Source organism: Platalea leucorodia (assembly GCF_965183815.1).
Source record: "Platalea leucorodia genome assembly, chromosome: 2".
NCBI lineage: Eukaryota > Metazoa > Chordata > Aves > Pelecaniformes > Threskiornithidae > Platalea > Platalea leucorodia.
The window spans coordinates 76,556,640-76,628,728 of NC_138824.1; positions in this window are offsets into that span (position 1 = coordinate 76,556,640).

Below are 72,089 nucleotides of genomic sequence, written 5' to 3' on the forward strand. Positions count from 1 at the left end.
AATTTAATTTGCAGTCACTGTCAGATTTTCATCTGGAACAACCTAACTACATAATAATCCACTTTTCCTGTTCTCTTTTGTTTATCATCTGGGAAAATAAAAAAGCAAACACAAATATCATGCAAGATCTGCCTACCAAACCTTAATTTGCTGACATGTCCTTTTAACTCTTCCTTCTGCTTTCTCCTACTGACTGATCTGAAATGGTTGTTCATCGTTCCAGCTCTGAAGCCTTATTTGGCAGATTTTAAACTTCAGTGTACAATTCATATTTGTCACTTCTGGATAAGGAAGTAATAAATCTTATATATATAGTCCTTGAGAGCCTCAATCTAGTTTCCATTGTTTCTTAAAGGTGACCTTTTTGGAATTGCAAATGTTTATTACAGGCCTGTTTTTATCATCTTCTTTAATATGAAAAGAACCGTCTTGAGATTTCTCCAGTCACGATTATTTTTCATAGCCAGATCTTCAATAATGTCTTCACCACCTACCAGAAACAACACTAAAACACAATTTCCTTTGCATATTTTGAAGTATAATGGAAAGAAAAAAAAAAGAAGGAAAAAGAAAAAAAAAAAAAAAAGAAGCAACTATCTTATCTCAAAATATCTGGACAATAGAACTAGGAATGGTGATGCTTCTTTTTTTTTTTTTTTTTTTTTTGGATAATTTAAATACATTAATTTATGTGAGCAAAATACCCTGCATATTAGTTTAAGAAAAATTTGACAGAGAACTTAATAAATTCAGTAGCTAAGTTTTTGAGGATGATATTTGACTTCAGATTCAGTGTTAGTTCGGTTATCATAAAATAGATTCCAATATTTAGTCAGCTAAATTACTCTCTATATCCCAGTGACTACCCTGACAAAGGTGAAATGCAGTTACTTTATCATAATCACCTGATGCTCTTTGAGATGCTTTGAAGTACCCTTCCTGGTTTTTATCTTCTATTTCAGAAATCTTTTGGACTTGCGAATTACTTGTCAGCCTCTTTTAGATGTTTCAGATACGTTAGGACATCTCAAATAGCACTAAATGCATGTATTTAGGAAAATACTTCCCATGCCTGATCTCTCCTGAGGATAATGGGAGAACCTAACCCACACATTGACACTTTATTCAAAGATATAAACAGAATATAGGCTGAAATAAACTATTATTTTTCCAAAAGTAAAAGACAAATGTGTCTTCAGTAAGACAAGATTTTCTTCCAGAATATAGAAGACCTAATCTATCTGACCTTCAGGTACAGTAGGTGATCTCGTAACACCTGGCAATTTTGTAGTTAAACTGGGAAAGACAGAGAACTAATAAAATATGAAAGCGTTTTGTTCTGAGAGGAAAGTTCTTGGTTTTTGAGGAAGTTCAAAAAGAGTTTCTGATATTTTGTTTTTAGGGCCAATCTTATTTACTAATGTCATGGTTTAACCCCAGCCAGCAACGAAGCCCCACACAGCCACTCACTCACTCCGTCATGGTGGATGGGGGAGAAAATCAGAAGAGTAAAAGTCAGAAAACTCATGGGTTGAGATAAAGACAGTTTAATAAGTAAAGCAAAAGCTGTGTAGTCAAGCAAAGCAAACCAAGGAATTAATTCACTACTTCCCATCAGCAGGCAGGTGTTCAGCCATCTCCAGGAAAGCAGGGCTCCATCATGCGTAACGGTTACTTGGGAAGACAAACTTCATCACTACAAATGTCCCCCCTTCCTCCTTTTTCCCACAGTTTATATTGCTGAGCATGACGTCATATGGCATGGAATATCCCTTTGGTCATTTGGGGTCAGCTGTCCCACCTATGTCCTCTCCCAGCTTCTTGTGCACCCTGAGTCTACTCGCTGGTGGGGTAGTGTGAAAGTCAGGAAAGGCCTTGACTCTGTGTAAGCACTACTCAACAGTAACTAAAACATCTCTGTGTTATCAACATTGTTTTCAGCACAAATTCAAAACATAGCCCCATACTAGCTACTATGATGAAAATTAACTCTATCCCAGGCAAAACCAGCACAACTACTTTCTTCACTGACCTTGGAAAAAAAACCCCAACCTTTGTCCTGTGACACATTTTTCTATTAAATTTCTCCCGCATTCTGTCATACATGATATGAAGAAAATTAAGTCTTTTTATACATAAGATCATGATTGTACGGGTTTACAGAGGGGATTTCTGATATTACGTGGGAGCTCCTCAGATGGAAGCAAATGCCAGATGAGTGCAAATTATCTCAGAGTGACTGAGCCTTCATTGTGCGCTGATCACAGCCTATGCTGTCCCTGGAAAAGTAATTAATTAGAAAATGAACACTACTGGTGCCATTGTAAAAGGTAGTAGAAAATCTTTATTTTATAGCTTTCTATTCACCGTCATTTGAGAAACATACATGCAAATTTGAAGTGACACTGAAGGAAACTTAAAACGATGCAGAAAACAAGAATTTTTTTACAAGAAGGATAGAACAGCACCTTGTAGAAATGACACTTTTTATCCCAGAGGCTGGACATTTGTTTAGCATGCTAGCCCAGCTTAATTAATAGCTGATATGGCTATAAAGATATACTTAATTCTGCATTGTAAAGAAAAGACATGTCTTGAAAGATCTTGGTTTGTTTAGGCTAGCAAACATGAACTGAAAAAAGGACATGATTGCCATATTTGACTATATATTTACCAACAATAAAAGTAAATAGTCATTTAAGCAAACAGGTATTCTTGATATTGATACAGGAATAAATGAAATAAGCTTGTCAGGAATACATTTAATTTGGAAATTGAAAGGATGTCTGACCAACAGTATTGTAAAATTCTAAACATCCTCCCTATGGTGTCACGTAGGTGGTGGGAAAAGAAAAAGGCAAAACCACCTACGGAGTTTCAGGATTAATTCTCATGAGTTTTGAAAATAGAAATATTGAATTCAATCAGCTGGTGGTTGCAGCTGGTAATCTAGAAAGTCCCTTCTATTTTTTTTAAATTCCTCAGTGGCTTAGTAATTACATCTGATCAATTTAGATAAAGAGGGGGTTGTGTGTGTGTGTTTTTTCTTCCCTAAACTTGTGCTTAATGACTATCCTAAATTTGAATTATAGTTTACATAAACTCAATTTGTCTTTACCTACTACAAAGAAAAAAAAAAGCTGCAGAACCTCTGGAGTCAGGCAACTACGTAACTTTATTAAACAAATGCAATTGTCCAAAGTAATCTTATTAAAAAAAAAAAAAAATATTTTTTTCCTCTAAGGCAATTTCACATAATGTCATTCCACAGTAATGAATCCTTTTTTCACAGGCTGTTATAATGATATACAGCTTTTAAAACAGAAAATCGAGGTGAACATTAAAAAATGTTTGCCAATTAAAACAATGGACTGAATCTTTTACAAGATGGTAGTAAGGTTGAGGGGATTGTATGTGTCTTTAATTAAAACACTCTTTCTTTTACTCTGAAACTACAGATCCTAAACTACCTTATTAAGCTCAATTGTCAGGATACAGTGTGGAGGTAAAAACACTTGTACAGATAAAGCAATATCCTTAACATTCACCTTCACAATAATCATGTCTTATCAATGATGTAGTTTACCATAGATTATCTTCTTTTAGTCTATGTGAAGACCTAACTATTTCCAGAGAAAACTCTTGATTTTTGGGGGAATAACCCCATCCTGAAGAAATAACTATATACTTTGTGTGAAAGATGGAATCTTTAAGGCTAAGAGACCAAGGTGCTTGAAGGCCCTACAGCAAGTTTAAATTTTCGAGTCAGCATTCTTTCACAGTTTCCACATATTTATTCAGAAAGTCCCAAATTGGCAAAGTCCATGTTTCTGCTAGAAATAAGACATACTATTGATTAAATGTCCTAATGCGTGAGCTTCATAGAGCAAAAGATTTATTATTAATTTATTATTATTATTATTATTATTAATAATAATTTTAACAAGTGTGTTAAATTGTTATGTTCTCTCTGGCTTTAACATATGTTAGGAAAATCTCTTTCCCTAACTACTGTACCAATTAGTCTTTATAGTACAAAATTGTATGAACTTTCTTAACAATATGAAATTTTATTAAATATCTTAAGATATATATAATTTACATGGTAGACTGCATAGTCATGGTTAAATAAGCATGACTAAAACATCCCAGCTCATTGCAAGGAGAAGGACAGCCCCTATCCTGAAGATAAGGACCTTGTTTCTTGGTGTCTTAAAGCCGTCCATGAAGATTAAAGGATGCCCCTGGACTAACGAGATAATGCCAGCATCCTACACTCTCCAACACCTCTGTGAAACCCTCCCATTATCTGCCATCATAGATAAGTAACTGTAGCAAGACTGACTTCAGGGACATCTAGATTCAGAAAGAAACGGATGGCTGATGACGCCATAGAATTATAGTTGCTTTTCAAAATAGTAGTATGTGTGTGCTAAGTACTGATTGGTCAAATCATGTTGTACCTGAATGCTTGAAAGGTATAAGAACCATGTGTAAAAATGCATTTGGTGTGCTCCCATTTGAATGGGACACCTCATGTGCACGAATAATGAATAACTCTTATAGTTATATACCTTACATTCTAGCCTCTGTCCTTGGTCTGCAGAGGCAAGTTGTGAAATTTTTGTGAGATGTAGCTCTTGGGACTTTGAAGTGGTCTTCTCCAGGTAGTTTATGAATTATTTGCTTGTTGGCAAATAGAGGAAATGAAGGAATAATCCAGGCATGAGGGACAAAACCCACAAAACTTCTTATGCTTGCATGAGTGATCATACCATTAGGTTCCCTTCTGGTCTTCTTAGGTCTTATTTTGCACACAGTTTCTGTGGTTTCACTGGAAAGGGTGAGGAAGAAGAGAAAAACAGCAGGAATTAGTCCCAAATCCAAATCGAAGTTGCAGCATGCTTCTGGGATATAGAAGACAAATGTTGATATAGAAAATCAAATCCCTTTGGGTTGCAAAGGTTTATAAATATAAGTTCATCACTTCCCAGGCAAGTATTTTAATTAGTCTTATTATCAGTTTTAATTGGTCTTGTAATTATGCAAGACGTTGGCAATTCCATCTCCTTAAAACACAATCACAAAAGAAAGTATCTCATTTTCAGACACACAACTAAACACCTAATCCCAGGAAAGGGTCCAATTAAAGCTCAATGTTCCCTTGCAAGAGATTGCAAAACCACTGCACACCACATCTTTTTGTGTTTTGTGTTGAACTCCATGAATGTCCTAGCCTTCAAACTGACTCATGAAATCAATGTAGATGCCTACTTGGCTCACTTCTTGGGGAGCAGGGAATATACATATTTAAATCCATCTTTTGAATTGTTGTTTTTGTCAGGTCCCTGAATATCACAGTAAACAAGTTCCCTTACGGATACGGTCCAAAGAGTTGTGCTGAACACAGTTTCACTGCCTGCAGTCCCAACATAAACTAGCTTATGTTGAACATAAGCTATGACATTATTTCAAAAGTAATGACATTATTTCAAAAGTAATGATAAAAATTTTCATTTTAAAGAATACAGATTGGTATTAGATACCACAATCTCAAAAAGCTGAAATCTCAAAGAAACAGTGGACTGTATAAACTCAGAGAGCGTGGGGACAAAGTGGTCTGCAGCTGAAACGTGACGGGTTTTAATTCAAGAACATCAAGAGTGAGGCCAAGTAGGGAGTAGAAAAACTGTGAATAAAACTACAATAAACTGCTATGTGGAGTTAAAAAGCACAATTTTGAGTCTGTCTTATGCAAGCTGTGTAGGACAAATTACCATTCTAATTTTTGGTTAAATTATAAGCCAGACGGATTTATTTATCATGTCCTTGGAGAAACCAGGTGCAACCACACACTTCCCATACTTATGAGAACCTGACAGTAGACACTTGGTAGTCTTAAATCAAGTTTCAATGTTTAGTAAATTATATAATATTTAGAAGCCCAAATCACTTTCAAACAACATTCTATTTGATTTATCAGTTTGAATGACCCAGATTAAAAACTGCTGTGTCACTGTGTCACATTGTATCTAAGATCTGGAGGGGTTTACCTGAAAAAAAAAAATTTTGCATGATTACTTGAAAAACCAAACTGAATCAAAACAAAACCAGCCAACCAAAACAAAACAAAACAAAAGAGACAAAACCTTGCAGGTTCTCATAAAACTGTTTCAGAGCATCAAGAACACCTTGCTAAATGAAATTTCCATGCATAAGCAGCATGTTCATTTTTCATACCTCAGTATTTAATTACCCTATGATAATGGTGCAAACAATGGGAGAAGATAACAGTACTTTCCACAAGACAAAGACAGCATTTTTCATTAAAAATAAAATGTCCATTCTGCACAGGAAAATGCTTTTTGTTTAACATACAGATTTAATTAAAACACCACTAACAATTTTTAACATTGATTGTAAATGGATCTAACAGTTGGTTTATAGAACATGGAATGACTCATTAAAATGAGCAAGATGCACCTGCAAATCTGTTAATTTAAGTTTTTTGACTGATCACCCTTTTCCTGTTGCTTTTTTAGTTTTTAGCAGTACTGAGCATGATATTTTATCTGCTTTGCCACTGGCACTTACTCAGAGCAGGAATGGAATCCAAACAGCCTCATCTTCCTATTGCTGTCACTGACAACATGTGTTTACATAACATCAGATCTTCAACAATAACAATGATATTACATTTATTTTACATTCAGAGCTTGCCTGCTTTCCTGGTTCTTCAGTTGAAAGTGCTTTTTTTTTTCATTCTGCATCCTTAATTTTATAGCCATTTTCATGTCTGCAAATATTCTTTTTCTTCAGTATTTTTGGTTGATCAGTGTTATGATGTTGTGCAATTTACTTCTTTTTTATTGCTTGTATTGCATCCCTTAGAACCTCTCACCTTATGCCTATGGTTATGGCATCCTACTGTGTTTGCAGCACTTTCCTATTTAAAATACACTGGCTGTTGCTTGGTACTGCGTCTGAAAACTTTCCCTACTTTGGAACAAGTTGTAAGACCAACTTTATAGTAACAATAAAATGTGTTTATTTTTCTTTTAATTACAATATATGCTTTTCTCTCTGAACAGATTTGTTGAATATAATTAAAATCTAACTCCAAGCAAACTGAAAGCTCATTTATATTTTAGTGTTTTTTGCTGTTTCTTTGAAGGGAGTGGGGGAAGGAAAGAAGAAGCAAGGCAGTTAACAAGGGGAGTGAGAGGAATAACTGACTAAGATATAAAAGATAATGAAGACAATAAAGTTATTAACAACAAATTACCCACCTATCAACCTACTAGGTCTATTTCTCCAGTACTTACTACTTAAAAACAAAAACCAAACCAAACCAGCCAAACAAACAAAAAACCCCAACAGACTCGTTTTATCCAACCTGACTTCAAAAATAACAAAAACTACTGGATCAGAGAATGTGGTGTTAAAATATGTTCCATAAAATGTTTAAAGCAGAGGTCTAATGTCTTTGACAGGATCAGAAGGCATTGGCAGTGGGAGCAGATAGAAGGGATCAAGAGGCAAAGGATACATTGGAAAGAGCATCTGAAAAGGGCTGGGGTGTCCTCCTGTGAGAATGGTGGTGGCTCCATGTGTTGACCTCAGCAAATGAGAAGAGGATGATGCCTGCCAAGCTGCGGACAGGCAGCTCCTCTCAGAGGAGAGCTGGAAAAGGGTGTGGGGACCAGGTTTCTCTCAAGGCACATAGTAACCTGTGGTTCAGGAAATGGATGTGATTTCTCTAACCAGTTTGACGGAACTGCCCCAGTCCAAACTGCTCTGCCCAGGTACCCTTTCTTTATGCAGCATATTCTTCATGGCAATGACGGACAGAGAAACTGCTGCTTTAGTGAAGTTGTTTATTCAGCATAAGGAGACAGAGACTGCTTGATGCCCCTTAGCATCACATAATTGAAATGCAAAATATATAGATAACACAGGGGAAAAAACTAAACTACTTCATTAACTTAATAGGAATTTGTCCCTTGACTGCAAATAATGCAGCTGTCTTGTCAAACCTCTGAATGAGTTTGAAGAATGGTACACAGTAAGGCACTTTTTCACTAACCGTGTCAAGTGTCTGCAAAAGTGCTGTTTATTTCCTGTTTAAAAGACAGTGGGCCACAGATCTACAGATGCTGGTATCTCCCCAGGGACATGGTTAAGGACATGTAGACTTGCTATGAGAAGTTACTACAATTAAAGAACAAAATTTAGTTCCAGACACATAGCTTCCCAGACTGCAAGGCCTCCAGCATAATACAAAATGTTAAACTTCCCTAATTAAATAGTGCTTAAACTAGGACCTATCTTATACATTAAAAAAAAAAAAAAAAAATCATCTTTCATTTGAAGGAAAAAAGCACCCAGTAAAACTACCACAATATTTTCTATTTAGTTCCAGTGGTTAATTACTTTGATAATAAAAAATTGCCCGTAAATCTTAAATCTAGTCAGACTTTGTCTAAGTGTAAATCCTTGTACGTTATATTATGTCTTTAACTACTAAAGTAAATTTTCTCCATTGTCCAAATTTTGTTTTCTGTACAGGCACTTATAGAAGTTATCCCTTGCCTTTCTCCTGGCTCATGTTGCCTTTATATAGTGGTGTTTCAGACTAACATCAATAAGAAAGTAAAACATAAAACTCTAGAGAAACTATAAAGCCTAAAGAAAAGAGGACTCAGTTTTGTGGGGAAAAAGTCCTTTAACTGCAGGATTGGATGAGAAACCTTAGAAAGTTGCAGGCCTTGAATGTGACCCAGACTACAGACTGTTCGGAGTAGGCAAAATAACCTGATATTTCTCGTATACACAGTTTTATAAAGACCTTATTTAGATGAAATAAGCATAGATCATTTTAATCAGAAGATCTTGGATAAAAGCTAGTTAATGAGGAAGAGCTCATGAAGACTCATTAATGAAATTAGGGTAAGCAATAGAATAGAATACCCTGAATTCGTTGTACAGCAGCTCATACCCTGAATACATTACACAGCTCAGACCCACCCAGCTGCTCGCTCACTCCCTCATGGTGCGAGGAGGAAGAGACTAAGAAGGGTAAAAATTAGAAAACTCATGGGTTTAGATAAAGACTGTTTAATAGGTGAAGCAAGGGCTGCTCATGCAAGCAAAGCAAAACAAGGAATTCATTCACTGCTTCCCATCGGCGGGAAGGTATTCAGCCATCTCCAGGAAAGCAGGGCTCCATCATGCATAACGGTTACTTGCGAAGACAAACGCCATCACTCCAAATGTCCCCCCCTTCCTTCTTCTTCCCCCAGCTTTGTATGCTGAGCATGATGTCATATGGTGTGGAATAGCCCTTTGGTCATTTGGGGTCAGCTGTCCCACCTGTGTCCTCTCCCACCTTCTTGTGCATGCCCAGCCTACTCGCTGGCAGGGCAACATGAGAAGCAGGAAGGGCCTTGATGCCGTGTAAGCACTAAATAACTAAATAACTAAAACATCAGTGTGTTATCAACACTGTTTTCATCATAAATCCAAAACATAGCACCATACAAGCTACAATGAAGAACAGTAACTCTATCCCAGCCAAAACCAGTACATGTTTGTAGAGAATCACAGAACCACAGGATAACTGAGGCTGGGAGGGGCCTCAGGAGGTCTCTTGTCCAGTGCCTTGTGCAAAGCAGGGCTAGGTCTTGGGATCAGACCAGGCTGCTCAGGACTTGGTCCAGTCCAGTCTTGAAACCCTCCAAGGACAGAGGTGGCACAGCATTTTGGGGCAATCTGCCCTACTACCTCACAGGTAAAAGTTTCTCCTTATACCCAGCCTGTACCTCTCTTGCTGCAACAGGTTGTGCCTGTTGACTCTGACCCTCCCAGAAGCCTGTCTCTATCTCCTTGTGGGTGCTGGAGATCTGTTAGATGTCCCAAAGCTGCCCCTTCTCCAGGCTGATCTGGTCCAGATCACACAGATGTTCCTCACAGGGCAAGTGCTCCAGCCCCCTCAGCCTTGGGGGTGCCCCATTGAGCTCCAGTTTGCCTGTATGTCTTTGCTATGTTGGGGGACCCAAAACTGTAGGCAGTATCTAGACTTGCTGAGTGAAGAGTATTGCCTGTCTTTTAATGCAGCCTGGGGTACTGTTGGCTGCCTTCTCTGCCAAAGCACACTGCTGGCTTATGTCCTGCCTGCCATATGCTAGGACCCCCATGCCCTTTTCAGCAGATCTGTGCCCCAGCTTGTTAGTCATGTATATGTATCATGTATTGTTATAATTTATGAGTATATAAATTGGTTATTGTGAGATAAAAGGATCCTAAAGAATAACTTTTTTGGATTGTTTCCCAAGGTGACATTGCAACTTGCCAGCTTCCATCTTGTTTCTTATGTAGTTACTTTGAGCTTGGAATCTGTCCTTGTGAGAACTATGTTCAAAGCACTAATAATAGTGCTTTGAACAGAGAGCTATAACTCATCATTTGTTCAGTTCTATTCAAAAGAAGTCTGTATAATAGCTTTGATAATAAAATCAAAATTAAAGACAAAACAAATTTCACTAAACATATAGAAACTAGTGAGGTAATCATGAGTGTGTTTTGATCTAAGCCAAAATCCTTACAACATTGTCTTTCCCAGACAATTTTTTCTTCTGGACTTATTGGTTCCTTTAAGTGCATTTGAAAATTGAGAATTGTGGGTAGGGATGTTTTAATGCACATTGTTTATATTTAATGAGATTTTTTTTTTTTAGTTATTTAGCAGTTTTATTTCATGACCAAATGTGTTTGCTTTTGTATTACCAGGTTTAGACAGTTCCGTCTTGGACTGTACTTCAGCTGTTCATGACCTTTTCTTATGTTGCTCACCGAGATTTGAGTTTGTTTTCTTTTCTTATGCTAGGTAACAAAATAAGTTTTTACATTCACATCATTTCTGAGATAGACTTCCATGTTTGCTGTGGAACAGAATTGTGGGTTTAGTGGGGTTTTTTTGCACGATCGAAGGGTCTAGAGCACAAGTCTTATGAGGAGTGGCTGAGGGAACTGGGGTTGTTTAGTCTGGAGAAGAAGAGGCTGAGGGGAGACCTTAGTGCTCTCTACAACTACCTGAAAGGAGGTTGTAGAGAGGTGGGGGTCGGCCTCTTCTCCCAAGTAACAAGTGATAGGACGAGAGGAAACCGCCTCAAGCTGCACCAGGGGAAGTTTAGGTTGGCTATTAGGAAAAACTTCTTCACCAGAAGGGTAGTCAGGCATTGGAACAGGCTGCCCAGGGAAGTGGTTGAGTGCTCATCCCTGGAGGTATTTAAAAGACGGGTAGACGTGGTGCTTGAGGACATGGTTTAGTGGTGGACTTGGCAGTGCTAAGTTAATGGTTGCACTCGATGATCTTAAGCGTCTTTTCCAACCTTAATGATTCTATGATTCTATGATTCTATGACTCTATGCTCTCCTCTAACTTCCTCTACTGTGGCTTTCCAGACTATACCATTCAGTTGTTATCACTTTGCGATTTGTGAAAACCTTGCAGTGGAAGCATTTGTCACTTTGTTGATTGTCATATCAATGTCAACAACTACAACAGCCAAGGCTTTAAACTATCGAGATACAAGGTAATATATTTGCCATGTACTTGAAGTACAGCAGTAGAGCACAAAGCCTTTGGAAAGCACAGGCCTTGCAAAGCAATGCATGCCAATTGGCTGCATTACTTTGAATCACAAACTGCATCACCAATTCTTGCTATCTCATAGTAACCAGAAACAGTTGGCTGAACTATAGGAAAAGGACTATACATTTTAAGCTTACCCCCAAAATTATTGCTTTTTTACCAAATGAATCAGTTGATAAACTTTGTTTGTTTTAACATGATTTATCTAGCATATGTGAAAGTTACAAAATGTTACGCCACTCTGCAGAGGGCAGCATGTTGCCTGAGGCTACCTCAATGACACATGCCCTCCTCTCACTCAAAAAATTTACAGATGCCAAAAGTTCACCCACAGGGGAGTCATCTGATTTGCAGTCTCCAATACAGCATGGTGAAACAGAGATAGTGGTCATGTGGGATGCTTTTCCCCACAGTTACTCACTAAATGTTCGTAATAGAGCAAACTCAACAGTGAGAGACAATGTATTCTGCTGCAAATGCTACTCTTTTTGAAACACTTAGCACATTTCAAGCACCAGTCTCTGCTATAATGTGATTCTTACATGATTCTTGTACTACTCATATAGCTTGTTAAGGTCCTATTGGCAATCTAGGCACTCTTGTCAGATGACACTAGCATTTCCTAGCTGATCGACAAAGACCCGTCACATCTGTAGTCTTAGCATCCTTCCTTTTCCTCATTCCTTTAATCTTAAAGACATTTCCTCATCATAGAATAATTTCTCTGATTAGACTACTCAGTGGATGAGTCCTACTCATCAGCTTCACTCCTATTTAGTAGAATTGCTAAGCCTCCAGTTGCATGATATCCAGATTTTAGATGTTCCAAATAAAGTGTAGTCTACGAAGAAAAATGGTCTGATAGCTGTACAAGCGGTACTTGTTAAAACCTTGTCACAGTTTTCATGTTATTGTTGATACTGGCGGTTTGATTGACTTGCTTTATTTGATGGTTCATCAGCATTTGCTGAGTTCTTCTGCTGTTTTACACCAGGAGCTTTAAAAGCCCACTGTAAAGACATTGAAAAAAATGTAGCACCCAGCTATCAGCCATTGGTCATAGCAATAGATGTGGAATTTCAAGTAATGATGTGCTTGGGGCTCCTGGAAATTCTGGGTATATTAACTTATTTGTTAACAACTGTCCTCACAAAAAGGAAAAGGAAGAACTACTCCTGAGTGTCTCGATTAAGTACTTGACTTCCTTTTTCATGTTGAAGAGACAGTGGCATAATAAAATTTATGGTTCTTTTCCCCTTAAGAATCAGAAAGAGCCCTTGCTGCAGAAGTCCTATCAACATGTGAAAGGAAGTTTACTGCTCTCTTAGCTCTTTAATCCTAACAGTTGCTCAAATAATCTGAACTAGACACAACCATTACTGCAGAGAATAAGGGAGCTCTAGTGAATAACTGTGCACAGTGATGCCATCAACAAAATAAGCTTTACAATTTTCCACAGAAGCTTACATTCCCTAAGCACCAGTGGTCTCCTAGAGAACAATACCAATCCATCATACCAACATCTCTGCAAGTGCAGCTTTGGATTTTCTCTCTCATGGTCATTTTGAATTTATGTCCCTGCTCCTGAGATGCTACAACAGCTCCAAAGCCATACAGTATAAAACTCTGACATAGAGGAAATGTAGCCAGCTTGGGTTACCCAGCATGTGTTCAGTGTTCATGCAAGATGCTTATAGGTAACCACAAAAGAGAGAAGGAGTATGAAAGGAGACTTGAGTGAGAAACATATCAGGGCAGGCAGTGGGATGCCAGCAGGAAACGTGCAGTGTCAGTGCTGCTGTGTACAACCAGTGGTGTTTGCAAAGAAGGGGGCACACTGGGTCATTATGGGGTGTTTAGGGTAAAGAATAAAGGCAAGAAAGGGAGAGATCAAGGTGGTTTGGGGAGGAACAAGTATGGGAAAACAGAGGGAAAGGGGATAAAAGGGGCCAGTGGGGTGTGAGCGAGGGCAGGTCAGTCCACGTGCCTGGCCGTGCCTGTGCCAGCCAGCGCAACCTCTCCTGTCTCCTCATTAAACTCAGTTTTGGATGGTTTTCCTGGGAGAGGGCTCCCTGTCCCATGTGCTTGGGTGTGGAGGGCTGAGTGCCCACCCAGCCATGGGGCCAGGGCTGTTGGACAGGGGCTGGCACCAGAGAGACCCGGGGCATGCAGGGTGTGGGTGCATGTGTGAGGGTGCACTTTTGTGTGTGTGTGTGTAAGGAGGGCTGTGCCAGAAGCTGGAGTGGGACTGCAGCTGGGGAAGCTTGTATGTACAGGTACCAGTGACTCGGGATACCAGGGCCAGCTACTGGGTAGACTGAGTGTCTTAAGTCCAGCTACTGGAGAGATCCATATTGTATATATGCATATACATGCATTTATTTTCCACTAACAGACCGTCCTCCTGGTCAGCCAGCAAGGGGAACAGGAACAGACCTTTGGTGTGTTCATGTCCATGTGAGCATGCCTGCCCATGTTGCTCTGCATGGCTGGCTGTGCATCCGTGTATATGTGCTGCATAGTGTGTGTGCATGTGCCTGCTGGTAGTACACACTCAGTGGTGCGACCTGGGTGATGGCAATACGTGCTCAGCCCCACTGCTGGAGACACCCATGGGCACAGACCTGCTGCAGCCTCGCCTCTGTCACACTACCTGATTTGGCGACTTGTAACAAAAATACTTTGAGAATGTTTTTCAGTCACTAATTTCACGGTTTAAAATTTCAGGAAAAGCAGGCAGTTCACAGTGTTTTACAGCTGATTACTGAAAATTGGAGCAAGACACACCTACAGGTGTTACAGCCATGGTTAAGATGCCTGATCTAAATACAGTTTTAGATCTCACAGTTGAGTGGTTTTCACCCCTACACACAAGCAATGATTTTTTTCTCCATTCACCTGGCTGAAGGTGTTAGCAAAACTATATCTCTGCTTGCTTAGGTATTGAGTACACATTTTACTTGTTTACCCAGGGGATTTTTGAATATTTCTTCCATTTCCATTGTCAAAGGAAACAAGCACAAATGAAATGGCCAAAATTCATGAGGCTTAGCCATAGAAATAAAGGAGGACAAGCTAGAGAAATTGAAAAACCTACCAGGGTCACCAAACCAAACAGGCCTCAAGTATAATTCAGCAAAAGCATGGCTGATAGTGAAGGTTGTTTTTTTTTTTTCTGGTATGCCATCTTATAAAGGTGGCCAGAACATCAATCCTGTAAAAGATATATGTACTGATGGCTGAATGTGAGAAATAATGTACTGGTGGTTGAATGAGAGTTGTTTCACCATGCTTTCATTCAACCACCAGTACATTATTTTTAGATGTTAATAGGTACTATTGAGAATTAATTCCCAATGACACTGCTTCAGTAGAACCTCTGCACTGGTTACAGGAAAAGCACATTAAATTTCTAAGGAAGGAGAGGCACACAAATGCTCTAAATGACTTCAGCTGCAGATACAGCCTAGGACAGGTGTGGAAGTTTAGACTTGAAATTAAGGCTTTATTCTTATTGATCAGTGTGGAAAGTAAGTTTTCTCAATGTGGGAGGAACACTTACTAATGATCATGAAATGTTTTGCATTTCTGACTGGTCCAAACCAGACTATGTAGCATAACACCCACACAGCCATGCAGTTTTTGCTATGAAATAAAAGATGGAGAAGAGTAAACTGGTACTTCGACTCACTCCTCTCACACACAGATATGCCCGCAAACTAATGTTTTATAATCGCTCCAGTTTTTGCATTCAAGGAAAGACATACTGGGTTTGGCAGCCACACAATTTCACCCACACATCTGGAAGCACTTGAAGCATATCTTGCTCAGCTGTCCCATGCTCAGTTCACCATAGAATTACTTTCCATCACCTGCACTTGAATATTTTCCTAGCAGTTGAATGCTTACTTTGTTTTCAGACTGTGCTTGGAAATGCAGTTCACTCACGTAATTCTTGTCAACACAGGATGTTCGTGAGCACACTCCTGATGACTCACTTCTATAAATTTATTCCTTTGTTGCAGTATATTTGTGACCTTACTAAACTGAAGAAACATTCTGTGGTGAAAGAGTTAAAAGCTCATGGTACTGTATTCTATTTAAAATAGATGGCAGATCAGCTGGTAAAACAAGGGCTTGGGAAAGCATTAAACAAAAATTTAAAATCCATAGAAGAGGCTGTATTGTTAGAAACTCTCATGAAGGAACCACATGAAAATAAAACACCTGATTTAAAGACTGGGAAAAAGACAAAATAATTAAAACATCTCCTTTTATGTTTGAAGATGATAGCTGAGGAAAGTAAGAAGACCAGGTAAAGATGCTCCTTAGGTAAAATACAAACAATGCTTGAGTTACTGCTGTGTGAAGGAAGTAAGAGTCCCATACAGACAGTATCAACTCATATTAGACAGGAAATGTGGCATTATGCTGATAACACCTTCACTGTAGGGCATCTAGGAATATACTTTTCAAAAGCTTTCTGTCTTGGGCTTCTGGCTTGAAAAGTCTATGTGCAAAGGTATGCCTTAATGGTTCTCCAAGCAAACCATCAAGTTTAAAGAGCAAGTCCCCTCACGTTCTCAGAGGTATGAAGAATGACAGAATGCTTTCAAATTCATTTTGTGGGTCCATTGGTATAAAACCCTAAAGGAAATTAATTTTGACTTGTAATTGTAGGTTCCCTCCCTCAGTACTCTGAAGTAAGGTAGAAATATTTCTTTTGCAGCAGACTGCTGAGCAAGCCACAGCTGCAGTCATGGTGGAAAAGGCTTTTTTCTCTCTAGGTAGTTCCAGCTAAGATTGAATCTGACAACTGTTCTGAGAATATTCGAAGATGTTAAGAGTTCAACAACAAAAAAATACATTTCTTATGAACTCAGCCATCAGGCATAGTAGAACAAACGAAACAGATGATTAAAACAATACTGAGGAAGTTACCAGATGACAAAGGAATAACTGGGATTTGATAATTCCCTTAGTTTCATCAGTTCTTCAAATCACCCTAGCTACTAAGAGAAAATCCCTTTGAGGTAACAACAGGCTGAAGCATACACATGCCAGAACATCTGATGTGGAATACTAGTGCTCTCAGATACAGGGGGTACATCATTATGCAAATATTATGTAAATTTCTGAATCAGGTACATTTGTAACTAACTAGTAAATTACAAAAGTGTGAAACTGGAGCAAAAGCTTGTTTTGACAAATTTCAGAGAGAGAATACCTGGGAGGGTGGAGATCTGGCAATGCAATTAGCCTATGCAAATCCTGAACACAGGCTGTGTCACAAATGCAATGGGCTGTAACCAAACTACAGGCAAGGCCAACTCTTTTGCAAATTAAAGTTATTGGAGAGAAGAAAGCAATAGATAAATTTTACCTTTCAAGTCAGCTGAAACTGTGCAAGCAAGGAAATTTTTTCAGAACTGTGCAGACCCATCTCTAGTGTATTCATGCAAAGATGGAACTGGCAAGAAAGGTTAATTTTTGCCTCTTCCTTTTCAGTGATTTTTAGAGAGCTGACTTTGTCTCCATGGCAGTTCTTGCAAAAATGGAGACTAAAATTTAGAGTTACTGCAATGATCACCATAAGAAGAAAAAGAAGAGAAGTTTTTAATTCATAATGATGCTATTTTGAGAGTGCAGTCTTTAACTAAATTTATAGCATTAAAGGCTTAAGTCCCATTATAAAAGTGATCTAAAGTAAGAAACCCATGTTGACCCCACGGTATGATCTGAGAACAAAAGAAGGCCAAATCCTTGCTCCAGAGAAACCAAAATATTCCAGAGAATTGACTTTAAAATAACTGTACTTAAAATATTAGTCATAGAATTCTAGGAATTCTTCAAAGTGATGTAACTGAAAAAATTACAGAAATACTATAACCTTGTAAACATAATAGAAATAAAAGAGTCTGAAGACTGAAATTTTCTTAGTTTTCAAGATGTTAGGAAATATTAATAAGTGACTGGCCTTTTAGGGCTGACTCTTCTCGAGATTCAGCTGCTGAGTTGGAAGGGTGTGAAGGTCTTGATGCTGCTGCAGCTGGGAACCTCAGTCTGAGTTCAGCGCCAGCATACTTTTCCAGGGGAAAGCTGATCTCTTACTGTGTAATTGCTAACAAAACCCCTGAATTAATAGCTATACTACAAGTGCAGGTACTTAATTTATCACCATGTTTCTGGGCAGCCCAGGATTAACCCTTACACTAATTTAGAGGTTTTGTTGTTACCTAAGCCACTCTGATCTTGTCCTGTGGTCAGCTCTCACTATCATTTCTTCTTTTTCTTGCCTTCAGCCTTATCCTTGATTCCTCTTCTATGCAATCTCTTTAGTTTCGATCGTAAGCAGAAAGGAAACATATCCTGAAGAATACAAATTAGAAGCTCCAAGAACTGAGTATATACGTGGGACTGGGAGACATTAATAATGTTCTGGAAGAAGACTATCTGTAGTTCTCTCTATGATTGAAAGAATTACAGGGCCAACTACAAAAACAGTTTGAAATGTTATGGTGTCCTCTTCAAAGAGGCACTTGAATCTGTAAATATAATTTTCTGGATGACTAAAGCAGTGTCTCCTGGAACAGCCCAGTTTGCATTTGAAGAGACAGTGCCTGCCTGTGGTATGCAGAAAGACAAGGGCAGGAGAAAATGGAAGAATCTCCGCCATCACCACTTGTAATGTGCCCCACGCAAATACAAGTGCATTACTTCAATAGGATGAGTAATATGTAATGGAAACAGTGTTTGCTGGTTACTAAAGTTTTCATAATTTTTTAAAGGTTGAGTCCTGTCTCATGTCCCTTCCAGTTTTCAACTTGTGTCCTATAAACCTAACAAAGAGAAAAGGACCAGCTTAAAATGGAAAAATACTAGCTTAAATGGAAAGAGCTTAGCTCTTCTGGAAAGAAAGGAAAAATAAGGTAAACTAGCTTTAAAGCAGTCCATTAATTGGAATAAGACAAGAAATCCCGGAAAGTTGCAAGCCTGAAATGTGATACAAAACAGTGTTTATTTTGACTGGACAAAATTAAATCATAAGCATAAGCATAAAACATTGACATTAGACTTTAGTTTAACTATGAAGGTGTTAATAAAATTATGATGAGCAATAATATAGTATTGTGAGAGCAATTGGCACCCTAACTATTCAATGAGTTAATATGAAATTCAGTATTCTAAACTAAAAGAGTGCTAAAGAATAGCTATTGATAAGTTTCCCAGAGTGAAGTTGATTCCTGCTTGCTGCACACCTTGTTTCCAACAGGTGATCTGATCACTGTTGTAGTCATCACTTGTCTGTATTAAATAATTTTGATTCTTTTAACAGAAAAATGAAGTACGATAGTTCATAGCTTTTTTCAAAACACAGTTTAACTTTGATAGGTTTGCCTGTGAGTGTTTAGAGAGATGAATCTAACAACAAACAAGCCAAGAAAAGAAATACTTTGAACTTTATTAAATAAGAAAACTAGAGGGATTTGTCTCCATGAGATGTACTTTCCAATCTTCTAAGTAGTGTCTTCTCTCTTTTTGAATTCTCCCTGGGTGATCACAGTTCTCCTAAAAGTGTTGAAATGAGACAAGGATTTAGACTTTCCATTCATGGGGACACCAGCACAAAGTCAGCAGTAAGTAACTTCAGTTTTTCCCCAGTAGTCTCTCTTGTGCTTACATGCAGAGTTATCCATCATGCAGCCCAAAGCCCTGTTGAGAGTCACTGCTCCCCGGATGGTCTCCTCCAAACTCTAAGCACACTTTAGTCTTTGACTGAAGATATATGACTTTTTTGCCTGTATTAGAGCAAATACTATTTGCTTGTAACCCACTTACCAAGTCAGCTGTGTCCTTCCTTGAAAGGAATGTTTGACCTGCTACACTCATTTAAAATCTAGCTTCTGCAAAATGGGTTGCATTTAATCATGATGCCAACAAGCAGTAGAAAACTAATGACACATTTTGTTTCCTAGGATCTTGTGCAGCTGGATACAAGTTCAATCAAAGTCAACAAGCCTTGAATAAAAAGGATGAGAAATTCTTCATCTAAATGAACTCTGCTTCATATTAACTTGACTTTTTGGTCTTTGTGAACTCCTGAGCCTCAAGAATAATGCTATAAACCTGTGTGCACTTAGTATTATTATCACTCAAGAACTATAGGCATGTTCCTCACATACTCCCCTTAGCTTTCCCCCAATTAAAAAAATGGTTGTCAGTCAGCTCCTGATCAAAGCCGATTGAAGAAAAACAAAATTTAATAAAATTTTAAAATGTTTAATTTCAAAGATAACTGCACATTTTTAAGATGAGAGATAAGCTTTTGACTGCAGAGTAATTTGTTTATTTAGTTAAGCCAGCCTTGTTATGCAGGTACATTTCGTAGGATATAACTGCAGCAGTTCTCTGTCTTGAGTCTGTGTATTTTAGCAGTCCATGCACATCTCTTTCTGCCTGACAGTCTTGCAGTGTCTGCTTAGATGAAGTAGGAGCTCACTGTTCCTTGTTCTTTTCTTCTTTTTGGCAGAGAGATCCTTCTTGAAACCTCCATGTTCTTGTGGGGTTTTTTGTTGTTTTGGTTTATTTTGCTGTTTTGTTTTGTTTTTCTCTATAGTTCTTAAGGCCTGGAAACATGTTTAATCAATTGATAATAAAGCTAAATAAATGGGTTTCTTCCTTTGATGTGGTAAGAAAGGACTAACCCAAGCTCAATATAGAATCATAGAATCATAGAATCGTTAAGATTGGAAAAGACCCTTAAGATCATCGAGTCCAACCATTAACCTAGCACTGCCAAGTCCACCACTAAACCATGTCCTCAAGCACCACGTCTACCCGTCTTTTAAATACCTCCAGGGATGAGCACTCAACCACTTCCCTGAGCAGCCTGTTCCAATGCCTGACTACCCTTCTGGTGAAGAAGTTTTTTCTAATATCCAACCTAAACTTCCCCTGGCGCAGCTTGAGGCCGTTTCCTCTTGTCCTATCGCTTGGTACTAGGGAGAAGAGACCGACCCCCACCTCTCTACAACATCCTTTCAGGTAGTTGTAGAGAGCACTAAGGTCTCCCCTCAGCCTCTTCTTCTCCAGACTAAACAACCCCAGTTCCCTCAGCCACTCCTCATAAGACTTGTGCTCTAGACCCTTCACCAACTTCCTTGCCCTGCTTTGGACACACTCCAGCACCTCGATGTCCTTCTTGTAGTGAGGGGCCCAAAACTGAACACAGTACTTGAGGTGCGGCCTCACCAGTGCCGAGTACAGGGTGATGATCGCCTCCCTGGAGTGACAATATATTGGAGTGACATCTTTGTTCTTGGGTAGCATAGGAGCGCAGTGTATTTCTTTGGTACACACGTAATCAGATAGATAAGGTGAATTTCACACAATACTGTTCCCCATTCCACCTTGGTTTGAGACAAATTCCTGTTACTTTTCTTATTGTAGTGGTCAAAGGAAGCATTATGTATATACAGTGATATAAAATAATCATGGAAGCAATCAAACCCCAATATTTTTCACAAAATCATAAAGTGGAGGAAACTCACATTTACACAGGATCTGCCTCATGCAGGGCCCAGAATGGGTAGTGCTCATTAATAAACAGCTGTTCGCATTCCCGTTTCTTCCTGATTGTTCCATGCGTTTTCTCAAGTCTTAGTTACTGATTACCATTAAAAGTTGTATAAAATTAGCCCTCGGCCCTTTGCTTAAGGCCTTTTTCTTATAGTTTCCAGAACTAGTATATTTAATTGTTTCACAGAATGAGTTTTTATTATATAAAATGATAAAACAATATACATGTTCCGTATTCAAACCATTAATTAATTCTAATTACCTTTGTTTGCACACTAACTTTTTGCCTTAGTAAAACTGATAAAAGCTGAGATAGGGTACATGTCAAATATTGATGATAGGTTCCATTTAACATGCTCTAGGGTATATTGACTGGTCTTCAGATGCTGTTTCAGAGAGAGAGCAAGTCTCATATAGGTCCTATGTCGTGTCTACTAGCCAGCTGTGGATTTCTAGGATACTTTATGGCACCTCAGATGCCATAGACACCAAAGTTTAAGCAAATGGTGTTGATCACCTAGTCAATATATTCACTTCAGTCTTAAAACTCTTTAGTGTACCCTGATGTTGACACTGGCACAGATACCTTCCTTCCAGAAATAAGCATTTTTGTACCAAGCCTATATAATGCACCAGAGAAGCTCTATCAATTAATTAAATTCAGTGCTGGACACATGCAGACATGTCATGTCATCATGTGATACAATTGTTGGAAATTTCCATATGCTTTTTTGCCCCATAGATGATTCTTTCTGTTCCTTCCAGTCTATGTGGGTACTACTTCAGTATCTTCTCTATTACAACTTCTGTCCTCGTTATCATCATATGACCAGTTTTTCTTTCCGTTTCTCACACTTTTTTACCTCAGTCCTTGGCTCTTTGCCCCTACTGTACTAGTTTCTTATAACTGACACATCATTCCTAATCCAGTCTCTGTCTCTGATGTCATTCCCATTTTCTAAGTGCTCTTCCCACTCAAATCCATTTTCTCTCTCCTGGTGAGAGAGAAAATGACCTGACCTTACCTCCTAATACCTTTTTTCTCACTACCTTCTAGTCTTAGACTAATTTCTAGACTCCTCTTTAATTTCTCTGTCTTTCTTTAAATTTCCAGAAGTTTTTTTATTAAATCCTGTCCTCAGCTACTGCCAGTTCTGCTGTCATCTTTTCTCTTTGTTCTTCATCATCTCTAACTCTATCCTCTTTCAAATTACCTTTGTTTTTCTCTACTCTAATACCCAATGCTTTCATTCAGTCTTTCCTAATCTCTTCCCAGTACATATGTTCTTTCCTCAAGAAACTTATGATCAACCTGCCTCCATCAGCTATATGTTCTTTGTCCAACTGCTCTCAGCATTTAAGCAACCTCTTTTATATTTTCACACGGAGTACTGTCTCCACTTTTCTATTGGTTTGTTTGGTTTCTGACCTGCATCTTGTCATCTTGTTATTCAAATCAATAGCCTCTTCTTCCTTATGTGCTTATGACAGAATAATAGCTGCTGTGAAAACATGGTAGGAGCACTACTTTTAGTTGTTTTGTCTGCCACTGGATTCTGCATCTTTAAGACCAGAGCACAAAAAGCCATACTTAGACAAAAGGTGAAACCTACACAGTGTGAATGAACTCTTTCAAATATATGAATAAGATTAAGCAAACCTTTATTAAGCACAGGAAATTTGACTTTTCAAGGCTTTGTAAATTAGCCAGATTTGTGTAGATTTCCATAGATTTACAGTAACATAAATTAACTTCCCTGCCAAAAGTCAAACTGTTTTTCTGAAGACAAGGGACTTGAAGACAGGAGTTTCCTGCATAATATAATTTCTGTGCAGCATAATTTGAGAACTAATAGGACTCCAGATTTGTATAAAAGCAATTTTACCAGACTAACTCAGACTATTCTGTATAAAGCTAAAAATGTAAACATTTTCTACACCTGAGACTTTGTGCAATACAGTAAGCCTGGTGCAGCATGCAGATATCTAACACCATTCAGAATACATAATAATCTTTCAGATTCTCATTAAACACTATGGGCCGATACCGTTTCAGTTATAACATTTCACATGCTACAGACACAATGGAAAATTTAAACTTGGTCACAGTTCAGATGGCAGAATATCAAGGAGAATTCTTAATCAATGGGAAGAATTGTAGTGACTAGGCTGATCAAAATTTTATTTGTATGCCCTTATCCAAAGTTCATTGACTTTGTTAAGAGTCTATTGACTTCTGTGCCCTTTAAAAGGTGTTTAAGTGCCTCTTTCTGAGAGATTACTACAGCATATTGAACTCCCTTATGGTAAAGTCTTTGATCTTTCCTTGAACATTGTTCTGTTTGATATATTTCAACTTACAACGAACATCTCAAACACCTAAAATATACCTGCATTATTTTAAAGCAAAAGTATTATTCAGATTAATTCATTAATGCAAAAGCTAAATTTTAATTTGTGCATGTCATTTTGAAAGAACTTGGTCAATGTTAATATCTGTCAATTTCAGCTAGATAAATTGTTTCTGAATTCCAGATTTTCACCTGGGAGCTTTTTAATTCTTGTCATATTACACATGGGAGCTCATTTCAAGATGAACTGATTACATTTCTATTTAACTATTATATTCAAGACTGTATAGACATGGCTCAGCTAGCTGAAATAAATTTGTATGCATAAGGCTATATACAAATTCTATATAAGCATTCCGCATAAATGGATTTGTATGTTGGCAAGCAGAAGGTAAATATAGTTGAGCTAATAGGATCAGTTGCCACAGCTCCCATTGGCCTTCTGACCTTAAGATACAGCTGAGTTAAGAGGCTCTAGCTACTGCCACTCCTCTTCATCTATATCCTTATGTGAACAAAACAGATACATATAATCAAAGAGCTCCTACACCACTGACCGGATATGAGGTATTCTTTTTGTGGTTCTATGTGATAGACTAAAAGCCAAATCCAACATGAAAAAAGAGTTGAAACACTATAAAAAGGGCCACAATCTATAAATATAGACACTTGACAACCATATAAGACATTTTTGTAAATTAAATTCAAAACATCTATCTCCTCTGACTTGTCCTTTTTATTTTTATCTTTGCACTTTCAGTAGGCAAGTCAATGAAGAGTTAACTTTAATGACAGGGTAGGTATCGTGCACTACAATAAACAATTTTTCAGGTTGATTAGATACTTGAGAGATAATACTGAGACATTTAGTAGTAACAAGTCTCATTCTTCATATTATATGGTTATAATTTTCTTATTGTATGATACATGATAGAATGATAGTATTTTAAAGTATTGTAGTTCCCAAGAATCATTTATATATAAAACCAACTAAATTCTTCAGCCTTGATTAAAAATCATCCTTCATCCCAGAAGCAGAAGATACATGAAACTAAATAGACACACCTAAATGCTTTCTTTACATTGTGTAACATAATGGCAAAATTGGCATTTACATAATTCTGATCTTATTTTGGCATGAATGGATGGACTATTGGGCATTGCACTATATGGAATTTTTTCTGAACTGGTGTTGTCATCCTTGTGATGTTGAAAGACTGAAGTTGCTATAGCCTTTCAAAAAGAACATGTGGGGGGACATGTGTGAGAGGCACATGAATTGAGGGCAATATGTGAATTAGAGAAGCTTGAGCTGGTGAGGCACAAAGGAATGAATGTGTAACACCCAGCACACTTGAGAGCAATTCCTCCAAAATGCAGGGTTGACCTAAAGTCCTGCAGGGTGAGATTTCAGCAAGAAGTGAACACGTTCTGTTCAGAAGCTCCAACGTGCACTCAAGCAGCACTACTGCTGACATACAGATATAGTGTGCTGGCTGAGGAAGTATTTTCTGCTGTTTGGCATACTAAGCTGGGTTCACCAGTTTAGGCATAATGCTCAACCGATGAGCTATGCTGCATCTGGTTCTTGACGAACTTTGTCACATGTAACTCCTTGCAGAAACGACCACTTTTATATGACAATAGTATAAGATTATTTTAAATGTGCAAAAATAAATTTTAAAAAGTTCATTTTTCATCAGCTAGACACCAAAGTGAATCATTCTGAACTAGCAAAATATAACACTTAGTGTGCTTAGAAACTGGAGAAATAGGAAACTTCAACAGCATCTAGGTAAATTAGCTTACAATTCCATGCTAATCAGTCTTAAACATGAACTTTCTGAATTTGAAGGCTTAAATGAAATTTTCAGTGTTAACCTTGTGTGGGTTTTCTTTTTTAATAGTGATAAAAGACCACAGCTTCTGAGGCTGTTATATAACCCCAACAGTCTTTTTTACCTTTTTCCCTAGACTCTCAATATATTTTAGCTATATCAACCTTTAGTATTTAAATTAAAATTTGAAAAGCAACTAGGTTGCAAGTGTGAGTAAACAAATTGTGCAGAAATTAAAAAATGCTACTCATACAGTGTTCACATACCTAAGCAAAAGTGCAAAAAACCTAAGAGCCTGAAAATATATGTATGTATTCAGAAATGTTTCCCCTCTAAAGCACAAATGATAATATTTTGCTAGTTTACTTTTAAACTCATTTTTCACAACTAGCACCAGCTTCTATCTATGCACATACAGAGGAACACATGCGCTGAGCCTGACTATGTCAGACCATATGAGCAATTCTGATAACTGTGCTGTCACTGATGTGCTTGTGAAGGTTTCTAAGTCCACACACACATTATAACCATAACATTACAGTCCTGGGTTTTGGCCCATCTGGTAGTAACTTGGCAACTTGCATACATTTCCATGTAGCTCAAAGATGTTCACTGAGCAATAATTAATTTTCTCAACTACAACTTGTTCAAAGCCTAGGTTTGCCAGTTTCAGTTCCTAACTTTCTGACAGTTATATGTCCATGTTCCTATGTTTAAGAAGAACAACAATGGTCTTACACAGATAAAGGCTTACAAGGCGAAAAAGAAAACCTGAAGATAAAACTCCATGAAATATAGAAAGATACAAATAAAATGAGCTTCTGTGAAGAATTTAGTTCAACTGGGAGCCCATTTGCCATGCAGGGATGTTATCCTCTTACAAAAGGTCAAAAGATCTTCTGTTAGGAACAACTTTTTTGTGATTCTGTTACGGGCATGTTCTGTGACCATGGCCAATTCTTTTGGCCTTACTGATACAATCTCCTCATCAGTACAGTGGGGATAATGTAGCTATCTAGCAGAAATATCCTAAGAATTCATTAATTTACTGCATAATGCATAGAGATAAGGAATGATACCTTGATGCTAAATATTACCCACATCATCTCCAATCTATCTCCATTTGATTGCAACGGTGAACATCCAAGTACTATACTTGGAAATACACTACTCTTTCCTTCCTCATTTAAGTCAAATGGTATAGTGAACGTAAAAGTTCACTCTCAATGTGGTGTATTAGTTTTGCATACAGGGAAAAGAAGAAGTCTGACCTCCTCAGCTCTGATCCAATTTTGTTAGAAAGATAATGTCAGATACACTCTGGAAAAGGGCTGAGAAACACATGTAATTAACTGCCTGCAACTGGATTATGGAGGGCTGGGATAACTGAAACAAAGTTCAACCTAGGTGCATCATACCAGGTTATGTATGGTCTCACATCACCCATGTGAAGCATAATGTACCATGAGATTATTCAAACAATAAAATGTTCAATACAGTGTCTGAGATGTATAATTGGTACTCATACTGACTGCAAGGCATTAATAAAGACATTTCAGTGTGTGCCTAGTACCTAGGAGAGGTAATTAAGCATTTGAGAAAGGTGTTCTAGACACAAGACTAAAGTTGGTAACCTTTGCGAGAAGAGTCTGTTTGCAGATTTTTAAAACAAGTGGTGTTTTACAGAATCAAGATGATAATGGAAAATATAGGCAGGGACACAAAAAACCTTTACTAATGAGCATATATCATATAGAAACATAGCAAAACATCAAGATGTAATCCGATTGACACATCACATGATGATTAGTATACTTGCTCACTGACTCACCTGAATGGAGCAAGTCACCGTCCAGGCTCTCGTCTTTGGTGGCGGAGGATAAAATTGATACTTAGTCATCTTGGTCCTCTCGCTCTCTTCTTGAAGTGTGTGTCTGGTTAACAGCTATCGTATTTACTTGTCTGCTTTCCTTAACTTCCACATGGCCAATGCATGATAGACAAGACAGTGAAATCATCTTAATTTCAGGTTACCCTGTCCTGGTTTTGAATCAAAGCTTTTCATATCAACAGCAGTTTCAATTTAATATGAATAACATAAGAAATTAATGTAGCAAAACTCAGTCTGAAATCTTAGAGTAAGGCAAGCTGATATTTATTTACAAAATCTTTAAGTGAGTTGATTTCACCCAATCATACTCATTCTCACATAGATTTTTTTCATTCACATTTTCACACCTGCATACTCATGAGCATCAAGATGTGTGTGTCCAAGTGGTCTGGCCAGGATCACTTATGTGCATGAACGAGGGTTGTCTTGGGTTCTTCTTGATTGACAACAATGAACTAGTTTTTTGATAGAAGCTTATATACTCTTTAAAAGTCAACAGGTGTTATGAGGTGGTCCTTTGCTTCAGTATGTTACTTACTCCAGCCTCCATAAACCTTGGGCAAGGTTGTTTTTCAGAGGATTTGTTGTTTTTTTCTTTTTCTTTTTGAATATAAGTTTGGAATATACACATATATATGGCTATAGCTTGTTTTTCTGGTAGGCTAACAGGAAAGCATAAGACATGTGATGTGCTGAGACCTTTCTTTCATCTTTCTGATGTTTAGGGTGCATGATTTTGTGCTGAGGAGTCATTTGTGGTGTGGTCTATTCAAAAAGCAGACCTTCTGATCTTGATAAAAAAAAAAATTGTTTAGTTTTATTGCTTCTGATGGCATTGCTTGGAACAGCACTGCGTTAGAGTGGCTGTTGCCTGTGGAAGTCTAACTAGATCTGCAGCAAGGCTTTGGCAGTGTTACAGCTGGTTCTGGCTGTGTATGTAGATCGGATATCAAGGGGAATTATATTCATATCTTTTTATTTTTTTCAGTTGAATTAATTAGACTCTCATATTAGTGATTATGATTTATAATAACAGCTGGATTCTATTAATAATAACAGCTTAATAAATGGACGATGTTCTAAGAAATATTGGTTGTGACCTGTGTCTTCCTCAGCTTGATCCGCTAGGAAAATGGAATTTACAACAGCAGCCATTTGTGGACAGTTGAAAATGACTGTGTCTTGAAATGGCCCACATGACCAAATTCTCTAATTAGTGTTTGAATTACAGTAGTCCTGAAGTCTGATTACAGTCTGTGCTACAGAGCAGCTAGTGGTTAATGGGAGAAGAAACCTTGGGAAAGAGCAGCCAGCAGCTCATTCCTCTGCTAACTTTCTTTTGCAAAAATTGACTTTGTGCTCTTTTTTTCACCAAATCTCTTTATCTATCAAACGTTGAGTGTAAAGCCACAACTTATATACAAATTCAAACCAGCAAGTCCTGACCAGTTCCATACAAGAGCACTGGGAGTTGTCTGGAAAGGTTTTGGAATAAGTCCTGGACAATATTGGAGATAAACTGATAAAAAATTTAAACTATAATGAATTAAATGTTGAGAATATAATTATTGGTAGTCAACATGATTTACTGGAATATAAATCTTGTCAAGCAAATCTGATTTCACTGTCAGCCTTGATAAGATTATGGATTTGGTAAATAGAGCTGAAATTACATAAAGTATTTGACTTAATACCATATGACGTTCTAATGAAAGGATTGAATCACATACAAGTAGATCATGAATTACCTAATGGACAGGTGAGTTATTACTGAATTTTCTTTTATATGGTGTTCCATAGACATCCGTATTGGCCATGGTTCTGTTCAACATTTTCATTGACGACTTGGTAATAAATATAAATCACTACCGATAAAATGCACTAGAAGGAAGGTGCACAACCCATACCTGTGGAATGATTGAAACAGCACAGCTGACTGAACTTCAAACAATGTCTCAGAGCAAAGTACTAGAAAAAAGTACTAACTAACTGTACTAGTAAAGGTGTAAACAGTAGCAGTAGAATAGTAAATACTGATGTGTGATATTAGTTTAGATTTGTGTGAGTAGTGTTGTCATTTCATAAGACAAAGTTATAAACTTTTTTTGGGGGTGGGAAAGGTAATCTTTTAGTTGAACATGTGGTACATTTGAAAAAAAACCCCAAACTCACAATGATGACTCTGAAACATAGTGTTTGGTTTTGCTGTCTTTAAAATGGTGTTGAACAACTAGGCCAAGAAAAGCCACAGGCACTGTGTCTGCATTAATGTTTAATTTGCATTAGAAGAACAGTTTTAAAGTAAATCTCTTGATTCCACCCCATCATTGTGCTTTGATTCACACCACAGGGCTGTCTCAGAGTGCATGGACAGGGTTGTGGATGGATGTAGGGGAAGATGTGTGCTGGGAGTGCAGCAAGTATGCCAGATGCTGATGGGCACATATCCAGCCAAGAGCTTACTCAGAGTAAAACTCTCCCAAATACTTGTAGAGCAGATGTTGGACCCTTAAGTAACAGTTTATCTACAAATCTAATCCTATGGTCTGTCATAATGCTAATGCAGCCATAGTTAGAAATTACTCAACGACTTCTTTCTGTTTTATGTGACCTCATTTTCCTCCCCCAAAACAAAAACACACTGAAAAACCTCCCCCCAAAATGGTCTATTGCCCCAAATTTCAAAGCTTTTCTTTTCATACCAAAGCAAAAAAAAAAAAAAAAAAAATCGTTGTGACAGGGCAGGAGTATCACTGATTATGATTAATTGCTGGACTGAAAAGTGGAATGGAATGTGGAATGTTAAACTTTCTACCTGTAGAAATTAGTGTCTTTTTGGAAGATACACTTTAGAGTTGTGTTTTAGCCTTACAAATTCTCTGACTCAGTATTGGTAAAACTGATACATATATGATTCCGAAGTTTCTGGATAAATGGGTGGTTTTCTTGTGGGGAAAAAAAAAAAAAAAAAAAAAGAAGAAGAATGTTACTGTTGGAGTTGTTTTTGTGGAGGTAAACCACTATTTAAGGCTAGGGAGCTTCATGGTTACACTTTTTGCTGGATATTGCTACCCTGCAATATGACTTTTTAACCACCAAAATTATTTTAAAATTCCACATATGTTTAGTAAAACCTGTTTGAAAATATATACTTAAGTCCAGAGCCTGCTTTTTTTTTTTAATCTCTTGCCATTATGAGTACTATAAAAATGTATTGTTTAAAAGGAATTCAATAGGTTCGTTTCAGTTTTTATTTGGCTAGGATCTCTGATCACACTTGAATATAAGCTTACAGAATGCTAAAGCAGGGGAAAAAACCCCACCTTTTCTAAAGATATTTAATATTCTAGACAGCAAGTGGTGCTGCTGCACATAGAATAAAGAATGGCTAAAAAACAAAGAGAAAGAAGAAAATCCATATTGAGAAATTATTTTCCTCTGTCTCAGGTAGAATGCATGCTTGAAACATAGTTATAGTGATATATATCTAGAATACTACTAGAATAGCGGTATGTAAACTCCTTTTATATCAAGCGCTTAGAGGTATTAAGGAAACTCTGACTGGAAAAAAAAAGAAATTAATTTTTTTGTTTGACTTACTTCAAAATTTATAGTTATCCACAATTGACCTGTTAATTTTTAGTGTTTCTTATGTTAATCCACAATATATGCAAAATCTTAAGTGTCAAGTGAGAGATCTTAACTAATATCACCAGCTTACAGTTTCATTTGGCAGAAATCTTGCTTCAATTATGAAATAATAATAATAATAATAATAATAATAATAATTATTATTATTATTATTATTATTATTATTTAAAACTTAGCTAGATTTTAGTAGTAAGTGTTCAAATTATTACTTGTACTTGACTACTTTTAACATTGGGGTTTTTTGCTGGTACTTGCATAAATGATTGATTAAGATCTGAAACAGTTTTGTCTTTTCTTTTATTATATGCTGACTTCTTACCGTCATAGAACATTGGATCAAGAATTAAAGATGTGTACACTGAGTTACCCAGGGGAACTGCTTCAGTGGCATAAAAAACATTTTCATACAAAAATATGTCCTATTAATCATCCATGGTATTTTGGTGTCTTGCTATTCCATACATTTACATAGTAAGATATCAAGTTCTTACCTGCAAGAGTTGTTATTTGTCTGTTGTTTGATATAGTTACAGCTAAAAGGAAACAATACTCTTTTTGTGGTTATACTCCCTGGCCAAATAATGAACTGCATGACATAATTCCCAACTGTCTGAAAATGGTGTTTCTGAACATTCACATGTATTTTGGTCTACGTTATTTCCACACAACAAGTTTTGGGGTTTTTTAATCTACCTTTTTTTAAAATCTACCAAAAATGACAAATTATCTGGGGAATGGAACATGGAGCATAGACAAAAGCTGTGCCCCTTACATTTTAGTATGTTCTTCAGATCCACGTTGTCTGTTGTGTAAGGCTATCATAATGAATTTTTTACCTCTGAAAGTTTGTACAGATGGAGTCCTTTCAAAAACGATGGTGAAAGAAATGTGAATTTCAGGATTTCAGTTTTTTATGAAGACTTGATTCAGAGGCATCAGGCACTGAAAGTTCAAATGGAAAACACAACAACAGTGAAATTTCAGGGGAGATTACATTCTAACAACGGGGGAATCTTCCTGTTTTCCTTTCCATTGGACTGGGCACTAGTTACCAGAGCAGCAGCTAGGAGAAGCTGTACGATATCAGTTTCCAAGCTAGAGATCACAACCCTTATGTAACTCTGAAACTTTTAAGTAGAAATGGAAAAAAAGATTATTGTCTGTGAACTGTGCCCAGAGATGCATAGAAAAGTGTAACACTGAACCTGTAAGTGCAGAAAAGATTAGGAATCACTTCTGTAAAGCCTGATAATTATCCTCTAGATCTGCCCCTCTGCACTATTTCTTTGCATAGCAAAACAGTTTCTTAACTGGAAGTTGTGCGTTTTCCTTGTGTGGTGTAAAGCATGTATAGAAGAAGCTGTCCTTATTGAATACTCCCTAAACTTCAGCTCTTGGGACATTCTCCTGAGGATGTGCTCACATATTTTGCCTGGCTGTCCACATTATAGGACTCTCCTGCCGTATTGTTCTACCAGAGTCTGAAAAAGGGATGTAGCCCCAACTGCTCTGCAGTTACTGCTTTCGTTCCACCCTTCCTGATTTTCCCCTTTAGGCTTGCTTTTGTGACTGTATGCCAGTCCAGCAGGGCAAGAGGCCAAAGTGAATCCTTCAAGTTATGTCCTTTATCTGTTAGTTATTCATCCAATAATAACACAAATCCCTGTCTTTTCTTGGATGTAACCCTCTTGGGTTACAGTAAGGAGGACTGGTTAAAAAAGATGAATACATAAAAGAAAGAAAACATCAATAGATCAGACCTGTGAGAAAAAATACAAAACTGTATGGAATTGCTGTATTATAGATAGATTGGGCTTATTGTTAATACCCTCTCATTTCTAGATGATTTGCTACATTATATTTTCAGAGAAGAAGGATGAAATATCCTGCTTTGTCGAGATGCAAGGGTTTGAACAGAAAATATCTCCCAGGCATGTTTAGATATGTTGGTTGAACGAGCAGAAAATCAAATGGAAGAAACATCTCATAACCAAAATATAAACAGAAATGACCAAACTTGACTGCTGAGTCTTTCCATGAATAAATTACAGTCAAAGTGAATTTTTTACTGAGGAGATAATCCCTAATCAGTTTTCACTATACTAGCTTGTGCCTCATTTTATTTGCTGAATTCTGCTTGTCTACCTTTTGAATTTGGACTGTGAACCCTCCCACTAAGAAATAAATAATGAAATTGGTAATTAATAGTGGGACTGTCTCCTGTTCAGTATTTATTCTTATTGAGTTGTTGTCACAATATGACTATGGTTTTTCCAAGTACTTTTTTGGGAGTAAGAAAAACAATTATTTTAGGTAAATAATTGTCCGGGTCCGATTTCGGGCTCGGGGAAGGTTTGTAATGATCCCAAGAGTGAGATCAAGACACAAACGAGGTCAAATGCTGCCACCTTTGGTCACTTTATTGAACACGTATAAGTGGAAAAAGAGCAATAGGAAAGGCAGGAAATATTAGGAGGAAACTAAGCAAGCATTCGGAGAGATAAGCAGAGGATATTCACCACCATGGATCCAGTGGCATCCTGTTGGTCCATAGTCACATCTTCCGTGGTGGGTGCACAACACGGTTCGGCTTCACGCTCCTTTTATAGAGGGTCAGAAGGGGGTGGGGGCAGTGTTCTGGTACTGGGAGTCGGTACTTGGCCTCTGGCACATTTGGCACTCACCATCTGGCACATGTGAGCACCTTTCATGTGCTATCCACGTGTTTTGGGTCTTGTCTTTCACGTGACACCCTGCCCACCCACGTGACAAGTTGCCAGCCAGGTCCAGACGTCTCTGCGACCGCTCTGCCAGTGTTTGGCAGGTATCAGAACCTGCCGCTACCACCGCAGGCTCACACAAGCTTTGCCAAGCAAACTTTGAGACAGTTCAGTCCAGTCTCTCACAATAATGTTAGTGGTCATCTCCCTCTTTCTAATGATTGCTAACATGTTGCAAGATACAATACCTCACAAAACTCTGTCCTAAGACAGAAAGTGCCTCATTCAAAGTTATTTTGACCATTGATGGCTAAGTAGACCCTACCTATAATTTACCATAGAAAACTCCAGAGAGTAACAGTAGCTCAGGATAGTTTTGACCAACATTTATGTGTTTGAAGCTTCTGCTTTTCCTCCAACCCACTCCCAAAATGCCAGAAGGAACAAATCCGTCCGGAATGAAATAGCAGGAAACTTACTCATGACTCCTTCACTTGATTCCTTCAGATAGGTTAATCATTTCTCTGTTGTTAAGGAAGAAATAGCACACAAAGGGCAGCATAAAACCAGAAAATGGTTTCAGTCTCAAGGGGAAACTTCTTTCAACTTACATACTAAGGAGTAGGAACCATTAATGCAGTAGGTGAGAGAAAGCAGAACAAAAGCCCCTAAGCATCACAGTGAAAGGCTTCAGACAAACACCATGTTTCATATGACTGCCCAATGCATGTTCCCATAACTCAGACTGTGGCACCCCTGAGAATCATAAAGAGTTTATCTTTTCCCTCTTTGGAAGGAATATATATATAGGACTCATTGCCCAGGCTTAGGTCAAAGAACCTCATTAGCTTCCTCCCTCTTCATCTCCTTTCCTCCACTGCCCCTCTTACCCAAAGATATATGGATACCTATATGTCTTGTCTATTCCTTCCACTAGCCTAAGGATCAAGCTGGGTAGATTTACCTAACCTTTCTTAAATGATGTTTGGAAGAGGCAGAATATTAAATAAAGGCGCAATTGTCATTGCAAGATCCACAAACAGTCATAGTGATAGATTGCAGTAGTTTACAGGATAAGGAGAAAGATAAAATGCAATTTAAATCAAATTCTTTAAGCTCACCCTTCAAAGGAAAAAGAGAAAAAAAGAGTGAGAAAGCACTAATATTACCCTAACTTGGGAGTAAAACTTGTTAATTAAAGGGAAAAGAAAATGGGATGAAAACGGGAGAGACTAACAGAAACTGAGCCAGCCTTCCACATGAAGAAGGGTAAAATAATATATTTAATTGTTGTTTTAGCTCATTGAAAGACTGCTATCCATAACCATACTGTGTATCTGTTGTGAAGGTATCTGTCCTACTGACTTACAGAATTAATGCTTCTCAAATCTCTCCACTCTTCTCTTTTTGAGTGGTGTGAAATTTAACAACATAGAAATTGCAAGCAGAAAGATGCTGTCTCCTCAGAAAGTATTGAGTTGGGAGAGACTAACATGCTCTGATCTAAGGTAGCTACAAGTTACATCCCTTAGTGTAGTTTGTTTTAGTAATCACATATATCTTGACCACAGATGCACTATTCACTATAGCTAAATTCAAAAAAATCTGAAGATGAAAGAGGGCACTTGATCACCTAACCTGAGCATCTGCACCATACAGACTATGGAATTTCACTCAAAAGTTTAGGAATCAGATTCATTATTTCTGGTGTAACTAGTGTGAACTATATGAATTGCTTTGGAGATCTGAAGGAGTGGAGAAGTGAATGAACCTTTTGATAAAGTATTCTGTGGTAAAGGTACCTCCACTATTTACCATTTACAGCTTCATTGCAGAATTCAAATAGAGTCACTCTTTAATGACAGAGGGAAATAATGGTGTTTATTATTGTTGTTTGTTTGTTTGTTTATTCATTTTTTTTCTTGTTTGTTTGTTTGTTTATAGCCTCTGGGTCCCAAATAGATCTTTGAGAAGATGCTGAGGACTCTGAGGGACAGTCTGACAGCTGAAGGACAGGCCTCCTTAATAAATGGTGAAGAAGTGTTATAGGTTAGTTCTAACCACTATTATTTCTGTCTGACCTTATTTTGAATTGTGCCTCATCTTTCTTTTGAGTCTTTACATGTCACAGGGGTTTACATAATTACAGGTATTTCTCATATTACATTTTTATATTGCAGTAGGACCTTGATGTTTCAGCTAGCACATGACCCAGTATGGTAGATGCTATATGAACATATAGTGCTATAAATATTAACATCTACATTAAAGATCCCTGAAAGGTCTGCTTTGACAGGCAAAAAATCCATTATTTAAGAAATACAGCTTTAATGAATTATTTTAAATTATTCTTTATAACTGAGCCACTTCAGTAATGCACTGCTTTCTAAACTAACAATGAATTGTAAAGAAAGGAGTTCTTATAAGATCACCTGTTATATGAAGTCAGTCCTAAATATCAAAGACTTTGAAAAATGTTGTAGATGCACAATCCAGTGTAACAAATTCCAGCTTTGTCTTTATATGTTTGTCTAAAGCAATTACTTGGCGTAAAAGGTCATCAGCAAAAGAAGCCTTTACTTGTTATTTTTGTCATGTTTGCTTTAGTTTTTACGTATAAACATGAGAGTTGAGAGAGAAAACCATATTTTACCTCTCTAACTTTCAGATGCAATATGATTTATAAAACTTAAGGTGAACTTATTTTCCCTTTGCAACTGTAATTAAACTTGAACAACAACCATATAAATACAGAAAATGCTTAAGGTCTTAATTCCAGATACCACATGTCCTGAGATGCAGAGATGCTTCTAATAAGGCTCTTTAGTTTTATGCATAGGCATATATACATATGCAATACAGTATTAGTGCACAAGCTCACAGGATTTTATAAAAGGTAAACTTTCTTTCAGTTCCCACTAAGTAAGCGCTTATTTGTTTAGTGTATTTCCCTGAACTAGAAATACTTTAGAAGTAATCAAGGGGGGGTTCCATGTTCAACTGTTGCATTAGACAGGGCTTGCAGTGTTTGGGTAGCGGTGGGCTGCAGGGTGCTCAGTGCAGGAGGACAGCATGACCTGTCCTTTGTCAGTTGCAGCCAAGTCCAGCCAGCCCTGACACTGGTGCAAACACCCCAGAGCATGCCACAGCTCCAGCCCATCATGGGAGAACCCACGGTGCAGCCCCAGGACAACATGGCACACGGCTGGAACCACACTGCTACGTTAACTTTCCTAACCTTTCTCCTGGACCACATAGGCTGTTCAGTGAGATAGGGAAATTGTGCAGTTCATAAAACTACAATATGTCCATGATTAAAGTGTTTTGGAATCTGAGTCCTTTCAGTGTCTACTCTACCAGCTTGGTCTTTAATTGCAAGAGCTTCAGATGCTGAGCCTTGATTCAGTGGTCTCAGTATAGGTAGCCGATGCCATTCAAGATACTTTGTAGTATCCTGTTGGCCATCAGCTGCTGCTTCAGTAGCTGCCACAGTTATCTTGAGAGCCTGCACAGGATGGCTCTGCTTCTATGAATACAGCAGCTCCCGGCATCTTTGGGGTCTAAGCACAAACAAGTTGTCAAACTTTCTGTTACAGTCACTGAAAATTGAGTCAAGGCAGACAGCGGACTCTAGAGAGCTCTTCAATTTACCCTGAAGTAGATTGAGAGTGCTTGATCCAGTTTCCCAATACAGGCTACTGGCACTATTCTGTGACACAACAGGACACAGATGCTCACGGGGCTGGCAGATATGACAGAGAGCACAAGAAACCTGTAGCCATCTAGACCAACAACGAGAAGCCAGGCAGTATATGGCACTGGAGGAGTCTGTTTAGGAAACTGCATCAAATCCCTACAATTTGTTTGTCTGAATCCCTCTTTAGATATGTTAACTATGTTCATTAGATCTCTATTGATCATAATGGGAGGATACAGATCTCTCTCATAAGCAGGCACCTATACGGCATCTATAGGACAAGAGGAAATGGCCTCAAGTTGTGCCCGGGGGGGTTTATGTTAGATATTAGGAAAAATTTCTTCACCAAAAGGGCAGTCAAGCATTGGAACAGGCTGCCCAGGGAAGTGGTTGAGTCCCCATCCCTGGAGGTATTTAAAAGACGGGTAGACGTGGTGCTTGAGGACATGGTTTAGTGGTGGACTTGGCAGTGCTAGGTTAATGGTTGGACTTGATGATCTCAAAGGTCTTTTCCAAAGAATTATCCATTTTTTGGTGCCAGTATCCTAACTGTTTAACCTTATGCATCTGAATGAGCTGTGGTTGATTCTGATTGTGCCTCTCAGCTTAAAATTCGACACTGAGATGTCTCTTTTGGAAAAGAAGTGGTTGAGTCCCCATCCCTGGAGGTATTTAAAAGACGGGTAGACGTGGTGCTTGAGGACATGGTTTAGTGGTGGACTTGGCAGTGCTAGGTTAATGGTTGGACTTGATGATCTCAAAGGTCTTTTCCAAAGAATTATCCATTTTTTGGTGCCAGTATCCTAACTGTTTAACCTTATGCATCTGAATGAGCTGTGGTTGATTCTGATTGTGCCTCTCAGCTTAAAATTCGACACTGAGATGTCTCTTTTGGAAAAGCAAATGGCTGTAGATTAAAGGTTATCACACATGTAGATCAGCAAAGATCATGATGTTGTTGGACTTCCCTACTAGCACAATCTGGCACTCAGTTTCTTCTAGAACCTCTAAATTTCTGGAGATCCTGAGCATCTCTTCTTGCTTCAGGATATTCCCCATAATCATTAGCCTGAACATAATAGCATTTCAGATATCCAAATATTTTGATTAAATTTTATTTAAGTATTTTTTACTCTATGACTTACTTGGTTGATACTTGCCCAGAACTTGATACAGCTTTCTGGATACTAGTACATTGTAGAATTCATTAAAAAACCCATACAAATGATCAAACAAGTATGCCTTGCTTACATACATATACACAATGCAGAAATAACATTTACACCACCGTTAATACCAGCAGTAAAGAGAAGATATGGGAATTTTGAAACACACATACATGTGCTCACTCCATAGATGCGTATAAAGTCAAGTTTTCCAACTAACTGATTTTTCCTCATTCCCAAGGAGACAAGAGTGAAAAGAGGTGACCTTTTCATAAACCTCATCTCTTTGTTTCCTACCCTGCCACAGTCAGCTGTGTGATTTGTGCTTGTCGTGCACTATCATAACTTCTTTCCAAGTCTCTGGAAAAAAAAAAAAAGTTGTGGTGCTGTGCAGCCCTTGACAAGTATGCCTGCCTTTCCAGCTCCACTTCTTTTTTGTATTCCTACCCTTACCACATAAGCCAATATCAGACAATTGGCCTGACACAAAACTATTGGAGAGGGGACAAAGTGGGGAGGAGAAGAAGCTGCACAGAACCTAAGGCACACCAAGGCTGTCCTTGAATAGGATGCAGACAAGTTTGGTCTATGTCCACAACATTAATAAATATCAGCTCAAGAGATTTGAACATCATGGTGTACAAAAAAGTTAATTTATATTTGTTTCTTCCTTGGAGGCCTCTAGCTGTGGATAAATTTTGTGTAAGGCAGACTAGTTTTACAGACGATTGTATTCAGAGAACAGTGCCAATAAAACTTCTAAAAACTCTCTGAAGCATTTCTATAATAGCTTTACTTTGTAATATGTGGAATCTTTTCTACAGAATATGTGGTTCTGCAGTATAAAGATTTTATTGCTGTGTGTTTGGTATGAACTGTATAACTTGCAGCTTCACTATTCATGCCGAATTTACTGACCTCTCTATGCACACAGCCTAAGAAATGTTTGGGGTTGAAAGATGCCTTAAAAACAAATGCTATGAATTTTACTTAATCATATAAATCACAAAGATTTACTGAGCCTTTTGCAGGGGTCCAACCAGTGCAGAACTGTTTCATGACAAATAGCTTCGAATAAAGGGTTCAGTTCTGTTGTTTCAAAGAAGAAACAAACAAAAACCAAAAAAATCAAAGGGAGATTGTTCAGCAGAGATGAAGGAGACAGCTATCTTTATGATGTATCTAATGAATCTGGCAGCTGTGTATAAATCTCTCCACATATGTAGTTTTTAAACAAGTAGGGTAAATATTTCTCTCCTACTTCCAGTCATATTGGTTTACACATACATTTTTTATGTGTATAGGTGTAGGAGGCACGGAGTTTTCAGATATAGCATACTACTTACAAGTGATCCATGCCCTTCTGGGCAGTAGCTGGAGGTCAGCAAGATAGTGTAGGGCATTGAGAATAGAATGAAATACGGTTGAGGCAACTGAGTTGAAACATGTGTCTCCATTGACAAGAATTTGAGGTTTGGCAGCTAGTTCACATATACATGCTTTTGTGTTTTCACCTTAAAACACATGTTAGGATTCTTAATCTAGATTTGAGATTCGACCAAAACTGCAGATGGAATCTGGGGTGGGGGGCTGTCAGTTTAGTTTAATTTATGCTAATTTCCTGGTGCTCTTAAAGTTATTCAAGATTAATCAGGACATTTCAGCAACATCACTGCTTGGACCCAGGGGTTGCATTACATCCTGAAATTAGCAGAGTCTTTCTAGTGGGAATGCTCAGTGCTCATACACTCAAGGTTATGATTAACCACTGCATTACCACAACACTCTCAACAGCTGCATTTTATCTGGTGCATTGGACAGAATATCCTTTTTTTATGTAACCTTGAAGGACATGCAGCAACAAACACCAAAGACACGTAGAACTGCTTCTTGTACTTACATATGTCAGTAACAAGAAGCATGCATCATTAAAAATGTTACTCATGCCTGGCATAAAACTGTGAGTAACAGCTTGGGCTGTATTTTACACAGAAATATTACTCAAAGCTTATGCTGTACTGCATTGTAAAACTGATGCTTTAAAAGGTAATTCTGAACTTAGTAAGGCTGGAATGACAACAAAAATACTGGAAATACTCACTAAGGTTGCAGACTTTCTAAGTTTAGAAAGTTTAGTATATACCATTCCTCCCTATGGAGAGTGGAATACATGCGTTGTTGTTTTTACTTTGTTCCATAGGGCCTATTCCATAGGTTTGGAATAGACAGCAGTGAAGCAGAACACAGGAACTTCTGGCATTCCTCTTCTCTGCTCCTCAGTTATTCACTCTAACCAAGAAAAATGCCTGAAAATACAGCTTGACTGTTATAAATACGATGACATGATGAAGCATAACTCCACAAAAAAGGACCAAAACTCTTATCTTGGAATGTAGAATTAGACTCACACCTGTTCTTGTTGCAGGTTCTTATAATTTGAAACATGAAACTGTATTCAATGCGTATTCAGGGAAGTTTAATTTCAGATTTTACTTTATTAAAGCTTCCACATTGTTCCTGTAGGAATATATCTCAAAGGAGCTATTCCAATCCCCTTTGCATTTCTCTTACCCCATGCATAGCCCTTGTCCTATTTTATTTCTTACTGTTCAGATATTAAATACAGAATTAATAATTATCTCATGGACTTCACTACTGTGATGTCACTATGGAATTTCACAGCTTCATAGCCATTTACTAAACTCGCTTTCATGATGAATATGGAGATAGAATTAATGAAGAATAAAGACTCAAAAATATTGGCACCAAAGCTGTTCACTAAATTTAAGTGTCAAGTTCCTGATTTTTAGCTGATTCTTTTGGCACTTTCCCTTCCCAAAGTACAGCCCTACTAGATGACAGTTGTAGTTACTAAGCATTCAACATGTCTGCTAATTTGATTCTCAGTTTTAGGTGGTAGTCAGAACATGAGGAATATACAGTTAGTATGCATCTGAGAAAATGTTCATTTACATGACTTGCCCAACATCACAGAGACAGACCTGAACTGAATTCACCAGAGTGCTGTTCATCTGCATTATCTAGGAAAAGATCATTTTCCCTTCTGTAATGTCCTAGCTGATTCACTGCACAAAATCCAAATTCTGCAGTTGTTGAGGCAAAGATCTTAATTTACTTCACACTCCTGTTTCATTTTTGTAGCAACTACTTTGTGCACTAAAAGAGGCACAATCTGTGTAAAAATACCATGTCACAAGATAATTAAAGGCTGTATCTGAGTGAACATACAAAGGATGCTCAATTAGATTTTCACCCTCTGTTACCAGTATGGATGGATTCAAACTACAGTCTGTGCTTTCCTCTTCACTGCTTGGATGACATCAAATGTCATGAAATAGAAAATTACAGCCTGTAATGTTAAATTTTGGCCAAATTACAATAAGTTACAATGTACCATGTTAAATTAAAAGCGAAAGGCACACTACCACTACCACCTCCTGGAATACTAGAGATTCTCCAAGAACACAAAATAAAGGATTTTTCTCCTCACAATTTGTCTCCCTTAAATAAAATCTGACCCTATAAATCTACTACTTTCTAGTTTACATTTGGGAAGATGTTTCATCTCACTACCTGGGGAAACCACTATTCACTTTTCATTCTGATGTTGTCCTCTATGCTCTCTGGTTTTGCCTGACAGTCTTTATTCCTGTATCAATTCTTTGAAAGTTTTTCACAGAGAATGTTGATCTGTGATCTGAGGTGCAAGCTTCCTGTGGTGGTGTGTACCTTTAGGAGCACACTTGGAATTAGTGAATTAATGTTATCTTAGGACTCAGATATTTGGATTCTGTTTCTCGAAATGTTTTTGGTTTGTTGTTTGTTTTTTTTTTTACCCAAGAAAAGAAGGTGTTGGACTTATCGTCTAAAGAGCTTGCAGATATCCTAACAAAAAATATTATGGCAAACTGAGGTATGTTTTTGAAATATAGCTTGGGTATAGATATTGCTAAAACTTTTGCATGTGGCATCATTCAAATGTACATGCTAAAGAGAAGAATCAGCTCCTTTTCTAATGTGCACTATCTCAAATTAAACAAGATGAAAGATTAAATAGCTGTAATTTTTGTCCTGGAGATAGATGTGTATGCATGTATGTATTTAATTGAAATACAAATGCATTGACGTTTATAAGTATATAAGCACATTAAAGAATACATCTGACTTCAAATCCATCCACAAAGGTCAGTATAGTTATCATTCACTTTACTGCTAAATGTTTATAATGATACTGTGCGGGCATCTGCATTTGATTAGTCCATGATTAATGACTTCATTGTTGTATCTCTTGCCTAGCCAGGTCCACCTAGTTCTTTTTGTGTGTTTGTTTGTTTGTTTGTTTTCTTTTATTCTATAATTTAGACTTAGAAGTTCCCTAGAAAAAATCTGCAGACTATTTTTTTCTACTTTTTATGAAGGAATGCATATGTATGTATAAGTGTACTTCTACCATTTTAAAAGAGTGAGAGAAAGACTTGGGGAAATGCTAACTCTTCATGAAGGAGCTCAGTATACATGTGCCTTTGTAAGATCAAGTGCTTTGAATTCCCCATTGTGTAATTTTTTCTTCTTTCTTCTTTCTTTAATTGAGAATCTATAAGTAAATTCTGCCTACTTAATCAAAGTACACTTTTTCTACAATTGAATATAAATTACAGTTAATTAATTGAAAGAAAGTTTCTAATATCAGCAAAAGCAAAATGAAATTACCGTAACTGTAGACTGGAGACAGCACAGACTAAGGAATAATTGGCCATTAATCCCATGTAGTTTCATTGGGAGGAGGTAATAGAAAGAACATTGCTAGGTCTTAGTGTCTGAGAGTTTGCTTAATAACCAGAATTTCTGAGGCTGAAATGTATATATTTAAGAACAATCAGTGTATTATTTGGTGTAAGAACAAACCCAGATGCTTGTTCACCACTGGTTATTGTCTTTTTGCTACAGTTGTCTTCCTTTTCCAAGCTGGCTCCTTCCAGCCTCACAGAAATGCATTCCATTAGGCCTGTTTCACAATTCATTGCTGTTGTCAGCTGTAGGAAAACAGCATTTGACTTTTGCGTTTTCCTGGAGCTCACATGATGTACAGTGCTGGTCTTCTCATCAAAAGAGCAGACCTTGCTCTTTGCTGTAATCTAAAGGTACAGAGATTTCTTGCTTCACAAGATCTGTGTTTCCATTGAGCTGTTCTCACTGTAGATCCATGGATTTTTTTTTTTTTTTTTTTTTTTTTTTTTGATCTCTCCTCTCTGAATTGCTTAGAGGGCACAGAGATAGCAAATTTGGCATCAATTTTCCTTTAGCCAAATGAATGGTGAGGTGTTTTTTCAGAGAGTACACTATGCTTGAGGGGAAGCTCCCATTTCTATGTTATTTTCTAGGAAAATAAGTTATAGTCATGGGAAAAAAAAAACAACTTAATAATATCTTCCACTGCAGTTCTGCCCTGCAGGTATCCAGTGGAGACCAACAAAATCTTGTATAACTCTATTAACTCATTTTATAGGAAGATCTGCTGTGTCACTAAGGATAGATTTATTCTTCAAAAAGAAAGAAGAATCTTGAAAAAGCTGTAGTTTAGCAAGACATAGACAATGTACCTTGCATTAATCTGCTCTCTAGTATAAACAACAAACGTCCAAACATATTGGCAATTTGTGGTTACACTGGTCATAGGAAGCAAAGTTACTACTTAGGTCAATAAATGAACTTGTAAAAAAGTAACAGGCAGAAAAGCAGATTAGCCAGCATTTATTCAGTACATGGGGTATCATTGTGCATTATTAAGTATTTAATCTGTTTTGATGGAACTACAAGGGAGTCCCATGGAAAGGCAGGTTTATTTTCTGTTATTAGTTTAGAGTTTCAAGTTTGAATCTGTTGACCTTTTCCACTTTTGTATTTTGGTGACTTTAGCAAAGGCCTATGTTTTTCAAATCACTCCTGGGATGGTCACAAGTAAAGAACAATTTTGTACAGGTTTTACTTTTTTAAATTTTGCTCAACAGGGCTTTTTTCATTGCAGTCCAAAAGGCAGTATGTTCTATAATACTCACTATACGCTGTTGAACAAGTAAGTTTTGAAGAGGGGTGGTGGTGTTTTCCTGAGACATAACAGCAACAAACTGAGTAGAAGTGATCTGAAGATAATAGGACAACTCTCTAACTCATCAAAGTCATTGCTAAGCATTACCTCACTGTTGTTCCTTTAAGGGTAGTTATGTCTTTCTTGGCAAAACTAGCAGAGAAATACTAGATCCTTCGCTTTGTGTTATTAGCTCTCTTTCTGTGTCTCTGCCTCTGTCTCACTCTCTGTCTCGCTCTCTCTCCCCCTCCCCCCATATAGATATATGTCTTTAATGTACCTTTTTGAGATGCTACACCTGCTGTAGAAGGAAGCCCAGAATATCTACAGAAAGTAACTTGGGAGGAAAATCAATTTTGTGTAAAAGAGAGGCTTTTGGTTTATTTCAGTGCATATAAAGACAACAGAAAAAATAAAAAGCAGATTCTGATAGTGCATACAGAACAGTGTGTTTCCCAGCAATTTGTTATCCCAGTCACTGCTAGCTATTGACATTCCTTCACTGCCCAATGGAACATGATGAAGAGAGAGGTATGTCGTCTGTGAGCAAGTTTACTGAAGAACCCTAGGTACTAGCTCCCCATCAGCACAGAAAATGTAATCAGGTTTCTCTAGAACAGAGGTTATTGGCCCAAACAAATCTCCTTGACCTGGTTTTTAATGTTGTGTTATAGGTGCCAGATTTGATCAATAACTTGCACAATTTTCAGTTCCACTGGCAAGAGCCTCAGATTTAGATGATCCATACTTGCAAAACTTGCCTACACACTAATTATATTGCCTCTACTAGAATTGCTATGCATTGCAAAACCTTTCAATGAATGAAAACATTTCATAGAACTGCATGGAGCTTTATCCTTGAATTAGGATAATGTGAGACTCTGAAATGTTTTCTGTTTGCCTTTTCCTTTAAATAAAGAAGGAAGGGAGCTGAACAAAGAAGCTTGCACTCAGAAATGTTGAGTGGAATATGTACTTCTTTTTGTCTAATGGCTTCTTGGGTTCTTAAGACTATTTATAATACAATGAGTATTTTGAAAATCAAGAAGCAAGTTTGCAGTTTTAAGAAATACAGTGCATTAGGGGGATTTTTAAGGCCAATGTACTAAATATAGCATCAATGCATTCAAGTCTTATTGGCAAAAAGTGATATCCACTTCAGTGAATGGATGAACAATTAAATTAAACTGTTTAGCCTCGGAGAGTAATTAATTTTAAAGATGTGCTAGAGTTGCTTTGGAGGAAGAAGAGAAAAGAAGAAACTAGAAAGCATAGGAAGAAACTAGACACTTGGTAGGTTTTTGAGCAACACAAAATTCAAGTTAAACAGAACGTTGCTGCTCCACTCAAGAGATTGTAAAAATGGGAGAAAACATTGAGAGCAGAGTGAGAAGGCTGATTAAAAAAAAGACTGAGCCATGAGAACACAATCAGCAGTGTGGTAATTACCCTTTAAGACTAGCAAAAAATGGTCTGGACTTCAATATTTTGGCTGATGATATCCTAATACATCAAATAAGAGAGTAGTGTTTTATTATAGAATGTTACAATTTCATTCTGAAGTCTATAACACAATATACGCCCAAAATCTCCATCTTGTATAGTAAGAAATTAGAGATGTACTGAAAACAAAGAGAGTACATGCATCGCTTACGTAACAGGATGGGATTCTGAGGATGAGTTTAAGAAACCTCACCACTGTCAACATTATTTTCCCTCTCTAAAAGCATATACTGAAAAATTAAACACTTTCATATTACCTGAAAGGAAAGGCATCATTGACTCTTTCATCCATGAAGGGTGATGGCACAGCTTTCACTTGATGGAAAAATAAAATTTTCATACCTCATCAATCTTTCACACTTCAGAAGGAAACATACTGTAGCAGCCAACCTTCACAGGTGAAGTACACTACTCAGCATGTTTGACACCAGAGTTTAAAGTCTGTGTAGCAGTCTTCATAAAAACACTGGTTCACCAAGACAGAGCAATCTTATTCACATCTTAGTAGCTCTCTATTACTTCCTAGGCATCTTTCTTTTGCAGTGTGGGACACTCAGGTGCAATAATCTGAGAAATCCTCAGTCAGCAAGAAATATAAGCTCTTGGGATGGAAAAGAAAAATTGTACAAGATTTGAGAAGCACCCTTTAAATAGTGATACTTTGGCTGTGAGCAGCACTCTGCTTGTAGACAAGAATTCTATACGAAAGGTCAGTAGTGGAGGTTTGGATCAAATGATCAATATTGGGGATCAAAATCTGCCGTAGATAGCCGGAGGATGCTTCTTTCCGCATAAGGTGGCATATAACCAGAAGTCTATGCTACTTCTTCTTTCCTCAATAGGAGGTTAGATGAGGAAGTCTGGAAGTGCACAAACGTATTAAAGAGTAATAAAATTCTGGATTCTTCTTTCTGATGTGTATACACATTTAAACAGATATTATTTATAAAGCTAAACCATAAATCTATGTTTCATTGGAGATTATCACAGTCTCCATATACACATACAAACCTAAAAAAAGCTACAAACATGCAGTGTTCAAAACTGTGCTAAGCATAAACAGTATAGGATTTTTCTTTTCCTCCTGTTTTAGCATTTTAAAAATTTTCCTACCCCTTAATTATTTTGTAATTTACTGGCTTGCTATAAAAAGTCACTGAAGTTTAACCATTAGAAGTCATGTTCCACTCTGTGGTAATGAACATACCATATTTCTGAAAGTCATCCTTTAGCTGTATTCTACAATTGTTAACGGCTCTATTACTTGACTGTTGGTAGTTGTCATAATACTATTGGCTGCTCATTATTTTCCTTTTGACAAGAGTATTAACCTTTTTCTCTGATCATTGTGTATATGTCCTTGCATTTCAATCTGGCTGAATTATACATGATACTTCACTGTATTTTCTGACTAATTGATTCATGTTTTCTCCACATATGAGGGTCCAACCGTTCATCAGGTATATTAAATAATAATACTACATTGTGAAAGGTATTCCCTGTTTTGAACATGCTACCAAGTTTTGTTCCTCTGCAGAGCAACTTCTGTGAATCTAGACTAGTAACTGCTTTGGTTCTTATCCTGCTTCATTTTTTATCCCGCTTCATTTTTTATCCCGCTTTATTTTTTATCCCTTTTGTATTACCTTTTTAGATTAAAAAAGAATACACATATAACTTAAGGAGCACACTGTTTTTTTAAAAATTACCAAAACTTGGATTTGTATTTGTTAAATTTGTTTAGAGCCTTTGAAACTTTTTTTGAACTTTTTGCTTAAGACTTGACTGTAAGAATCCTGTATTTTTAATTCTAATTTTATGTGAGATTTAGAAAAGTTTTCCTTCTGCTTACTTAGCTTCTGAGAAGAAACAAGGAGAGAAGATACATGAGAGAACATATATTTATAGAGAGAGCATATACTTATATAGAGAGCTTTGTGAGCAGAATCAAATCCACTTGAGAAACAACCATAATGCAGATTTCAAAGGACTCACTTGGGATATATAAATGTAGATTGATCTCCACTAACTCATGTGTGGCATTATTCAAGAGAGTCTCCTGAGGTTCACGGTGGACTTAGATTAAAAGAAGACTGCATCTGCCTTTGTGTTTGCTTAGGATACCGTCAAAATAGCCTTATGTCAGCCTACAAAATGTGCTAGATGTGCTATCATCTATACACTGTAAGAGGACTTGTTTTCAGTACTCTAAGGAATATTGAAAGTTTGCTAAGGCATATTTTTCTGTCATATATGGTCTGTCATCTGTGGGTTGTTGCAAACATTTGATATAAATACTTCTATGGAATAAATTTATATTAGTAGTGTAAGATAGGGTCTTGGGTATGGACAAATCTTCTTCTCCTTCTGCATTTACAATGATTTCAGCAGCTCCAATATCAAGAGTGAGTCAAGGATCCAGCAGCAGAAAATGAACAAGTGTTTGCCTCTATTCTTTGCATCTGGCTGAGTCAGATAGAGGTGAAAATAGAGATCATTTCAGCTGAATTAGCTGCAAATGGAAAATTGATCGCTGGATTCTGAAATTCAATAAATCATAGTCACTGTAGTTATTTAGACTCTATGGCTATAAAGTTATACAACAATGTGTTACTAGCAGCTGAATATCATGTATGTGAGAAGCTCTCTGGCTTTAGACACTAGTTAAAACGTTGCTTTATTCTTTGGAAAGAAGTTGGTGATATTTTTCCTTGCCTTTTTTCCTGCATTTGTGAGATTTGGCAAGTTTGGAATATGCAATTTCTGGACTGCACACCTTCTGAAGAGGGAGGGATGTCAGACTACTTAGGCAGTGGTAAAGTATCTTGAGGTGGCTTTAGATGGTTTGAGAAAAGGGCCCGAGAAAGTCATTATTTAAATATTGCCTTTAAAAAAGAGACTGAGAAACAGAAGAGCATTTCTACCTTAAATGTCCTTCAAACCTATGGCAAAAAGGTAGAGGTGTGGTATATAACTTCTGACATTAGAAGAGTCTGCATATTGTCCTCCTTAGCTGGGCCAAAGTTACTCTGTTAACTTCTCAGATTTTCCTTATGAAAAGGTCTGTGAAACTCTACCTTTTCATAGCTGAACAACTGGAATTATGCCTTAAAGTACACTAAGACACTTTAATCATCTTTGATCTTTCCCCCGTTTTCAAAGCTTTTTCTTAGTTCATGGGGTCTATTTGCAAAAGTGTGTTTCACTGAAATTAATTGGGTATTGTTGTCTCTAAAGTTAAAAAAGACTACCCAGCAGAGCATTAAGTGAAAAAATGAAGACAGAGTTTGAAGTCTGGTAAGTAAAATATGAAGCATGGAATTCTTTTAAACCATAAGGGTCAAGTCAAAAAAAAAGAAGAGTGAAAATGTCTTGTAGTCCTTTTACAAAAAGCAAATTCTCAAGACACTCAAATGTATCTGTTGAAATTATTTTATTCAGGTGAAATTCAAGTGTTCAAGTGAAATCAATAGAGGCAGCACATTATTCATAGAATCATTGAATCATTTAGGTTGGAAAAGACCTTTAAGATCATTTTTATATATATATAAAAATATATATTAATATATATAATTACTAATATATTTGTCTGAAGGTGACAATCATGGGATCACAAATAGGATAGCTATTAGTTTTTAATATTATTCCTTTCCAGCAAAGAATTTGGAAAAGGACATGAATTAACCAAGTGGGCCTGCTGTGGATTTCAGTGTAACGTCTATCATCATGGTATCATGGAAGCCTTAGATTTAAAATTTAATCCCAGAATGTGAGATGGTAGGAATTACCCCAACCCATTGATCTAATCTTAGAGAGGAGGTAGTTCTGGGGAGTGTAGATTCCTTTCAAGTGAACCGACTATGTGTGTGTGAATACTTTTACTACCTTAAAATTTCTTTAAGCCAGTAAACACCTTGTGTGTTCACAGTGTAAATATACTAGATAAATCTATTCTATTATTAGATTGGTGTGAACATATTCTTTTTGGCCATTACTTATTTTAAGCCTAGGCTTATTTATCGTATTTCAAATTTTAAGCTGGTCCTATTTCTTTAAGTTATTCATACCATTGAAGCTGAACATAGGTAATAAACTCCTGCAAAAACTATTTGCAGGAAAATTCACCAGAGGATTGCCCATTCCTAATTTGGAAGCTATAAAATTTTGGTGAATTAAGAGAAATCCACCAAAATCTTTTAGTTTTGAAGAAGAAGCATTTTTTTAAAGAAGTGTTTGGATATTAAAATGCCCTAAAAATTTGTATTACGAACATGGAAGAAATACAGATGACTAGACTAGTCAAAACTGATATAATTTGGATTGTCTCAAAGGGAGATTTTCATATTAGACAAAGAATTTTAAATATGTGAACTATTTTAAAAAGAAATATAAGGATTTCTGACCACAAAAGTATATGAAAAGTATTTTTTTAATTTGAGTTTGCTACATAAAGAAAAAAGATTGCTTCTAGATTGAAAGTTAATATAAATGAATGGCAAAAGTATTTACAGGTATAATTATGTCTCAGCTGTCCTGCAGGTTGGTCAACCAGTATTTTTATTTCAGTCTGTTGTGGTTTAACCCCAGCCAGCAGCTAAGTACCACACAGCTGCTCACTCACTCCCCCCACCCCAGTGGCATGGGGGAGAGAATTGGAAGGGTGAAAGTCAGAAAACTCGTGGGTTGAGATAAGAACAGTTTAATAATTGAAGTAAAATGAAATAGAATAGCAGTAATAATAATAATAATAATAATAATAATAATATACAATAATAATATACAAAGCAAGTGATACACGACACAATTGCTCACCACCCACCGACGATGCCCAGCCCGTTCCCGAGCAGTGATCGCTTTCCCCCCCAGCCAGCTGTCCCCAGTTTATATACTGAACATGATGTCATACAGTACGGAATAGCCCTGTGGCCAGTTGGGGTCAGCTGTCCTGGCTGTGCCCCCTCCCAGCTTCTTATGCACCTGGCAGAGCATAGGAAGCTAAAAAGTCCTTGACTGGTGTAAGCACTACTTAGCAACAACTAAAACATCGGTGTGTTATCAACATTATTCTCATCCTAAATCCAAAACACAGCACTATATCAGCTACTAGGAAGAAAAATGAGTGCTATCCCAGCTGAAACCAGGACACACTCTGTACAGAAAATGGCTGAAATAGGGGTAGATATTATTTACCATTTGGTTTTTAAATTTTGGTCTGTTTGTTTATGCAACTGTGTTGAACAGCCTTGGTGATCAGATAATGGGCAAAGAGCTGTAATTTTATTTTCTGAAAACCAAACCAATTTCAGAGCATTTGTACAATATTGCACTGAAAATATTTTGGCCTTTCTTATGTGATTTATAAATTTTGCTTCCTATAGGAAGCAAGATTTACATGATCTTTGTAATCTGAAATTTTTTACTTCAATTTAAAAGAACATTTGGGAGAGAAATATTCAAAAGCTGTAGTTTTAGGCAAGATTTCATATTTTCCACTTACCCTTTGGCCAAAGTCAGCTCAGGAGGATGTGGAGTTTGTGCTTTTAAAACAAAGATCCTTGACTTCTGAGTGTAATTTTTCTCTGCTTGCTGAGTTTATTGAATATGAGAATCTGTTGTAGCCAACACATATTGAATGGAAACAAACATTAAGGCAGATTTTCATGTCTTTACATGGAGTATGGCACATAAGTCAATTAGAAAGATTAACTGCTGTGCATTTTATATTGCATTTATTTTCTCTTTCCTCTCCATTCCTTTCTTGTAGGAAAAGCAAAATATATGCCAGCAATATTTTAAAGTCATAGAAAGATCGGAGTACTGCCATTAAAAAGTTGTGGTTCCTTATATTTTCAAATAGGGGATTCATCAATGTTGTCATTTTATATTGACCGCTTTTTCTTTAATACCTCTATTCATAGTTGCTACAAAGACTCGTCTATTTCCTTTTTGTTTTCTTTCCTGGTTTTGACTCTTTTTTGACAAGCAAGGTTTGTTGCTGTTCCCTAGCTTTTGTTCTCACCTTCTATTTTAGGATGAAAGAAAAAAAGATTAAAGAAAACTGTTTTCCTGTGTGAGATGCACATAGAAAATGCATAACCTTATCGAGAGCTGTTCTCCATAATCACGGGTTTTGGAGAAGTCTACAAGCAAGAGAAATGTAAGGAATTACTTTGTGACAAATGAAAATATAAATATAAAGAAGACTTATAAAAGCTCTGGTCTACTTCTATCTTTTGTTGTTACCCAGAATTTTAATTCTTCTCACCTGTGAAACACTTTCTACCTTAGTCTTTAAAATAGACTAGACCTTAGTATTTAAAATAGACTTTAAAATAGTTTTTGCAAATAATCACTAAGGATCTTGCCTTCTTCACTGTCATTCTTTAGAACTATTGCAACTACATATATTTCCCCAAAGTGAAGTAAAACAAAGTTCTGTTGTATTCACTTTCTGGGCCCCATTTCTGGCTGCAGCTTTGGGCAGCTGTTGCACCACCTAGTTCTCAGGCTGACAGCTACAGCATCCCTACCATCACCCGAGAGAGTTTAACCCACAGGTCTTTCCACTGTGGAGAGTGCCCTACCCAAAAGCACACAGCATATTTCAAGTAAGACTGAATAAAACTTTTCCTGGTGACAGCTCACAAATAGCATAAGTTAGACACTATTCCTATGGGCCGTTTGCAGTCAGCTACCTAGCTTTAGAGCATGTGAGGGTTTAAGAGTGTGGAAGCAAGCCATTTGGTGCTGGCTGATATCGATGTCAGAGAACAGCCCCGAGCATGTTTAATTTACTAATGTAGGCATAGTGTATGGCTCTCACTTTCTGGCTGAGCTTTCTCATGTTACTGTCAGGTTCTCTTCTGTATTCAGAAATATTACATTCTTGGCTATAAAGTAGCCCAGATTAATACAAAGAGTGCGTTGGGAGTAAAAGGCATTTGGACAATGCCCTTAACAACATGCTTTAACTTTTGATCAGCCCCAAATTGGTCAGGCAGTTGGACTAGATGATCATTGTAGATCCCTTCCAACTGAAATATTCTAGTCTAGTCAGATAGTCTTCAGTCAATTACTGTCACTATTTAACTGTTTACCAATCTGGCTCCTATGAGTCCCAGGAGAGTCATAAATCTTGTATTTTATATTAAAAGACACTTGTAGTGTTGGACATGTCAATTACAGTGTTGGATTTAGGCACCTAATTTCTTATGAGTGCATTGCCAAGCACTTGGGATCTTTTTAATTGTCTGTCAGAGTCCTTTGAAATAAATGACTCAAAGCTTTTATATAAGAATTTGGCCATAAAAACAGCTCATGCTGAATTCATGGAAGCATTATTTATGGCTTATGTCAATAGATATGTTTTTATTTTATTTTTTCACTCTGAATGAGCACCATTCTTCTTAACTAATATTCAATGAGGTGTGTAATCAGTGAGCTATGATATGATTATAATCTTGAGAGGATCTACATGTTAGGTGTAAGATATCATGGTAATATGTGAATAACTAGATACATTCACTGAATATACCAGTGAATTTGAATAGTTTAATTCATTGCAGAAATCCAATACTACCTTCCATTATGCTGTCTAGGTTCTTACCAGTTTCCCTTTTTTTTTTTTAAATTTTTAAAAAACATTTTCCCTCTCTGAGCATATATATAGAGTAGCACTCAATTTAATTGTCTTGACACATGTAGGCTTTTATAGCTCTCTTTTAAATGTCATCACATTCATGCTCTTGTAAAGGATACAATGCAGGAAAATTGACTGTGAAGGTCATAGCAGCATTTCAATAATACTTTGAAGAGTATTTAGTCATGTGATTAGATAAAAACTAACACACATTCAGAGAAGAAAAGATCCCCAGAGGCTTTAACACAATAAAAAAAAGGTATATCTGTACAGTAACTCAAATTTCTCACTTGCCATCCTTTATAGTTAGACAATCTAGGTATGATACTCTTTGTGGAAGTAAAGTCAAAGCTGTTGTCCTCCTGATAGCGTTGTTATTTCAGACCTGCTTTACAGATAACAGAGATGAAATAGCTTTACTGCTAGTCAGAAAAGGCTCAGTCTCATGTTCCTACTTTACTTCAGAGGGGCAACAGAGAAAAAAAAGTGTTAGAAAATCAGGCCAAAAAGCATCTTCCTAGGATTGACCTACTTTCCAGGAATGGGTGCTAATACAGTTGGAGTTTTATTCTAGTTCCTTTATATCATAATTTTAACAGTGGGACAGTTGCAGTTTGCTTTAATGAATGGACTATAGAATTTATGAAACTATTTTTTAGCAGGATTTTAATGAACAAATACATGTCAGACAATATTTGACTGGTAAATTATGCCTGAAAGTTTTTATTTTTCTTTTAGAAACAGTAATTGTTGAATACCTGGAAGAAAAAAATGTCCAGAAGGTGCTGGCAGGTAGTTGACTTCATTATTTTCAGAAAGACTTCTTAAGTAGAATGTGATACTGCCCAGGATCCATGGAATTGGGTTAAGTTGCTACATCAGACTTTGTCAGCTGCCTTCATCATCACTATCTCCTTTTTCAGTGTTAACTCAGATATATATGTACAGGATCACCACGTGCATTACAGGCAGTCTTTAAATTGTGGTGGGCCTTTAGGTTTAAGGTCTGGTCCACGAGTCTGTGAGAACTAAGCCTAACCTAAACGCTTACCTTTTCACACCATCTTACATGGAAGTTCTTTTCCAAGTAAATACCCAAAGTTAGGCAGGAATCTTTAAGGACATAATATAAGTCCAAATAGGAGAGGATGGGTTGAATCGTCCAGGCATATTTTTTTTTCCATCTTTAAAACTTCTGTCACTCTCAGGAATTTTTCTTATCTTCCTTTTCTGTTACTGTCGTTTTGGTGGTGGACAACTGTGCACCAAGGAATTTTCCGTAGCTTTCTAAAATTTTCCTGAAGAAATGAGAAAAGAGAAAAAGTGAATGTTATTAGCAAAAGTGGAAAGGAATTTCATAGATGAAAGTGTATTTCTCCAGCGTAATGTTTATCTTTGTCAAGTATTAGAAAATGGCTGCAGGCAATGGTGTTTCTTAGGCCAGCATTTTTTACAATGGAATAACTGAAAAATCTAAATATAGAAGTCAATTAACTCTAAGTGTAACATGCATATATTGCCTGATCTTGTCTCAATCAGTTAGATTATATGTTTTGGTCACAGAGGAGAGTTCTCAGAAGGCACTTAGCAGCAGCATAGGGCCATGGTGAATTGTCTTCTGCAGAGACTGACTGAAATTCTATGCCACTTGAATTAAAGCATATAGCTGATGGATTGATTTCACTAGTATCGTGGAAAACCTTAAAAATATAATTCTGTTTTCTAAATTCTGACCTCCACAACAACATACAGTTCTGGGTACCCCGTGCATTAGATTTTCATTTTGGTTAAGGGGTGAGGTATGTAGGCTCTGGTGTAGCTATGAATATATCCATTTATGATTATATACAAGTTTATCAATAGTAAGGTCTTTATTTTGCAATGGTTGTCTGTAAAAGGAAGTGAGAAGGTCTGAATTCAACTTTTTATTGTACTTAAATAACTATTTAGTATATCTTTGGATTCCCCACTGCTAGGGGTTAGTAACAATAATGTGCATTGACTGCTCCAAATTTTCATCTTATCTTTAAAACAGGACAGAGTTATTGATTTTTCTCAAGACATATTGTACCTTTAGAGCTTGCTTTCTAATTGATCAGCAGTTCATGACATGATCAAACGTAAAAGCTTAATGTCAAATTTCTGAACAGTAATCTGACATGAACTACTAAGCCTATTACATAAGCACTGTATTTTTTTCTATGCCATGTCTCTAATGTTGATGTGCTTTTTTAACATTATAACAGTTTTAACGACAACAGGCACCCCTTCAGAATTCTTGAAAGAATCAAAACTAGCATGTATTTACCTATCTTGCTAATATAATTCATTCAATACTATTTAAATATATGTACAGTTGATAGATATATTCTTCTAATTACAATAATTTTGATCAAATAATACAGATCAAAAAATACAGAAAAATGCTCTTTACTCATTTCTCTCACCTAATATGTCAATATTTTTAAATAGTGTTCTCACTTTTGCAGAAGTCAAAACTTAAAAAGCTCATTAAGTTTCTCACTTATTTAGGGCATATATTCACCACTGACTTCTGTTTTCTAGAGGTAGATTGTTGGCTGGACAAAACCAATCTTGCATGTCCCAAAGCTGCCAAAAGATCAAACTCAGGCCAACAGACATGACAATATCCAAGGGGAAACGGTCTAGTCTAAACAAACTTTGTTCAAAGGACTTGTTCTTGCTTTACCAAAGCTTATTAAACAGGTTACCTAGCTGTCCACCCATGGCTCATCTACGCCCCCATCCAAAAATTTTATTCACTTAGATCTGTTGACATGAAAGCTATGCAATATTGTATAGACCAGTTCAACGAAAACAATAGAAATCAGCACACTAAATTTGAATAGGACTTTACTAACCTTGATGATTACAACTAAGTTTCTTGATAATTTTATTTTCTGAAGTACAGGAAAAAAACAACCAAACAACCAACCAAAAAAATCTTAGCAAAAGCCATTCTGTATCTTGTAAGTTAACTTCTATCCTTGGAAACTTAAGCAAGCATTCGCATTTGTCTAGTACTTCATCATATGAGAAAGAAAATAGTCAAATTGACTTTCAAGTGTATTGTATCTATACACATTTAGGAAGAGAATGTTTTGTACCTGCGTATTTTAACTAATGGCTTATTAAAAACATTTGTAGCTTAAGTCTAAAAGTTACTGTTTCAGCTACCAGTTTCAGCCAATGAAACATTGCCCATCAAAGCAATATGTTTTTGACACTTAATATACTATATTTTTTCAAACGCTGAATTCCTTTTTTTTCAGGAGTAACATTTACAGGGAATTATAGAGAAAAGAAATGAAGAAGAAATACAGAAACACTGGAAGAAATGAAGAATACTGTAATGATTATTTCTATAAATAAATCTGAGCAGCAAATTATGTAGTCAACAAAACAAGATGGAGTAAAAAAAATAAAATGACAGTAAATGTTAAAAAGTCTTTCCTGATTAGTTTCTGTTAGTCACTGCTGCACTAGTCAGTCTTGAGAAAGAATTCAGTTAGATGGTGGTTTTATGAATTCACGTAGTGATGAAGGGTGTCCTCCATGTGTGTCAGCATAGCAGAAACATTCAATAGCACTGAGTTATGGTATATCACTGTAGGACTGATTTTAGAGAAAATAAAAATGAAGGCAAGACTGAGTTAAATGGATCAGCTGAAAGCTGTCTTTCCAGCTTTAAACTTCAAAAATAGCTTGAGGTCATCCAAGTCTGAGTTTCTCTCTGTACAAAGTATTTGTGCATTTTTGTATACACCTGTATTCCCTTCCATTTTATTTTATATTTCTGGTATCAAACACCCATACAGACTTAAAGAAAGTAATCCCTATAACCAAAGGAAAACAGTGAGGTTTTACAATGAAGACTGACTTTAGATCCATGTGTCTATGTTGTTTTTTAACACTGGCAAAAGAATAAAAAATAATCTGTTTTATACTAAGAAGGAATAATTTAAAAAAAAAACAAAAAACAAAAAAACAAACCATAAAAACTGAGCACTGACAATTTCAAACTTAGTAATTGCCTGATGATTGCTTCAACAGCATTTTGCTCAGTGTAGCCATTAGTTTACTGCAGTAATTGAGATTAATCTGATTCATAAAATGATTTCTTGCAGCAAGGTTTTGGTTTTTTTTCTGTTTCATTCAGATTGAATTTGGAACAAGGTAACATAGATTTCATTGGACTACCAATTACATTGTCTTTCCAAATGAAATTGTGAAGGAAAAGATTTGATTTACTAGCTTGAAAGATGAGACGTTATGTACAATTTGTATGTTCCAAGATATGGAACAGCTTTATGGGTACAAATAATTGAAATTATAAATGTTCTAATATTGATGTGCAGAGACTATATAATGGAAGGAGATCAATAACTTACCTCTCTTTTAGTAAGTTCTACAAAAACTAGCTGAAGAAAAACACAATCATAAACACTCAAATTAGGAAAATTAAGCAAAGTAATCACCACTAGGAAGTGGGCGAAACACAAAGGAAATTAGTTGTTCTTAAGTTGTTGCTTGGAGTTCTGAAGCAGTAAAGTACCAAAGAAACAAGGCATGGTTTGTAATGAGAATCTTAAGTACCAACAGCTGTGAATGTTTTTTGGGGACAAAGAGTTCATCAAACACACACCCTTGTTTTCCCATAGCTCTGGCTTCATTTCACACATTCTTTTTATTTCTGTTTGCCTCCCTTCCAGGCTCCTTTTCTTTCCTCAGAAGTCCTTCCAAACATCATTGGTTACCTCTGCAGAGACTCATCCACTTATTTTGGCTTGTGATTTTTCTACATTTTCTCTGTACTGGGGGTTGTATGTTGATAAAATGATAGAATTTAAACATTGTCTGCTGTAGAAATTTTCTTATAAAAGGCAGGAAATGATGGACAAAAGTCAACCATTGCAAACAGTTTGAGCAGAACAAAAGGATTGATCCAGCAGTCATTCACAGTTTCTGGAAAATTCATGGTTAATATGATAATGTGCTGACGTATCAGCAGTGGGAGGAAACTTTCATAGCTGAAACGTTCAAATGTGCTTTCATCAACAAATATGAATAAGATACATCTGTTCTTGAACATAGTTTGCATCCGAGAACTAGGGAATTTACACTCCCATAGGCTGAACTAGTCCCTTTGTACAGGCCTATGAAATGAGTCTGAGATCATGAAGGTCTACAAAGCCGGAGACTATAATAAATTCATAACTGTCGCCTGAAGAAATTCCACTAGAGGCATTTTTGTGCCATGCTTTGACTGAAGTGGTATGTCAAATTAGCCAGGGATGAGGGCATGAAACTTGTTGATTACATTCTCTGATACAATGCTAATTAAACCCAGCCATGCTGAGCCAGGTATATGGTATAGATAGATGACATGAATAATCAGTCAGCTACTATATGGTGAGCTAGTGCATAGAAAAAGACAATTGAATTCTCTGGCTTGAAAGAGAAGCAGTTTTTATGTTACCCAGGTTTATTCACCTAACTATATACATAAATCTACCAGGATTAACTGATGCATACCAGCACCGTCATCAACTATGAAGAACTCCAGATGATGGTGATGCCATATTAGCACACCGTGCTTTGGGCACAAATTCAATACTTGTTGCTTACCAATTCCCTTGTGTAAAAGTATATTGCAGAGTAACACTGTCCACAGAATATGAATTTACAAGGTTTGGTGTGTACATGGGGGAACAACCCTGGACATGAAAGAAGGCAAAAGCAAAACAGAGGCTTCCAAAAGAAACTATACAGAAACTCACAGTGAAACTTCCTAATTAATACACAACACATCTTCCCAAACTCTTATCAAGGAACGAGGAGTAAAGTTGATGAGACAATAGTATATAAGAAAGCAGCCCATAAAAAAGCCTTAGTATGCATTGCTCATGAACTGACTTCATACCACATTTTTTACAGAAAACTCTTCAATCAAAAAATATATGTTTAACACACATTGGGAAGCTCACAAGGTCTTTGTGAGATTTACTTTCTCTGTCCTGGGCCCAGAGAGTGTGATCAGCAGTGAAGTCTAGTCGGAGGCCAGTGACTAGCAGTGTACCGCAGGAGTCAATACTGGGTCCAGTCCTGTTTAACACCTTCATTAACAATCTGGATGATGGGTTAGAGTGTATTCTCAGCAAGTGTGCAGAGGACACAAAACCAGGAGTGGCTGATACACCAGAGGGCTGTGCTACCATCCAGAGGGACCTTGACAGGCTGAAGAAGCGGCCAACAGGAACCTCATGAAGTTCAACAAGGAGAAGTGCAGAGTCCTGCACCTGGAGAAGAACAATCCCGTACACCAGTGTATGTTGGGGGCAACCCAGCTGGCAAGCAGTTTGGCAGAAAAATGCCCTGGAGGTCCTGGTGGACGCCAAGTTGAACATGAGCCAACAATGTGTGCTTGCTGCAAAGAAGGCTAACTGTATCCTAGGATGCATTAGACAAAGTACCGCCAGCAGGTCAAGGGAGGTGATTCTTCCCCTCCACTCAGCACTGGTGAGGCCACAGTTCTGTGTTCAGTTCTGGGCCCCTCTGTACAAGAGAGACACGGACATGCTGGAGAGATTCCGGCAAAGGACCACAAAGATGATTAAGGGACCAGGCCATCTCTCCTATGGGGAAAAGCTGAGAGAGATGGAACTTTTTAGCCTGGAGAAGAGGCGGCTTGGGGCAATCTTATTAATATATATAAGCACCTGAAGGGAGGGTACAAAGAGGACGGAGCCAGGCTCTTTTCAGTGGTGCCCGGTGACAGGACCAGAGGCAATGGGCACAACCTGAAACAGGGGAGGTTCCCTCTGAACATCAGGAAACAATTTTTTGTATTGTGCGCGTGACCAAGCACTGGGATAGGTTGCCCAGAGAGGTTGTGGAGTCTCCATCCTTGGAGATATTCAAAAGCCATCTGGACATGGTCCTGGGCAACTGGTTCTGGATGGCCCTGCTTGAGCAGGGAGGTTGGACCAGATGACCTCCAGAGGTCCCTTCCAACCTCAACCCCTCTATCCTGTGGTTACTTTTACTTCTGTTTAATATTTTTTTTTTTTTAGTTTAGTTTCATTACTTGTTATTGGTATTCAATACCTGATAGAGATGGCTTGAATCCACAGTCTTTAAAGAAGAGTACATTCATCTTAGGCTTTCCCCCCTCTCTTTTTGTTCTTCCCTCCAGAAGATGCAGAATCTCCAAAGAACAGGCGAGAGTATTAAGTGATATGACTGGGCTGCTCACAAGAAATTTTACCATTCTTATCGAAAGTATGTTAAAACCAATTTGATCTGTACCCACTCCATCAGGTTGATCTTCTCACTGGCAAAAGATGGAAAAAGAGCAATATACATGTATTAAAAAATTTAAAAACTAAACCCCCATATTTTGGATGAAATTGCCAAAAGAGTGCCAAGGGATAGAAATTCTGGGACTAAGAAGTTGAAGAATAATTGAACTGCATTACTAAACATATGTGGAATCTTTCAGGAGCCTAATTGACAAGAGGAAGCTCTCATTTTTTCCCAGTTATTATTTTCCACACCTAACCTGACATAAAACTGAATAAGAAGGTATGAGAGAAATTAATGCACTGCCACAAAGTTCAATACTCAGTTGCTTAAGTATGCAGTAGAAGAGAAAAAACTTATGGTTTTTTCCCCCTTTATCAAGTAGTTCAAATAAGGAACCAGATCTGGCTTTATTATTCTAGTTGTTCACATGTCTATTCATTGCCTTTAAGACGATACTCAGGACAGTCCTGGAATTAACACTTGCTGAGGAAAGTATGGATTTACTGGATATAAGTCCATGCTTATGCTATAAAACATTATAACAAGATAAATAGTATTAATTTACAGCAAAAATGTTAACATTTTATTTCACATATCATACCAACAGTAGCTACAAACATAGTAAATATTAAAGACTTCTGTACAGACAGTGTGTGCATCTGCAAAAAAACAAAATAGAGAAATACAAGCCACAGCATTCCATCAAAAACCAACCATGATTCTAGGCATCAATCAAAGCCTTATTGCAGTGCTTTAAAATACATGGAACAGTGACTTTTGATTCCCCATTATAAAGCACCCTTTTTTGAAAATCTCAAAGCATATTTGGAAGGAGTTTAGTCCAGCAGTCAGTTACCAAAAAGACAATATGCTAGAACACTGAGTCCTTAAAATCACCTTTGTAGAAGGCGAAGGTTGTATAATGTATTTTCAAAGGTGAAATCAGTACATGTAGTTACAAGCCTACAGAAAAGCAAAAGACATGTATTTTTCATGAGTTTTATTTTTTACTTTATTTTCAGCATCGAACTGGAGAAAGCTGAGGTATATGGATGTGAAATTCATATTCATATAAGGAAGCACCATGAGGGATGATTGATTCTCATGAGAACATATGTGATGGACCTACTTTTATGCAAGGAAAAGAGAAAAGAAAAAAAAAAAGTCATTCCAGTTCACAGAATCATCCATGGTTTTCCCCTGACCCCCTTACCAGAGTGCTATATCCATGTGAGACTGAATCAGTCCTGCATTCCAGATTTAAAAAAACTTATTTTTTCAAATCTGTCCACACACATTGACATGATTATTCTCACACTGTTGTGTGCACTTCTGGTATTTCTCAGCACTGGGGCAATTCAGCTACATTGCCTAGACTTTTCTGAGGTTCACCATCATGTGTTTTTGGAAGAGAAGCTGCCAAGGGCTGTTCCTTTAGCCCAGCATTGTTCATTGTTCATTGTATCAAAACACACCTTTTGATAAAATCTACCTATGCTCTATGTATTTTAAAATAACACAGGATGAGTTACGTGTGTTAAAATAACACAAGTAAAATAATATGTAAACCTAATTTGTCATCCATATGTAATGGGAGAGTAGTGTATTGCCTCTAAGTCCTGTCCCAGACCTTATTCATAACCTCAGTGTGGCTGACAGACATCTGACGTAGCCCAGTGTACTCTGCCATCCAAGAAACTCCCACCAAGTGGGAGTAAATTGATAGCTGTTTCTGTAGAGTTCACAGAATATTTTACTACCATGTACTGCAGAAAACAACTGTCAAGGTCATGAGGTCTATATTTCCACTGTTACTGACAAAAGGACATATCTGAACGGAACACAAACATACATGAACAATAGGCAACAGGTATATGTTTCAAACAAAAAATACATATCTTATGTTTCAAATTAAAAGGTTATGATGCATACATAGAGTCTGAATAACAAGGAATGAAACTTCAGAGTATTATGGTTCATGTAAGAAAACAACTTATCTCACCTAAATTCATACACAAAGAAATATCAAATCAATTTAAAATATATGTTAGCATTTGTACTTAAAGTAAAACCTGGCATTGACCACTGAAATTGTTTCTTTCTCATCACATTAAACACCAACAGAGATGCAATGAAAACCTAAACAGCGATTCTTAATAATAGATCTGTTAAACCAAGCAAAGAAAACAGTTTCAGAATTGTAGCCTCTTGTTGGTTTGCTGTTTTAACTTCCCAAACAACTGAACTGCAAATGTCGATGTTTTCTCATTACACACTTGAAGGAAAAATCGCAATCAATTTCTTAAAGCGAACAGTTGCCTGCACAAACATTGCATTTCAAAGTATTCTTCTTCAGACTTAATAACAAATTAACCCTTATTAATTGCCTTGCAATCCATTTTTCAAAGCCTTTGAGCAGGATGTTTGGTTACTGTGATTATTCTGTCATTAATTCAGTGTAATGTAACAGCTGTCATGTTTATATTATTTATTTCAGCACATTAGATTAATATAGTGATTTAATCCACAGCCAATTTAAAAGGAAAACTAAAGTCAGTACTACAAATGCTACCCCTAAGTAATATTTAATATTCTGGGCACATACAGATGATATCCATTCCATAGATTTCATTAATGTGAAGTTGAATTATAATTAATTCCCTGACTGAAACAAATTGTTGCTGTTCCTCCGTACTTCCATGTTCTTATTAGGTAGATCTTGCAACATAGTGGGTTTATCAGATGTCCTGGTTCCATCTGGGATAGAGTTAATTTTCTTCTTAGTAGCTGGTAGAGTGCTGTGTTTTGGATTTAGGATGAGAATAATGTTGATAACACACTGATGGTTTAGTTGTTGCTGAGCAGTGCTCACACCAGTCAAGGACTTTTCAGCTTCCCATGCTCTGTCTGGTGCACAAGAAGCTGGGAGGGGGCACAGCCAGGACAGCTGACCCCGACTGGCCAAAGGGCTATTCCATACCATATGACGTCATGCTCAGCATACAAAGCTGGGGGAAGAAGAAGGAAGGGGGGGACATTTGGAGTGATGGCGTTTGTCTTCGCAAGTAACCGTTATGCATGATGGAGCCCTGCTTTCCTGAGGATGGCTGAACACCTGCCTGCCCATGGGAAGTAGTGAATGAATTCCTTGCTTTGCTTTTGTGTGTGGCTTTTGTTTTACCTATTAAATTGTCTTTATCTCAACCCATGGGTTTTCTCACTTTTAATCTTCTGATTGTCTCCCCCATCCCACCGGGGGAGAGTGAGCAAGAGGCTGTGTGCTGCTTAGTTGCTGGCTGGGGTTAAACCACGACAACAGAGAAAGCTAAGCGTGAGTTTTTATCTTAAAAAAAGAAAATCTAACAAGACAGAGTAAATCTTTTTGCTACAAAATAGAATCATGAACATGATTATAGAATATCAGGTACTGTTGCACAGTGCCTGAAGTGCCTTAGTACCTCAGCCTTAGTAATGCTAAGGGCATGCTATTTGCAGCTCTGTAACCTTTCACCTATGCTCTGTAGGAGTGCTTTATTGGAGCCTCTGTGGTTTTATTTTTCCTTTTGCTCCTACACTGTTCTCATGCTGTTAGTCTCATGGGCTTGCACCTGCCAACCCCGATAGTGATGGTGCAGTATGTTCTCACGGAAAGTGGCTACCACTGACATGACTATCACCCCGCTTTACACCCCTGTTCTTTCCTCTTGTTTTGCAGATTTTAGGTTTTTGGGGTTTTTTTCCCAATGTTTTCTAATATAGAGAAAACCAAACATAGCACACAATAAAATAGGCAATAGTCCTTTAAATGCTTGACCAATTTTATCCAATAATACATGTGCACAGAAGCTTAACAGACAATCAGTAGGCAATGCTTGCACCTGATTGGTGTGTGCCAACCTGTGCTAACAGCATCATGAAGAGGAACAAATAATAGGGAGTTAGAGAGGGTCATGACAAAAAGTAAATAGTGCTAAGGGCTAAAAGCAAGGCAAAGAAATCATCATCACCATTGTTGTCACGTTCCTCCTCACCACCTCTTGCACTGGAGAGAACTCCTCCCAGAGGAGGACACTTGCCTGGGATCCTGTCACCTCTCTTCCAGGCCAGCCATTGGTGAGAGTCTGCATTTTCCCTTGCCCTTACCCTTGCTCATTTTTTCCCCCCTTTTCCTCTCTCGCTTCCCCTTTTTTATTCTTCCCCAAAAGTAACTGTCACTATTAGAGCTTTTGTATTCTATCAGCTGTTGCCCCTGCTAATAAATCTGTAGTTGTGAACCTGCCTCAGCTTTTTTTGCACAAGTGTTGTGCTCAAGAATGTTTGGCTGAATTTGGTAAAATCATATGGCAAAATCCCATTTACATCCTGAATGAACTACAGAAAGCTGTTCTGTGGAGACTGTTAATAATCCTTGCTGGGTTCTTGCTTCTTAGCATCTCTTTGACTTTGCATTCCTGCTCTCTAGCAGGAAATATTTGATGTCCCGTTGGCAGTACACCTCTGAAAAATCAATCTGCAAATAAAGAAGAAACTTCATAAACAGGGAAAAGAGAGGGAAAAAAAATGCAAGAAATATCAGAAACAGTTAATAACTAGACAAAGCTCTGAAAAAAAATCTTAGATTATCTTAAAGCATGTAACCTGTGGCTAGTAAAATCTTAGTTTGTTCTTATGACATATTGATTTTTAAATCAGTGGACTTCTCAAGGACAGAAAATAACACTAGCAGATCTGCCTCCAAATGACTTTTATTTTAATCTTTCATTATCATACTGACTTTGATAAAACCTCTTGGTGACCATTTCTTTGAACAATAATAAATTTAGTGTTGAATTAAAGACTACAGTAATAGAATATTTTTCCCATAAGACACCCCATCATTATGTTTCTGTTTGGTAGTACTTAAAAGCATCTAAATCAATGAAATTTTAGTGTCACCTAAAAATAGTTTGTTGATAAAGCAAATATTAGTATATGTTCCGAGTCAAATGTTTTCTGTTTTGCTCACTTTTTAAGGTTATTATTAGGCCCGGTCAAAAACCAAGATTATTTTCCAAGGTTAAAAAGGGTAAAAAAAATGGTGGTGCTCAATCTTGGTTGCAAACACAATCATTCAATGATAATGTGAAGATAACCTTCATGTTATCATATGGAGGATTGTTTGGAGAAAGCTCTCAACCCTTGTTCATAGCTGGAATATTTGATCAGGTGCCATTTCCCTGTTCATTTCATTCCCCTCTGTGTACTGCAGGGATACGGTATAATGTAGGAAGTTCCGGCCCACTGTTTCTAACAGCAAAATCACATAGCCTCAGTGACCAAAAACCTAAGAAAAAAATCAGTGCTATCCTGTTAAATTTTAAAATTGGTGTACTTGGCCCTAATAAATAACTAATAGACACATGTAAATAGATACGAGGCAGAATAAATAAATAATAAAGACATGAAGGATGAGAAAGTGATGAGGAGTAGACAGCATGAATTCACCAAAGGGGAGTCATGCTTGACCAACCTGTCTACCTTCTATAAAAAAATTACTGGCTTTGTAGATGAGGGAAGAGCAGTGGATATTGTCTACCTGGACTTCAGTAAGGCCTTTGACACTGTCTCCCATATGATTCTCATAGAGGAACTGATGAAGTACAGGCTGGAGGAGCAGACAGTGAAGTGGGCTGAAAATTGGCTGAATGGCCAGGTCCAGAGGGTGCTGATCAACAGCAATATCTAGTTGGAGGCCAGTGACTAGCAGTGTACCGCAGGAGTCAATACTGGGTCCAGTCCTGTTTAACACCTTCATTAACAATCTGGATGATGGGTTAGAGTGTATCCTCAGCAAGTGTGCAGAGGACACAAAACCAGGAGTGGCTGATACACAGAAGGGCTGTGCTACCATCCAGAGGGACCTTGACAGGCTGAAGAAGCGGCCAACAGGAACCTCATGAAGTTCAACAAGGAGAAGTGCAGAGTCCTGCACCTGGAGAAGAACAATCCCGTACACCAGTATATGTTGGGGGCAACCCAGCTGGCAAGCAGTTTGGCAGAAAAATGCCCTGGAGGTCCTGGTGGACGCCAAGTTGAACATGAGCCAACAATGTGTGCTTGCTGCAAAGAAGGCTAACTGTATCCTAGGATGCATTAGACAAAGTACCGCCAGCAGGTCAAGGGAGGTGATTCTTCCCCTCCACTCAGCACTGGTGAGGTCACAGTTCTGTGTTCAGTTCTGGGCCCCTCTGTACAAGAGAGACACGGACATGCTGGAGAGATTCCGGCAAAGGACCACAAAGATGATTAAGGGACCAGGCCATCTCTCCTATGGGGAAAAGCTGAGAGAGATGGAACTTTTTAGCCTGGAGAAGAGGCGGCTTGGGGCAATCTTATTAATATATATAAGCACCTGAAGGGAGGGTACAAAGAGGATGGAGCCAGGCTCTTTTCAGTGGTGCCCGGTGACAGGACCAGAGGCAATGGGCACAACCTGAAACAGGGGAGGTTCCCTCTGAACATCAGGAAACAATTTTTTGTATTGTGCGCGTGACCAAGCACTGGGATAGGTTGCCCAGAGAGGTTGTGGAGTCTCCATCCTTGGAGATATTCAAAAGCCATCTGGACATGGTCCTGGGCAACTGGTTCTGGACGGCCCTGCTTGAGCAGGGAGGTTGGACCAGATGACCTCCAGAGGTCCCTTCCATCATCAACCTTCCTGTGATCCTGTGACAAAGTATCATAATCCCTAACAATTTCTGGACACAATTCAGAAATTAATCTGGGTCAGAGACTCTTTCATATACACAATTTGCATGTGGCTACCTTTTTTTAGAGGATAAGAGAATTTAATAATATTGGTGTGAAGCATTCCAGGCTACCCAGCCTCATTGCCTCACTGGTATTTTAGCTCACTAGCATAGATGTAGTCTTAAAACTTTTCTTATTTTAGCTGAGAAACACTGTACTGCAGAATATGCAGGAGGGGGGCGGGAAGAGGAAGAGAAGCTTCTCTATTTTGGATCTTTCTTCCATTAATTAATTTTTACATAGAAATACAAAATTAATGTTTGCAGAATTAGGCAGTCCTTGCCTACTTCTATAACCACAGTCCATGAAGATAACATATATGCTTGTCAATTTCTGCAGTGAACATACACCAGAGAAATTAATATCCATTTCTAGCCAGCTTTTACCCCCATGCTGGTGAGTCTTGGTATCAGCTTCTGGCACTGGTACTGGACTTGCACATCCAGCAAATTCCTAATGTAATGCACTGATGCAAGTGCTCGTTATGGATTCCAGTAAGAAAGGCACGCAGATTCTGTCAGATATTGATTAAAATGCTATTTATTAGACATAACAGGAGAAGGAAAGAGGGGATAGCACAGACAATCTTGCATCCCTTCAAATGATGGGAACCGCATGTTGTACAGCATGGGGCAATACTCTAGTAAGGGTATGGCATGCTGTGCAGATCCTTTCCATGCTAAAGTTGGCCAGCACTGTAGTCTTCAGAGCTTTTATAGGGTTTTCTTATTGGTAAACAGCTCTATTCATCATTTCTACTGTCAAGCAGAGGAATATTTTATGTAAATATGCTGCTTAGCTTCAAGATAAGAAGATACATGCAGGTGGCATAAAGGCCAGGGGCCACAAGGGAGCTGCATACAGGCTTCCCTGATAAAATTAATCAGGTAAATTAATCCAGCAGTCAACTAATGTGTACAGCACAGCACAGGCCTGCACTCATTCAGGTCAACTGTTATGGGGGTCATTCACTACTTGTACAGTAGTCTCTTGGTTAGGACTACTATACCTTAGTTTAGCTATTACTTTATCCTGCAATATTGTGATCACTATTGTCAAACAGTAGTCAATCATTGTCAAAAAAAGTCAAACAATAACTTCATGCCAAGAATCAGTGTCAGAAAGTAGCCATTATGACTACTTGCAGTGGTGTGGGGCACACTAAAGAGATGGATAAAGGGAAGATTGCGGTCAAAGGCTGCAGTGACTGAGCATTGGCTGAGGATGCTGCATTCCTAAGATTTCTGGTCCTCCAAGACAAAGTTCACTTCCAGCTGGCTTGTCTCGACTTCCTCGATGTGGAAAACAAGGTGCAAGTGTTTGAGGGGCTATTGTCTTTATGGACTGGGCATTTTGAAAGTGTTCACTTGTTCATTATTTGAGGCATAGTCCTAGCTTTTTGTGCATCCTGAGATGTTATCTAATTAAAGATTTTTCATGAGCTGGAAGAAGGGGAACATTGCATGACCAAATCCTATCAACCTTTGCAGGCAGATTTCCTACTTCTTACTTTTTAATGTAAGAAGGGAGTATATATGATTAAGAATTTAAATACAGAAGTGTTTAACAGTGCCATGGCATTGATCTGCACATGATATGAACTACCACAGAGAGAGCACCTGTTGTGTATGTGCCACAATTAAACAAAGGAATGAGTGTAAATTATCCTCCCACATCAAGAAAGAAGTGCTGGGGTTAATAAGATGGAAAAATATATCAAATCTATCCAAATTAAAGGCATTCTATAATTAGAATCTTTCCTGCTGCATTATTCATTATAAAAAAATTAATGGGTGAGAAATGCAGATTTCTCTAGATGAAAAAAATATTTTCATTCATTTCTGTATCCATATAAATTAAGTAAGACATTATGAACTAATTCATAAGTCATATATCAAGCTGTCATGACATTACTCCAGGGCCAGGGTGCTGAGGGCACCACCAGCCCTGACTATCCCTGCACACCTGCCCCGTAGGACTCCCCCTATCCTGCCTACAGACCCAATTTCAGCCTCCCAGGGGCTTCCCCCACGCTGCCCACAGCCCAGTGTCTGAGAACGAGACACTTAATGACTGGGTTATACCTCAATTCAGCTGCTCTGACTTGCATCCCTTCTTTCTGCAGCACATGAAGGACTTCAGAGTTCCTACTGTTGCACCTACAAGAGAATTCTTTAGTGCATCTATTTAGCTTAATGAAGTCTCTGACTGCTTCTGTATCTAGGTTTTCCTGAATTACGCTGTCATCGGCTATATCATACCATTACCATGCAGCTGACAGACCACTGTAATGATGATCGGTAATGACTTTAACATTTGGTCTTGCTTCTCAGCACTGCCACTTCTGTGTTTTCTTCCCACCATTTTTGTCATGGATAGTCATGCACAGATGGTCTGCACCAGATGAGGGAAGGGGAAAGGCAGCTGGAATGCTGGTGGCAAAACTCTCAGTCTAAATTGTGTTAATAGTGTCATGGGGATTTCTGAAGCTATACTCAGTAAGTGGAAAGAAGGGTTCTGCATTTCACCCCTAGAGTTCGTGAAGTTCAGAGGAACAGCATGAACCGACTGACTGCTTAGTCTATATTGCCTGCATAAACAGCTCAGAGCCCAGTTTTGCCTGCTTTCAGAAATGTTCGTGTCGATTTGCGGGTAGGGATTCTCTAATTTGGATCTTGCAGTCTGCTAACACTGCAGAAGGAAAACATGCAGACGCAGCTCTAACTTTGATTAACATCTGTTAGTACTATCTGATCTGGCAAGCTTTGGGAATGTAGGACATTCCTCCTCCCACATCTGCTGGGCTGCCTGTGTCAGTTTCTAGCTCCTCCTAGTCCGATTCAACAGCTGATCTCTCCAGTAGCAAGTCTGAGCTTGTATTACTGATAGGCAGCTTACTCTGTATGCAATATATACACATATATACGTGGCTGGCCACAGAGATGACACAGATGAACTTACAGAGCACTCATACGGACACAGGCAGCACCAGTGGCCTCATCCTGCTGCCCTTTCTGGCTGAGCAGGATGGAGGTCCAGTAGCGAGTCTCGCTAGTGCACCACCACCCAGCTCAGATGGAACATATGTGTGTGTGTTTATATATGAAAAAAAATACCTATATATGCGTGTGTGTTTGTATATACATACAATATAGATCCCTCCAGCAGCTAGGCTTAGGCATCCATTATGCCCAGTAGTTGTATCTGGATCCCAGTCTCCCCAGTGGCTGGCACCTGGGGGACATATGAACCCCAATCCATTTGCTGATACAGACTGTCTCACCCTGCCACACCCACACACATACAAACACACACACACACCTGTAGCTGTCTGGGACTGCCCTGATCCCCAACAGCAACCTCCACCCCCATGGTCTTGTCCTTAGAGACACGCCTGGCACCTGGGTCACCTTACCTACTCACCAGCTCATCTGGCGTGATCTTCACTAGTGTTCTCACACTCACTCACACACCCACACTTACTCCAGGTGCTGCACCATGGGCACATGCAGCTCTGACCCATGGTCCCACCCTGGTGTCTGGTACTTGGTTTCACTCACTCAAGTCTCTCCAGTCATTGCTACCATGGACACACAGGCCCTCTGGACCCATGGTCTGACTCCAGTTGCTGGCACTCAGACCCCCATAAACACACACACACACACAGAGTAAATAGCCTTTCACTGGAAAAATAACTGAAGGTAGAGTTTAATGAGGAGACAGGCCAGACTACACTGATCAGGTGCAGAGTATGGCCAGATTGTACTGCCCAGGTCCTGCTTACACACGACTAGACCCTTTCATTTCCTTATCCCTTCATTTTCCCACCATTGTTCCTCACCTAAATTGCCTAGATCCCTCCCTTTCCCCACCTTTGGTTCCTCCCCGATACATCCCATAACAAGTCTTGTGCAATCCCAAAATTCTCTTTCCCTGCATCCCATATTGTGTCCCATACCTGTATGCAATAACAATCCTTCAGTCAAAAAAGGTGATCCAGAGGGTTGCTCTCATCATCTTGATGGGTTTCATACCTGAACAATGAATCTGATGGCCCTGGGAAAGTCCTGTGAGGAGCCTGGACAAAATGTCCCTTCTCACGATTCTGTAATTTGGGTTTCTTTGCCTTTCATCATGCCTCTGTGCTCCTCTGTGCTTGAAGAGATGTGCCTTTGATGGT